Source organism: Alosa pseudoharengus, unplaced genomic scaffold (assembly GCF_046254945.1).
Source record: "Alosa pseudoharengus isolate Yale_2024_CS ecotype anadromous, Long Island Sound unplaced genomic scaffold, YU_APseudo_1.1 YU_APseudo_1.1_scf_9, whole genome shotgun sequence".
NCBI lineage: Eukaryota > Metazoa > Chordata > Actinopteri > Clupeiformes > Clupeidae > Alosa > Alosa pseudoharengus.
In genome coordinates, this window is record NW_027468881.1 from 28760246 (window position 1) to 28832119 (window position 71874).

Sequence of the window (71874 nt, forward strand, 5' to 3'; positions counted from 1 at the left end):
AAAAGATTTTTTTTTCTCCTCAGTGTGGCTGGCATGCTGCCACAGAGTTTGTCTGTGATCAGGTGCAAGTATCCCACAAGTGGCACAGTCTGATTCCCACTGTGGCACACGCACAAACATGATGTCCACACAGACAAGTCTGAATTATTCCACCTTTTTATACATGAAATCACAAACTTGATAGCATAATTTAAAAAATATATATATTTTGTTTATGTTTTTTGTATTTTGTTGTTGTGATGCCCGTATTTTTAAATATCAAAATTGAAACGGATGTCCTGTGAAGTTGGTGCATTCAGAATGACAAACAAGGTTGTATATGCCATTTGGGCAATGATGGTTGAGGTTACCACTTATTTGACCACTTTATACCCAGTGTTCCAACATAACAGGATTTCAAAATCCATTCTCAGAGACTAGCTCATGAGGTGTGGACATACGCCTGCACTTCATTACAAGTGCCGCACACCCTCAGCACATCAGACAGCAGGCTTAATCGATTCAAAGTATCAGTGTTCAAAAGTCCTCTTTTTTCTCTCTTCCAGTCTGCGTTTTGGCACACTTTTCACAGCAGTTACCCGAAGGCAGCTGTATCAATGCTCGGCCATGCTTACGTGGTCCAAAGAATGGCTGTTTGTTGAGTGTGTGAAAGACAGCCTTGCCAGAGAAAGGGAATCAAGTTGCATCACGTTTCATGCTTTCTCGTCAGTTCCCCCCTTTTTTGAAGGCGCGTGAGAGGCCTGGGTGTAGAAGCAGAGGGTTCCCTCTGGCCCAGGCTGCACTAGGGGTACCATTGAGTGAGTCGCTCCTCCAGGGCAAAAGCAACTTCAGCACCACAGTTTTCCACCCCTCCAGCTTCCTGTGGTGCTTGCCCATTGGCTGGTTGCTGCTAAGCTGCCTGTCCCCCAGGCTTATTGTTTTGTGAGCCTTGCACAGTCAATATTAAGCTTGGCTAATGTGATATAGAGGCAGCTGCAGGAGCCTACGTTATTACCATGACACAGCGGAGTGAGGAGTATAATATCATTAAAAATAAATCAGGTGGTTTGAAGATTTGGCATGGTAGGGGGGATTTTGTGAGGCATTAGGTGGGGGAGTTGCCATAATTTTATTACGAATTCTGGGGAAAGCTCAGAGGGACAATTGAAACCTTTCCTCCAGTTCAGGGTAATTCAATTTATGTTCACCAAAGGCCTCAAAATAGGAAGGGAAAATAGAATGGAGTTTACTTTTCCAATTGGAAACCAGCACCCATACAGGCTAATTGTAAGTGACTATACATGCACACGCCGCAGATGTTTTAGATTAGCATTGTATTGCGAAGTTGAAATTCAACTTGAAGAAAATATTTTGGAAGTTTACCCCATAAAAGAAAAGGTGACCCCGAGAACACTAAGAAAAACAAACTAACCTAAACAAAGTTGGGCGGGTTGTTTGAGAGACACCATATTGTCAGTCAGTTTGCACAAAATTCGTCTATTGTAGTTCGGTTATTGGGGAAACGTGAGGCATAGGCGTTAATCCCTTTAAACGGTCCTGAGATGAGTGACTCCCCTGTCTGCTCGGCAGACTCCTCTTTATCCATACACGCTCACCTCAGCTTGCACGTGCCCCCCCCCCCCCCCCCCCCCCCCCAATCGCATATTGTCACCGTGTTTCAAAATGTTTACCACGAAATCAGTAGGTTTTGTGAATAGCATGTGAACTATTCAGTTTACATTTGGGATATTATGAAAAAGTAATGCATATACATTTTCTGTTGTTGTTGTTTTGCATTGGATTTTTACCAGTTTTACCATAAATTCGCCCACATTTAATCCACTAAAAACGCCAGAAGTGCCGTTGGTCTCACAGTCGGGGGTCTTGTGTCACTATTGTTCTGACGCTCGAGACACATAGACGGTGATTTCAAGGCCCATTGAGCGCGCGATGGATTGTGCCTAAAATCCATTGAGGGGCGGGGTGCATCGATTATTCGAAGAAAGGCAGCATCACCACCAGCACTAAATCTTCAAATGAATCCTTTTAGTGTTAGCTCTGGTGTTTGGGCAATAAAACTGAACAGGAATCATTAGAAATTCTGGACCATTCCTGTTTTTGTTCTTTGTGATTATGCAGTCATCCTGCATTGCCTACAGTGAGTAGGCCTATATATGCCTATGCCTATTTTTCAGTTTCATTTGTTCAGTTTGTGAGATATAGCCCATTTGCCCATCACAACATTTCTATGGAGGTCTAATGATGTGTAAAATATTCTAATATCCTGTGCACATAGGCTACTATACTGCCCATTTGTAAAATATCCTGTAGACTATCTGGAACAAATGGACAAAAGCAACAGTCACAACAACAAATCATCACTGTAAAGTTTAGCTTGGTCGGTATGGTTTCAAAATAATTCTGGGGGTAAAATAAAGCATATAGGCCTATGCACATGGGGCATATTAGGCTATATCACATGAAAAGAAGTAGCTTGTGAAGTTGTGGCCCAGGCATAGTTCAAGCCCAAATATATAATGATCATTCTACAACCCCAAATCAGAAAAAATCATTGTGTAAAATGCAAATAAAAACAGAATGTGATAATATACAAGTCTTGTAAACCCATATTCATAGCAGCAGAAAGGACATAGACAACATATAAATTTGACTATTTAATGGAAAATACATGATCATTTGGAATTTCATTCCAGCAACATGTTAAAAAAAAAGTTGGGACAGGGAACGTTTACCACTGTGCTGCTTCACGTCTTAATTTAACAAAATTCTGTAAATGTTTAGGAACTGAGAAGACTGAGAGCGTTTTGAGAATTACCCTACCCGATATAGCAGTGGTCCCCAAACTTTTTCTTCCGAGGGCCAGCTCACTATGCCTGGCTCTAAGAGAGGGCCAGAGACTCGGAGTATATCAGTAACCATAAATAGCTTAGCGCTGTGAACAAAGGCAGTCTACCTTAGTTGAATATTCCATTACATTTAATATAGGCTATTGCAATTTAATACCGTTGTTATCTGTGTTTATATTGCCATCTTGCCATATCAGTGTAAAATGTAGCTCAAATGAAATAATACTAATAATAGCATTCTCAAAACTATAAGCAGGGAGTCCCAAAAGTATATTTTGAACTCTGAACTTTGCATACACAGCTCAAGTTGTGAACAAGCAATATCCTACAAATTTAAAGTTCTCAAACTATGAGTTTTATGAAGTGGTGGCAGAAACATCTGAAATGACCACCATTCTAACTTTCACTCACCTGATGAGAACTTTGTGAACTCTGTATGAATATTTGAACGAGTGAATAAAAAATATAAATAATTATACTAGAAAGTTCCAGAATTATGACTTGAATAGAAGTTAGTTAGTTATTAACAATTAATTGATAAACTTTTAGAATACTTTGAGCACTGATGCAGTCAGCAGAGGCCTCTTACATTGTTTGCAGGTACAGTAGGCCTACTATACATTTCATTCCGTTTTCGATGGCAAACGCGAAACAGCACCAAAACAACCACCAGTGGACAAAAAGAGTATTACATGTGTACTGTTAAGACCCGCCATAGAGAATGAATGGGGGAAATTACGGAGGTTATAGTTTGACGATGTCGTACTCCCGTGCGGGCCGGATCCTATATACCACGGACATGTTTTGGGGGGCCACCTAAAATGAGGTGGCGGGCCGTAGTTTGGGGACCACTGCGATATAGGATTTCAGTTGCTCAACATGAGGTATTCTTAATCATGTTCCTCATTCCATGATGCATCTAATTTGACAGACTGCAGACAAAAACTGTGCCTTGAATTCGGAATAATTCAGAATTGATTGTACCTTGCCTTGCCATGCTGTCACTAATGCACCTCCACATCATCATAGATGGGTTTCAAATTGAGGACTAAAACAAGTTGGAAAGGTTGGATGCTTGGATAAGCCCTCTCCTCTTTAGCCCAGATGAGTCCATGATTTTCAAAAGAATTGCAATTTTTTTTTGGTCTAACCAGAGGACCTTTTCCACATTAGTTTAGTCCATTTTAATCAAACTCAGGCCCAGATAAGATAGTGGTATTTCTGTATTAGGTCTAAATACAATTTTGGCGGTTCCATGGTAAAGTTTACTCAAGCATTTTGGAATTGAGTATCAAACTTTGCTCATAGACAATGGTTATCAGAGGTTTTCCTGAGCCCATACAATGATTTTCTTTACAGAAACAGGTCTGGTTTTAATGCATTGCCATCTGAGGTCCAAAAGACCGTCACTACGGCCAGCCAATATTGTTTTTCAGCTCTATCCCTACTTCGCATAGATTTCTCTGGATTCTCTGAATTTTTTAATGATATTATTAATTAGTTGTGAAACATTCCTCCTTTTGTTGTCTTTATCATTGTCATTACACAACTTTTCCAGCATTTTGTTAGCCCAGTCCCAACTTGTTTTGAAATGTGTTGCTGGTATCAAATTCAAGATGAAATAGTAAAATTTGTCATTTTCAACATTTGATATGTTGTCTGTGTCCTTTTGTTAACTAAATATCAGTTTACGAGATTTGCAGATTATTACATTCTGTTCTTATTCACATTTTACATAACGTCCTAACTGTACATAGGCACACACGTGTGTGTGTGTGTTTGTGTGCGCGGTGCGCGTGTAACCAACATCATTGATAGATAGATAGATACTTTATTGATCCCCAAGGGGAAATTCAAGCACAGACATCCACAGAGCCCCATATACTAATGTATCACAGAGCCAAACCAAATGCTGAAATGTAATATATTCCACACACTCAAAAGTGAATTCTGTAAATAAAATTTAAGTTTATTTAATAGGGACAGATAAAGTATACATAGACAAACTGAAAACAGTTATCTGATGCAAGTATCATGTGTATAGCTAATGCTAATTTACAACACTTGCGCCTAGAAGGGCTTTTATGATTGAAAATATTGCATATATTAATCCTGCACTGTTCAATATGTTCAACATTATTACAGTTTATTGGACATAGTGTATGACTTAGTCTGCCCAGAGTATTGTCCTTAAACTGTATTCTAGCAGGTGTGTAGCCTAAGCAGGGGAGGGGGATCCTGAATGTTTCAGCACTGGAGATGGGCTCTGAAACAAGGCCGTTGGGCAACAGAGGCTGAATGTGTTTCTTTCTTTGCCTCTGTATTCAACTGTTTTTTTCTAGTGACTTAATCACATGCACATGCATGTAGGATGCTTACTTCTCACATCAAGGTTGAATATATTTTGAACTATAATATCCAGTCAAATTAATTTTAAGTGAGCTAAATCTAGTCTTTGTGCCAGAGGGTCACACTAAAATCACATTGCCTCATCAACTACTGGTTCATAAAACAGCATTGCCTCTCCAGATGGGTAAACTGAATGTAGTAGCCTATCTCTTGAGATATATTGACATCTAGTGGTCAAACTAGAATAAGGCTATATGTGGCTTTGTAAGGGCCACTAACAAATTCAAGATATGGAAATTTAGCTCCCTCTAGTGGATTACTCAAAATATTTTTTAAATCATCATTCATCAACATTTTAATATGATAATTTACGAAAATACTGTTATATAATAGTTCCCAGATTCTATTTTTTGCCACTAGTACTTTCATCAGTTCCTGACTCCAAAGGTACTAAACTATGATAGCAGACTAGCCTAAGCGTTTAATAGTTGTGTTTGCATAGGTATAATGCATGAGTTTAAACCAGGGGTCTCAAACTCAAATGAGCTGGGGGCCAATAGGGTGTGGGCGTCATGACGTAATTACTCCTCCATGTTGATTGCCTCCTTTACCGCTACTCAGACTACTGCCTATGACTACTGCGTAATGTACTCCCTCTCAGCCGTTAATAATGCTGATTTTGTCAACATACCGGTACCTGGCTTCTCTATTGAATGCGTCCCGGTAAATTCCAGATCCTTTTCGGGATTATTCCAGATCCTTTTCGGGATTTTAACATATTTCTTCTATCTATTTTTCTATCTATTCTTTCTCAACTCTACTTCTAGCTACGTCTCTTCATTCAACAACGTTATGTCAGAGTTATTTTAACGTTCGCGTAGCCATCAACATGGCCGCCACGTCCCACAATGCAACGCGGATCCCACGCCCTATTCTGCCAACGTCATCTGATTGGAGGGCCGGCTATTTCTGAAAATGCAATGTTCTTTTTTTCAAATACCACACAAAACTGCAAGTGTTTTTATCTAGTTTTAGACACCTGTGCTAGCAACCTTAGCTTATAAATAAAATAATGATAAAATAAATATTAATACAAATTATAAAATAAATGAAAAACATAAAAACAGGTATGTGTGTGTGTTTCACACCAAATAAAAATATTTCCTCTCATAACTTTTTTAAACCTGGCAAACTAGGCATCAGGGTTAAGAAAGCAACACCATTGAAATTTTCTATCAAAATTTCAAAAGGCCATGGCTTGAAAGTGGTCACAGATAAAGTCCTACTGTAAATGTAAAAATCTTTGAGTAAAACAAAAGTTTATGAAGGGGGTAAATTTACCCATCTAATTTGTCACTGGATGGCAAGCACCTCAAATTATGCACCTTTCAGTAAATACTGGACAGGTTTACTTTCCTTTTTTCATATTACCCACATAACAAATTAACAGGAAAACACCTAAGATGTATACCAACACCTAAGGTGTTGTGGTTTAGTAATAGATTACTACAATATAGGCCTACAATAAAGTATTCTGGTCAAACAGTTCCTATCGCGGGTAATCTGCAGTACCCAGAAGTTCGCATCATATTGCGGGTGACTTTGTAGTTCTTTAGAGCCCTATTTCTACTAGCCCTGCTGTCTGTACCACGTCCATTACGGACACTCATCACGATTACCACTGCAACCTCCAAGCTATGTTGGGCAGAGGGTCGAAACAAGCATGGTATGCTTAGTGGACACCGTTGTATACACGCACCTCCATTCACAGACGCACCGTGACTATCACTGTCATAGACGATCGATCATAATCTCCAAAAGGATATTCTCCTTCAGAATTAGAATAGGTGAATAACATAGCTTACCTAAGACTTCATCACACGTGAACGTTTTTCAACATTTGGTGTAGGCCTATTTCTGCTTAATTTCTGCTTCAATTTCTGCAACACTATGCATCGCTTCCGCGTCATTACATATGCACGTCTTTGTGTTTCTCGCGTGTAGTAGGCCTATTTCCTGAAAACTTTGCGCAGCGATTTTGGGTTTGAATCAAGCTCTGGATGTCTTGCACATAGTGGAGCAGAGTAGGCCTGCAAATGAGATTTGTCACCGTACCTGGATCTATCGTCTATTTTAATCAGTATCGTTGTTTGTCGCAATTAATAGCCTCAAGGGCCGGATTACATAATTATTTTGTCATACGTCGCGGGCCGGAATTGGGCAGGACGCGGGCCGGATTTGGCCCGCGGGCCGGGTGTTTGAGACCCCTGGTTTAAACAGTCTCAGTTTTTGGAGAACCTCGAGCTGTAGTTGCAAGTACTGGTACATGGGATTGCTCCCTTGTCGTCTTCCGTTTATGTAGGTTACCATTAAAATGGAGCAACTAGCCTACTTTGCCCATATGCCAGAAATGGCCCTCCAGGCAGATTCCAAGAGGGAGAGCAGTACACGGATCACAAAGTAATGTAGCTGGTGCGAGAGATGCCAGAGACTGACACTGAGTGCCCTGAAGTCTCCACTCTTAATGTTTTCCATGTAGCCCTTTTCTCACAGGGAAAAACACGAAATGCAGTTTCTCTGTAACCCTTTTACAGACAAGAACAAGTATTTCCAGCTGCCTGCGGCAGACTCCCCACTGCTTCACTGGGGAAGGAATGACTGGCCTAATTAGTGCTCATCAGTTCATTATCTGGATCACTGGTGGACAAATATGAAATCGGACGGCACCGAGTGGTACTATTGTCAGAGGGCAAAAATGAATGTGTGATATCGTTATCAACAGTCTACGGAGAAACAGATAGAGGTTATAAAATATTGTATAGGCTATTTAGAAGACACATCATTCATACTCCACCCAATGTGTTATTAATGTCACAAACAGACCGACTGATAACATTTTCATGTGTTCTTCCCCTTAGTACAAATGCAAATAGTAAATAAGGAAGACAAGCAATTTTGGATGTAAAATAAAACAAATTAAATTATTATACATCTTCTTGCTACACTTGTAAATCTGTTAAAACCAACTCTAACCAACTGTTTTATTTAGATGGTCCATGTCAAAGGCATTCACAATGATTCAGAGCAATGACTCATAATGTATGTGTATGGGGAGGTGATCAAATGTAGATTAACTGATTTTGGTTTGGTTTGCTTGATTTCATGTGTTCTCTTATCACCATCAAAGAGAATCCTGTAGGTCTTGCAGGCGTGGTGTCCAAATCAGAACAGGAAAGAAGCCGAGGGTACCAAATGTCTAGGGAATAGCGATGAGAGAAAATCTATTATTCCAGACATGAAAATAGAAACAGCTAATAATAGCCCTTTGGAAAGCAGAATAAATTCAGGCATTCTAACACACACACACACACACATCTAGATATCGGGAGGTGTGCTTGCGTGCACACACATACACAAAAACACCCACACATACACACAATTCTGACCCACATACAAATACGACAGGGACCACATATAGCATGATGGTTCTCTAGAACTGTAGCCTACACCCACACACACATATGCAGTCTCTCGACATCTCACTCACACATATTCATCCTCTGCAACCTCTTCCACCTACCTGGTCTCTCTCTCCCTCCCTCTCTCTTTCTCTCTCTCTGTATCTTTGGTGCTCAGCAGAGTCACAGATCTGACACACTTTCTTTTCCCACAGTTCCCCACTCATATTCCTCACGGCAACCCAAGCAATCGGAGACAGGGAGGAGAAGAGAGATAGAGAGAGAGAGAGACAGCTGGACAAAAGGAATTACCGTTTTGACTGGAGGTAATGGCACCTAAAAGGGAACCGTCTATCAAGAAGTCTCCGTCCGGGGGGACTCTGCCGCGGCTGGGCCCTCCATTCCCCTCCCTTCCCCAGGCTCCTTCTCCGCCAAAGCCAGCGCCAGAGATGAAGCCCCGCATGCTGCGTCCTTCTGACGCACCGTTTGACCCTAGCACTTTGGAGGTGAGTGACGGTGCCATCGCGCCCAGAGAAGCACAAGACCTGGTGGGGTGGGTATGGATTGCTCCAGCGTGGAGAACTGATTTGTCTGTTTGGCCAGCGAGCTACGTCTGATACCCACACACTGTCTAAAATTAGAGCAGTGAAGGATGGCCCGGGAAGCAAGCCAATCTCTACAGGATTGTCAAAAATATGTTTTAAAAATTAAATTAAATTGTAATTGTGTCAGGTTAAGTCTCTTACATTTCTAACAGTGGCCCATATTGCATGTGACTCTGAGTAGTTGCCAAATTTAAGTAAAACACTGTTATATGTTATGTGATGCAATTTATGTGTATCCACTCTCACTGACAACTTAATTTGTTAAAAGGAGCCTGCATGCCTAGTTGATGCCACTACTGTGTGTCTGAATATATGGTGATGGATGATCTGCTGACTTTATTTTTGTATATCAATTCAATATATATATATATATATATATATATATATATATATATATATATATATATATACTGTATATATGATATGTTTTTGTTTAGATTTTTAGTTGTATGGGTTAATGGGTTATCCTTCATTCTGCCGATAACACTGATGAAAAGGAACATGGCTGCCAGTGCACTGTTGATTTTCTGTTAATTTCTACTACTATCTGGATCATAAGTTATTCCATTTGGTGTATACTTAATTGCAAAGTTGGGTTCAAATCTCAACAGCATGTACAATTTGTTGAGTGCCAAACTACCATCATACTTAATGGTGATGGTAACACCACAGATGAATGAGGACCTAAGGCGCTTTCCCTTTTCCCTTTTCCGCATAGGAACCCTTGTGACCTAAGTCTATATGTTGATTGGTCCAACTTATAAGTCACGCCCACTGTCAACCTAAGTTTAATGGCCAATTTGCAACCAGTTCCTATGGCCACTTAGCCAGTGCGAATGCAAATGGCAATGACTGTTCCTATAACTAAGGGGCCGTGCACACGACGTCGGTTTTTGTGAAACCGGTGAGGTTTTGTTAACGGTTACGCCTTGCGTGTACACGACGCCGGCAGTTTAGGAGACTGAAACCGATAGCTTTTGAAACCGGCTTCCGAAGTGGGAACTTTTGAGACCGCCGGCTAGACAGTGCCGTGTAGGTGCGAAGCCGGCAACTTTATGACGACATAGCCCCACCTCTCAACTCAGCCACGGCACTCGACCTGACATGCTGCTTGTCAAAACAAACCAAACCATTTATTTATCATATTAAAATGTCTTTCTTTCCCCCGTCATGATTTATGTGCACAATGTAGCCTATCAGCCTTTAGTGGTAAGTTAGAAGCACACGTTAGCTTAACTTAGTTAAACATTAGCTTACTGCTTGTTAGTGTTTTCTCCAGTGGTGCTCAGACCTAATGCAATGCGTAGGCTAAGCATTTGACATTTCACATAGCAGTCACATACCTTGAAAATTAACTTTATTAGTTTAACTTAATTAGTCTCCTTATTTCATGCAACTGCTTAACCAGAGCACTTATTAGACATTCTCTGGCTTAACAAACTGTTTCAACAATGTTTTCTTCTACGCGATTCACGCGAAACTATCGTGAAGCTTCTGCACAGCGGCGCCATCGACTGGTCTGGCATATGCACTACAGCACACTTAGCCGGTTACACCTCTGTGTGTACACGCAAGGTTTTTTCTTGCCGGAGTCGTTAAAGGTGTGAAAGGGGTAAGATAAAATCCACCCGGCGGTTTCGTGTAAACGGCCCCTAAGTTCCTGTAATTACTAGTCAGGCATTGGTAGAGAAATCAGTAACAGAGTTTTAATTTACAATAGTATAGGCTACATCTAGGGAGAGGCAGCATGACTTGACATAAAGATCCACCAGCTGATTTAACTGTACAAGCAAATAGTCAGGGGTCAATTCTTCCAGGTGGATGAGAGATGGTGTTAGTCATCCCATCTTGTGTGGACCACACTGAATCAGACCTGATTAATGCTAACCTAGCAATCCAGAGTAACCTCTAATCCTTATGCAGAACAGTGACACACTGCAAAAACATTAGTCCCCCTCCACAAAGATGGTTGAACAGAACAGAATGACATGTAGCCTAAACACAGTCATGCTGAGCAGATCATAGAGAAAATGCTGACTGACTTCATTGAATTCTTCTATCCAGCCACAATTCTGACTGTAAGATAAGGGTATAAAACTACTTATGAATATAAAAAAATATGAATTCTGATTTCAATAGGCTACTCTCAATGGTAGGCTAAAACATAAGGCGTATAGGCTACATCACTTATTGTGGGAACCAGTGCTATAACATAGCCTACAATTGCCTATGCTGCTGCAAAGGCAATGCTGCTGTTTTGAATTTCCCCTGGGGATCAATCTATCTAAAATAACCTACCAGAACTGTGAAATTAAAGACATTATATGCTGTGCTATAAGCCTACTCACCGCCATGTCACTCACTCTCATCAACACCTTTCATTGACCTGATTTTAGTATTTCTAACATTGTGCATTAGCCTATCTCATTAAAAACACAAAACAATACGCTTGTTTAAAATCACCACCAATTGGCAAAAAAACTTCAGATCCAGCTGTGGTTAGATAACATCAATCCAAATGAGGGAGTGTCTTGTCTTCCACATACTAAGGGGTCAAGTTACAGATCCCGGCCCATGCCTTTACTGGGCATGCTCTGACGGGTTTGTCTTCTCTTTTTGGCCCACTTACTTCCTACTTCTCACATTCCTGTCTCTGCTCTCGGTCTGTGAAACGACTCTCCCCTCCAACTGCAGACATGGTAGGCTAGTGGACTTTTCCCTTTTTGATTATTTGAACTAGCTCAACATATATTTTGTAGTTATACGCTCAAGTTGATATCTGATCAAACATCTCTCTCATTGTGTAGGTTCGTGGATGTTTAGCCAGTTGATGTTAACGTTAGCATGTGGGGGTTTAGCGGGCTAATATCGAAGAACTAACATTAGTAGTAAGCTAGCTGATGTTACTGACGTTTGGCTTGGGTAATGTTTGAATTGGCCACACCCAAATGAAAAATTCTCCCAAAATGTGTTAATTTGCGATGCAACATTTGTCCAAATGATCATCCAGTACAAGCTAATGATCTCAGAAAAGAACGTAGCTCCTTAGGCGCCTAAGAAATTAAACGTTTTCTTGTTAACGCTGCATCCGCTAAGCAACATCTTGTAGAAGCTAGCTAGCTAGTCTTCAGTGTTAGCTCAGCAGGCTAAGTTTCGCCAACATAGAGAACAAGGCAGATGACTTAGTTAGGAACAGTATTCAGGTGATAATTTGGCTTTTGTGTATGTTTCGTCCTCTGAAATGTGTTGGACTTTCACGAGACCGCTATCTGTGAGGTTATCTGGCTTTCGGTTGTCTGTACTGTTGTTAGCTAACCACATGCTAATGTAGCCATATAACCCCATGAATTTTCAGGTTAACGTTAAGGCCACATCTTTATAAGGAAACTGAGACTCGTTTGTTGATCTTAATTGACGTTACACATTTCATTGATCATACCTCGCACCATGCTCATCACGACCTTTTCTTTAAACAGTCGGACTTCTCAGAAGATCAGATTATTGGTGAGTGAAACGCTGTCAGAATTGCATGCCAGTGCCTCGTCCATCTACCTTTTCTTTACCTTTTCCCACCTTGCGACATCACCATCTTATTCTCATTCCTTTAGTTGTGGTCTGACTCTGACCCCCCTTTCCTTCTTGCTTTTGTTGTATTCCTTCTGCTGAAATTTGTCCTTTACAGATTGAATTTAACTTGGATCAAATCCACGGTGAGTCTGAACAAGGGCTCTAAATTAGGCATATTTCTTAAACAAACCCGTGCCACCCATTTGAAGTCATTTGCAGTGTTTCGTGTTGTCAGTGCCCTCCAACGCATGCTTCAACACAATCACATTAGTTTGTTAATATGATTTTCAGTTTGGGTTGTGTGACCTTAATCCAGACAGTAACGTTAACTTCAAACTAATTTCTGTGGCAGTGTGCATTATAGTCAGCTGTATTGTAGACCGGTTGCTGCATCATATTGTGCAACATGTAGATATGAGAACGTGGGCACATTTAAGTCATATCACATCTTGCCATGTGTTACCGATTCCACTGATCCCAATTTGTTTTCATATGAGCGCCTAGTTTTGTTTTGGAATGTAGTAGGCGACAGCTAATGTTAAGAGGTACAGGAATCTGTAGGCCTATATATGGCGTCTTACTTTGTGTTTCTTCTTGCTTCATATTCTTAACGTTAATATGTCTGCATTATGTTGCTGTAAGACAACAGCTGTATATTCTAGCCTTTCAAACTCTTATCCTTAACTTCACTGACTCATTATGCACTCGGTCACTGTTGCCTTTTTAGGGCTTCGGCGCTGGAGTTGACGAGTTCCATCCGCTGTTTAGTGTAGGCCTAGCACGCTTGACATAATACCTCTCACTCCTCCCGCTATTCGCCACTGCCTTATATGGTGAAAGAGCTCTAGTCTGAGGAAGGCATGGAACAGGCACATTCCAGCCAACAGGAAGAGGAAAACAACACAGTCTGGACTCTGGGGAATAGAATGGAGCCCCATGTGAATTAATTGCTAGAGTTTTATCGTAGTTTAAGTCTAAACTTTCTCAGTTTTCTTACTTCCTGTTTTTCAATTTGACAAGTGACATGACAAAATCATGTGTTTTTGCAAGGCTGGGCCTGTTGCCAAATGCCTATGTGGATTTTGTTGAGTGACAGATCTTGGTTGCAATGCTTTCAGTAGCATAATGTGCACTGCACTTTCATGGTTATTGTTTGTCATTTGTATTCTATATACAGTAAGTTTGTCAGATGCAATGTCCTTAGAAATTGATGCAAGTCTGGAATGTGAGACTAACTGAATGTGCTTACTTTGCCTGTGGTATGTAGCTATGACATCAGAGTGGTGTGTCTGCTTTCACTCCAGTCGGTGCTTGTTTGCAGTGTTTGTTGTGCCTTGTGTCTCCTGGTCCTGGCCTTAACAGGCCTGGTGTAGAGCGGCTGAAGGCTTTCGCTCTGGCCCTTTAGCTCATCGCATTGTTATTACCTGTCGTCTGATTAGATTTAATCAACCTGTCTTGGCTGGGAGCAGGTAGGGCAGATAAGATTTCACCACTGACTCCTCCCCTCCTTGTGTAGAGCAGGTCAATAGAAGCGGTCAGTGGCATTAATATTGATGTCTACTCTTTTGTAGTGTTCCAGCTCATTTTCCTCCCAAGCTGTGGTTCAGCAGGCTTATTTTCAGTTCCTTGAGTTGAGTGTTGATGACCGGGTCAGTTTGGCCTTATCGTGGCTGTGGCTGTGCTGCTTTGGTTCATCCCGTGCATGTGAATCGTGTTCATTATCCATTTAATTTAGTTTATTAACCCCCAATCCACACAGCTCATTGGTTTCTGGTCTACCTTTCTCATCTGCTTTTTCTACCTGTTCCTCTCATCTCTCATCCCTATGTCCTGTCTTCCTCGCTCTCACAGTCATTCACTGTAGACCTCTAATGAGTATTTCACTTCAGACTTGTTGTTTAAGAGGCATTCTCATTGGCTGTGTCTCTCTCTCTCTCTCTCTCTCTCTGTCATCAGAGTTCAAAGAGGCTTTCCTCCTCTTCGACCGCACGGGCGATGGCAAGATCAGCTTTAGCCAGTGCGGGGACGTCATGCGCGCTCTCGGCCAGAACCCCGTCAACGCCGAGGTGCTCAAGGTCTTGGGCAACCCCAAAGCCGAGGGTGAGCAGCCTTTCACCACAGCAGTACTCTCACCCTTTGAGTAAACATTAGTTATAGGCTATCTCCTCTGATGACTTTGAATTGTGAAAATTTTTTTCCCCATGGAAGCCAGGCTTTCTGATGTTGCATAAAGAGTTGATGTATTTCCTGAACTCCTCCTCTCTCCAGAGATGAACCACAAGATGCTGGACTTTGAGCAGTTCCTGCCCATGCTGCAGGCCATCGCCAAGAACAAGGACCAGGGCTCGTTTGAGGACTTCGTGGAGGGCCTGCGCGTCTTCGACAAGGAGGGCAACGGCACGGTCATGGGCGCCGAGCTCCGCCATGTCCTCACCACGTTGGGTAAGCCCGCCGTGCTCCGGGGAGGAGGGGTATTTTTAACTTCCTGTGTAATCAGGTCAGCCGGCCTGGCTCAGCAGAGTCCCATCAGGTAGAGGGGCGAGTGCCCTTCTTACAGCCCTTCAAACTTCGTCATTTGCGTCTGTATTATACTTGTGATGTTTATAGTAAGCTAGAGAAGCATGAATGTGACCGTCCGCTTCTCTCCTCTCTCTTTCTCTTTCTTTCTCTCTCTCTCTCTCTCTCTCTCTCTCTCTCTCTCTCTCTCTCTGTCTGTCTCTTTTTCTCTCTCTTTCTCTTTCTTTCTTTCTTTCTTTCTTTCTTTCTTTCTTTCTCTCTCTCTCTCTCTCTCTCTCTCTGTCTCTGTAGGGGAGAAGATGTCCGAGGAAGAGGTAGAGACGCTCTTAGCAGGACATGAGGATGCCAACGGCTGCATCAACTACGAAGGTGAGAGAAGGGACGGTAGTGTGTATGGATCCGGAATAAAAATGCGCCACCTTTTGTTGAAGTGAAACTGTGACTGCCTAACCAATTGTTTGCCTGCCACTAGTGTTTGTTTGTTTTGTTTGTTTGTTTACCCGCCATGTGAGCAGCATGTGCTCGGAATAACAATGGCAGTGCAGAATGTCAAGATTCTGGAACTGAATTACTTTCATAAACTGACTTAACACCCCCTGTGGAGAGATGTCTGAAGAAAGTCCTTGCAACTAGAAAGAAATCACACTTAAAGGCATACTGCAAGATCATTTTCTGGTGTTGGGAAAGCATGCCTAATTTGTCCATTCAGTGACTCAATAGAATTAGAGGCACACACACTAACTTACAAATGGGGCCCTTTTATGGCAACATCATGGTTACATCATCTTGCAAAGTTTACCTTTAAGTGGTGATACAGGTTATCTGACATACATGTAAATTGTGGATTCTAAAAAGGACATGGCAACCAACCAAACGGCAGCAAGTCATTGTCCCATTGAGATCACCAGGCTGCCTTACGTTCTCAGTTACAGGGGCTCTGTGATGGCGGTTAAGTGCTGATAAGAGGTGACAAGTAACAGTACTTGTAGTGTAAGCGAGAACCCCGTGCCTGGGGTGAAGAAGGGCTAATGACCGCTGTTTGATGTCTTCTGTGACCTGTTCTCCCTCCACAGCGTTCGTTCGCCACATCATGTCTGGCTGAGTGCCGGGTACGGGCTCAACCCCCCCCCCCCCTCCGCCCGCCCACACCTCCAGCACCGTCCCTACCGGCAGCGCCTCCAGCGGAGGAGAGCGGGCCTCCACATCCATACACCACTGCACCATACGGCCACGCGCCAGCCAGCCAGCAGCCCTCACCCCTGTGCAGCAACTGCTGCCAAATGGGCACCACTAAACCATTAGGGAACTAAATGAAGGTCACCTTTACAGTTGGCCTTCTGTTTTTTTTTAAACGGTAGTTGAATCTGGCGACGGGAGGTTCCACCTCTTACAGGGGGGTGACTGGGCCGGCGGCTGCGGTAGGAGAGCGTGTCGGCTGGGTTGCTTTTTTTAGTTTTGTGGAGCGTGGAGGTTTCGACTCGTTTTTGATCTATTACTCCTTTCCCATTCCTCTCTCTCTCTCCCTCTCTCTCTCTCCCTCCTCTTCATCCTCCTCTTCGGCAGCCCTGTCTCTGGCCCTGGCTGCAGCATGCCCTCTGCATGTGTCGGGCAGCCCCTCTGCTCCCACTGGCCGGGCTCAGGGGCATCACAGGTCTAGTGCTGAAGGGCAGGGCAGGGCAGGGGAGCGACAACCAGCACGGCTAGAGAGCAGGAAGACAATGATGGCTGCTGTCAATGGGGCAGAAGGATCATCTACAGGTTTATCCAGTCATTCCGTTCCCTCAGACAAGAATATGCGCAATTGGCCGCACCCAAACAAGTGGCGTCACTTAGCGTTAGCATAGTGAGTGCATCGACTGACTTTGTAGACAAACAAGTCTTCTGTTCATTTAATGGTTTCCCAAACCACACGCGATGGACTCAAGTCATTTCTGTGACTATGGGCTTGACCTTTCCATCAGACCTCTGCTCTCTGGACATGCCGTTGTCGCCCCCCCGTCCTCACTAACCGACCCGTTGCAGTGAGCTGCTCTTCTGCTGGCGTTGGCCTTTCCTCCTGATGGACACTGGTTGATAGCTGGGCCCCTAAAGACCTGTCTGTACTTCATGCTCTTTTTCTAGCCCCCATCCCATTGTGCTCCTTGATCCTTCCGGTTCCTTCCTTTCTCTCCGGGGCCTAGCCTCATCTCTGCTTCTCATAGACGAGATACCTGGAGGAGCTTTTCTAACCGATTCTTGAATCCTAGAACTGGTCAACCCTCCTCCCCCTTGAGCTCTCTGGCTGAGTAGGAGATAGAGACGATCTCTCACTCCATTTCTCCTGTGGCTTTTTTTCCTCTCCTGTGTGACTGAACATGTTCTCTCTCTCTCTCTGTGTGTGTGTGTGTGTGTGTGTGTGTGTGTGTGTGTGTGTGGTAAAATGGTGGTGTGATTTAAAAAAAAAAAAAAAAAAGGAATGGGGACCAGCCCCCTGCTACAGCATCTCACAAAGGCCAAAAAAGTCTTAGGCACAGAGAAGATTATACACAAATCAAAGAAGTTTTGGGTGTCATTAAATGCATTGTATTCACTGTTTTGTACTTTTGGCTGTCAGAATGAATTGAATATGATAATTGCACTGTTTCATAATAGTTATCAGTTATCAGTGCAATTATGGTAAGGAATTCCTTTCTCAAGGCTCTATACCCCTGTGCTTAAAAATAGTTTACAGACTCCGTAAACAGTCAGTCCCAAAGATATAATGGGAAGGGGAAGTCTTGTAGTTCTGTTCCATAAAGGGAGCTGCAACAAGCACTGTGTGTTGACAGGAGTTTATGCTGTAGATGGGGCCTGGATCCCCTCCACTGTCGGCTGATTGGTCTGACTTTGCTCTCTCTCTCTCCTCTCTACACAGAGCTCGTCAGGATGGTCATGAACGGTTGAAGATGCAGGACCATGGCATTTTGTGCTTCTATTATTATTATTATTTCATTCCCCTTTTTGCATAATTTTTTTGTTTTTGTTTTGTGTGTTTTTTTATTTTTTTTCCTGACACATTTCTGTTGCATGTGCACACCTTTTTCTTTTGTCCATTCCCTGAAGCCAATGCACCTCTCTTGAAGCCCCCGGCTCTCTTGCATTGGTCCTCATTTGGGTTTTCTTTTCAGAAGTGCCTTTATCCCGCCCCGCCCCTCTCACTTTGACTCCTGCCCCTGCTGTCTTTGTCTTTTCTCCCCTGGCGCTCTGGAATCAGACCTGCATGAGAGAGAACCATACTGTGTGCTGACACCAACCTGCAATAATAATACCCTCCTTAGATGCAGCACAGCCGCCCCACTCCTGCTAAACGCCACAGTTCACTTGCAATGCTTGCCCACTGGCATGAGAAGGGTGTGTGTGCGTGAGTGAGTGTGTGTGTGTGTGTGTGTGTGTGTGTGTGAGAGAGAGAGTGATCGAGAGACAATGCCCCAGTGGCCTGGCCAAATATGGTCAGAACAGGCTCCGTCTGGTTCTCTCTTCAACACTCCCTCATTGCCAGTGCTATGCAGAAGATCGATGTCCGAGGCAACCAATCATGAATTTGAAGTGAAGACCAATTAATCTCACAAAGGTTTTATGTTCTTAAACCCCATGTAAGATTCCATGTTTGAATAAAAACGAACCTTTAACTGATTTAAAATGTCTGTGCATCTTCTTTTAACATATTTCTATAATTCACACTTAAATCTCTGTCGTTACCGGCAGGTTATGAAGTGCTGTTAATAAATATAATTTTAAAGCTGTTTTAAGCATTTACAGAAATGATGAATTGATTGGAAAAAGTATATGAGAATTCAGAGATAAAACCTTTTGGTTTTTCCAAGGCTGGGGTAAAAAGCCTGTGAAGTTTCATTTTGATGAACGCATATTCATAGACCATAGTACTGATACATGTTCCATCTCTAAAATGGTAAACCTAATTACCTTTTAATAGAGAAAAGGTTAATATATCAATCAGCATTCCTTGTATGTGTGAGATGGTACTGATTTTCCATGTAAATGGTATTTAGAACCAATTTAGACTAACCTAATATATTTCTAATCTCTTTCAGACTTAATTTCCCTACCATCGAGCTGTGTCATTAAGAACACTTTCTAGTCTGCTACCTAATAGGGAAACCATTAATGTAACAGGCAGCATTAAGCAGGATTCAATATTCCAACCATCAGTTTGAACCAAATTAGGCTCCATGGCACCACGTCTTTTTAAAAGACGCTGGGCGGCGCTGTTGAGTCAGTAATCACCTTTACAATTTTTCTCAGTCGCTTTGGTGCTTTTCTCACATCGCTATTAACATTTGCACAGCAGTTAGTGCATTTCTCAAAACAATTAGTGCAAACTGCAAAACCTAGTGGATAACCTGCAAAAGCACGTCACTTGCTCAAAATGGATAGTCCATTCCTCAAAAGCAAGTATTTATGTCAATAAAACTGCCAGTGTCATCAAAATGAGAAGTCTTGACACCATTGTTTATGAACAAGAGTCAAATGGCTTTGTCATGTTTTCATTACGACAGTTTATGCTCTCAGTGTTTTCCAATGCAAACTGAGGGGAGTAGCCTAGGTGAGTAGGCTACAAGACACTGAATATGTAGCCTACGTTTCACAGTTTTACTGTAGGCTATATGCACTTTGCAATTCTACAGCATTGTGACAGAATTTGATAACTAGTTCACCAATTTTGTATGTAATGACTCAAGCAATGAAATGAAGACTAGCCTATTCGTTTTATTGGGAACGACTATTCAGCAGCCATATAGTTCATTTTGACTGACATGACAAAGCAACTGATACATGTTCAAAAGCATTTGCAATTTGTTCAGAGAAAGTAGAAATTGCTACTATGATGTGCACAAATGACTAAATGTTGTGGAGGTTGAACTAATAGTTATGAGAATTTTTATTCTGATTGAGAAAAGCACCAAAGCGACTAAGAAAAACTGTAAGTCTAAACTTCGTGCTATTCTTCATAACTTTGTAACGTTCGACAAAAGATTATTCTGAGAGCATAGGCCTACACAGAAAGTAGCCTAGATTTTGACGTTAACTCGGTTACAATCGTTTGGATTAATGTTCGAAAATATCAGTTCTGTTGTAAATCGTCAACCTGACAACCTGTCTGACAGCAGGGGACTGGCATTTACAGTTTTTCTCGATTGCTTTTACCTGCTTAAGTAAACTGGAATCCACTTGGTCTTCATGACTACTTTCTTTGCACAGCAGAAGTCATCTCTTGCGAATGTGTTCACACATTTTCATTGGGTTCACACATTTCTCACACCCTTTTGCAAAACAGTAACATAGGTGTCATTCAAAAGCCCCAAACTCTATTGGTTTTCCCATGCTAAACAAAAGGAAAACATATTTTCACAGGTGGTATAGATTTTTTGCATAAGTCTGAATCTCTGATACACCTGTGTGAAACTCCTTTGCACAATTCTTCAATCAGCAATCATTCATTATATACAACCCCAAAACAGAAAAAGTGTAGAAAAGTGCATTGTGTAAAATGCAAATAAAAACAGAATGTGATAATATACAAGTCTCGTAAACCAATATTTATCAGCAAAAAGGACATAGACAATATATCAAATGTTGAAAATGAAAATGTGGACTATTTCATGGAAAATATATGTTAATTTTAAATTTGATGCCAGCAACATGTTTCAAAAAAAGTTGGTACAGGAGCATGTTTACCACTGTGCTGCTTCAACTCTTCAATTAACAAAATATTGTAAATGTTTAGGAACTGATAGATAGATAGATAGATAGATAGATAGATAGATAGATACTTTATTGATCCCCAAGGGGAAATTCAGAGGAGGAGACCAGTTACTAGAGTTTTGAGAGTGAAATGTTGTCCCATTACTCCCCGTCGTCCCGTCCCGATAGGATTTCAGTTGCTCAACAGCATGGGGTATTCTTAGTCATTCCATTATGCACCTAATTAGACAAATCTGGACTGCAGACAGGCCATTTTAGCACCTGGACTCTTCCTCTGTGGAGAAATACTATTTAAATATGTGCAGAATTAATTTTGGCATTGTTTTCCTGAAATATTCAAGGTCTTCCCTGGAAAATACATTGCCTGGATGGGAGTATATGTTGCTCAAAACCTGTATACATCATTCAGAATTGAGTGTGCTTTGCCAAATGTGCAAGATGACCATGCTGTAGGCACTAATGCTCCTCCACACCATTATAGATGTTGGGTTTTGAACTGAACACTAAAACAAGTTGGATAGGTTGGATACTTGAATAGGCCTCTCCTCTTTAGCCCAGATGAGTCCATGATTTTCAAAAAAATGGCAAATTGTGATTGGTATAAACACAGGGCCTTTTTCCATGTTACCTCAGTCCATTTTAGGCCCAGATAAGATGGTGGTATTTTCTGTATCATGTCTCAATACAATGTTGGCTGTTTTGACTGTTACAATCTTGGCTGCAGTTTTTGAATTGAGTATCAAATTGTGTACATAGACAAATCAGAGGTTTTCCTGAGCCCCAACAATGACAGGTCTGGAAACAGGTCTGGTGTTGATGCAGTGCCATCTGAGGTCCAAAAGACCATCCAATTTGTTTTTCAGCTCTTTCCCTTGTTTGCTAAGATTTCTCTGGATTCTCTGAATGTTTTAATAATATTATGTCCTGTAGATGATGAACTCCCCAAATACTTCACAATTGCATCTTAAGAAACATTAAAAATTGTTTCATCATTTGTGCACACAGGTTTACACAGAGTGAAGAATACCCCTACAACTTTACTTCTAAGGGACCCTGCCTCTCTGGGATGCTCTTTTTCATATCCAATCGTGTTGCCAGTTACCTTAATTAGTTGTGAAATATTCCTCCTTTTGTTTTCTGTATCATTACACAACTTTTCTAGCATTTTGTTAGCCCCGTCCCAACTTTTTTTGAAACATGTTGCTGGTATCAAATTCGAAATTAACATAAATTTCCATGAAATGGTCAAATTTGTCATTTTCAACATTTGATATGTTGTCTGTGTCCTTTTTGCAACGAAATATGAGTTTAAGAAAGTGGCAGATTATTACATTCTGTTTTTATTCACATTTTACACAACGTCCCAACTTTTTCTGTTTTGGGGTTGTATAAGAGATGTCTGTTCTGTGTTGCTATTTGCAAGGCCTATGGATCTACAGTAATGCACATTTAGACAAAGTACTGTATTGCCTATTTGGTGGAGAAAACAGTACAAAAGGTGTTTACTGTAGGTCTATTTTGATGAAAAATTACAAGTAGTTCAATGAAATGTACTGTATCTTGCTAGGTATTTACTGTATGTCTTACATGTCAATGGCAGTTACATCTTGGGAGGAATTAATAAATAATTTTTTTATTCAGTACATTTTGTCTTTTCACAGTTTTTGTTCATTTTGAGAACTAGATTTTGAATTTTGTTGTCTAGTGTGTAATGATTGATTAAAGAGTGTTTTTGAATTGCCAACAAGTTGTAGTGTTTGAAGGCAAGATTTGCTTTTGCTGCATGTTTTAAGTGTTTTGAGAGAGCAACAGCCTTTTGCAAGCAAAATGTGTCATTTTGTCCAGAGTGCTTTTGTTCAGACACGGGTGTTATCTGTTTTGAGAACGTGATTTCAGAGTTGACACAGGTATCAAAACGATCGAGAAAAACTGTAATCTCTGCTCAGCGTAGGCTAGGCTACCTACCGTAAGCAGGCTGTATTTTTCATGCATCACATCTACTCTCTCTCTTTTTGTGTGTGTGTGTGTGTGTGTGTACTATATTATAAACCTTATTTGGTTTACAATTACTTTAGTTGCTTGCATTTGCTTTGTGTGAGGATTATTTCTTGTTGTCTAATTATTGTACCTGAGAATAATTGTAAACATGCATAGGCTACTCACAATTTATCAATCCCTAAATAAGGCCATTGTCCTGAACTTGAAATTAGAGGGTTGTTTGTGTCAGACCCTGCAGCTAAAACCTCTGGTAAAAAAATGTGTGCTTGTGGGGCCAGATCAGCCCTTCAGCAGCTCACTGACCTTTTCCTTCCTTTGCCTTCCTTCTCTCAAGCAGTCAACTATTCCCCCTCATTAGCTATCTCTGCTACTTGTGTGTTTGTGTGTGTGTGTGTGTGTGTAAGAGAGGGCAAGTGAGGAATGAGAGGCAGGTATCATACCCCAGTGCTGAATTGGGTTTCTACTAATTACTGAATATTTTTTTTCCGCCTATGCTTGTTTGTGTACCTGTGTGTGTGTTTGTGTGTGTGTGTGAGAGAGAGAGAGAGAGAGGGAGAGAGAGAGAGTATTTGTGTCCATGCTCAGACCGGGCAGCCATGCACTTGTGTGAATGTGTTGGAGGTAAGTGAAGTCTATTGATTATTTTAATCCGCCTATTTGTGAGTCTGTGATCCTCGTGGCTCTGCATTCGACAGGGGAATCACTAATGGGCCTCAACGCAGCCTGCCTCAGACCTCTCCCCATCCAATTAACTTTCAACTGGAATCTGCCAGGAGAAAGCGAGAGGGAGAGAGAGGGAGGGCCTGACGACAGACATGCCGAGATCGCCCACTAACCCCCACCGGCAACAGATTCGCTAAAGCCTTTAAGTCCAGAATGCCATTAACTCTCGCTTTTAATTAAAGATTTTTTACTCTCCTTCTTAGTACTGACATAGGTACTATCCAAGTGCCATTTCAGCCAGCCCCTGCAACAGGAAATTCTCACCTGTTCCCTCCCTCCCTGTATTTAGATGAGAACTCTCTCTCTCTCTGCATAGGACCGGTGCCAAGCTGTGTTAAAGCGCCTGATGGGGGAATTGCCAGTTCATTCGTACTTCACAGCTCATTCCCCCACAAAGGAGAGGTGGAAGGGGCAGCCACTCTCTTAAAGCATCAAGCAGGCCTCGCGTGTTAAAAGACTCTCTCTGCTCAACTCTCCTGCTTTATTTTTTTCCCCCTTTCGAAGAGACAACCCGTTGGCAGGCATTCTTGAACTCCACTCGTGCCTGCTGTGGCAGTGGTGGTGCCGGCTTCAGTTCAGCAGCTGTTTGCATTCTGCTCCTATTGTGCACATTGAATAATGCACAATTCCAGGTCACTGTGCCCATTCACCAGTCAACAAGAGCCAGGAGCCAGGGACATTTGTACGGCATTTATTACTGAGTAATATGAAGGCAAAGGGGATGTGTAGGAATGTGTAGATAGGTCATTTCATACAGATATGCTCTGCTTTTGGCTGTATTTGCACTTGGCTCTGCTGGAACGGTGAGAAACATTCTTGACCGATGATGCATCACAAGTGTCCAAGTGTCCAACTCAGATTTTCTTAATACTGGGCCAACTCTCCCACTTTGCCTTAAGTACACAATTAAAGTATCTTCAGGCACACACACTCACGTACACACACAGAGGAAGATGACAACATTACGCTGATAATACTTTTTTCTGATTTAAAAACAAAAACACCTCTCACTGTCTGTCACACACAGACATTTATGAAGACTCATTCAGGTATTGGAGCAATGAACATCCTAGACAAGTCATGCTTGATTTCCCGGAAAGAGGATTATCAAAATGGAATGTCATTACTGAGAGCACTGGATTTTTTGTGTTCCCTCTTCGGGAAATCTATGAAATAATTGAAGTACATCATGTGTGACTGCACACACATTTACAGTTGTTGTACTTATAATCTGATGTATCATACTCTGAATACAAGTCATCATATGAGGCTGGAGAATGTGTAATTGGATCATAACTGCTATAATGATCATAGCAATTATTCATGGCACAAGTACGTGAAATATCTACTGTAACATTTAGAACTGGGCCCAATCGTTAAGCCAGTCATCTTAATTAAAATGACATTTAAAAAACTTAATGATTAAAAAAAATTGACACACTAATTGCATTATGTCTCAGTGTTATTATCGCAAACTAACAGGACAATGACCCCACAGAAAACCCCTTAAAGTCAATGCACTCAAATTGCCCTTTAAATCATGTCATTCCAGGATCCTGATACTTTTGAGATTTTAAGAACTTTCAGAGAACACATTTATGTAGCAATTAGTGCTTGTTGCTAACATGGCAATGAAAGGACTTGCATGACTATGTTTGATAGTATAAATCTATCCAGAGCCCTGACACATTAGAATGAGCGAACATCAATATAGCATTATCAGGGTTATACTTCACTGATGGCCAAGGAACAGTGTACCATAGACAAATATATACAAAACAAGACTTCAGTTTCACCAGGTAATGCTAAGCAATCTACAGCTAAACAATTCATTTCTCCTGGGCAGCATGTCAGCAAAATACCAATTTTTCGTAATTTTCTAAAACATAAACACCAGAGTCAACTAATTCAATTCTGAATTACATGTTTAGAGAAAAATAAAAGTATATTTTTGGCTGGGATTGTAGACAGGGTGTATTATCGCAACTGATCAATATATTAATGTTTTCTTCTGGGCCAGTGTCTTTAGATGTATTGGAAATCCATGCTGAAGCTCTCAGAGGCTGTGGTGAGCTATTGTGCGCTCGATTACAGTCCCTGTAAAGTCCACGCATCGGGGCCATCTCTCCAGTCCACATGGTCACTTTAAGTGAAATGAATTGAGAGGACTTACATTAATCACAAACCCTCAGTGGTGTGTGCATGTCCACGAATATCTCTATGTATGTATTTTTTATATTTCACATTTTTATATATATATATCTATGTCTCCACACTGCTAAGCGTCTCTATATGTGGTTGTCTCCGCATTGCAACATGATCACCCCTGCCTCTTGTTAGTGGGCAGCCAGACACCACAGCCCACAATTACTTCCCCCTCCGACAGCCCCCCCCCCCCCCCACCCCCCAAACCAGAAGCCAGTCATGTGTAAACGCAGTGGAGGCAAGTAAACCACTAGCCGCAATAGATATTTTTTCTAATAACTATTTTGTCTCCAGCCGCCCCGGAGGATTTGGTGGCACTCAGAGCGCTCTGCCCGCCGGTGCGGAGTGTGGCACTGCGCTGGACACACGGACTGGGCTCCTGGACAGGGGCACACACCGTTCTTTAGATGGCGACACATGAGAAAAAGAGTGGGGGCGTGCAGATCACATCAGAACATGTACACCTAATGAGGTAATTAGACTACAAGATATGCGTCTCTCTGTCCTTTATAGATATTTTTGTACATTTATTTTGTATTTTTTATTTTCTTCAAAGTATAAATTTTAGCAAATGCTTTAGGAGGATATGTTGGAGAGCAAGGTTGTTGTTGCACACTTGTCATATTTACACACACTCACACACTCATATACAGCTGTGGATTGGGCGGTTGGTTGAAGGTGGGATTTTGTGCAAAAACACACAGCTGACAGGATGTCCATGAAGCCCTTCAGCCTCTCAGTCACACACGTGTCGTGTCCTTCATGTCGACTGTCTCGGATGTAAATGTGCTTTGTGTGTTGCTGCGAGTGTCAGAATGTGTCAGTCAGTGTCCACATATGTGTGAATGTGTGCCTGTGTCGCGTGTATGCAAGTACACTTTAACGAGACTGTGCATGTATGTCTGCGTGTGTGTGTGTGTGTGTGTGTGTGTGTGTGTGTGTGTGTAACTTTATTTCTATGCCTTCACGCAGTGTGCCCACAGTGGCGTCTTAGGGAGGGGTAGTGTAATGAGGGTGTAGAGATTTTGATTGGGTGGGGGGGTGGGGTTGGTTGGTGGGTCGGAGGAGCTGTTGGCTGTCATGATCAGTCGGGGTAGATAAGGAAGCCGGAGAAGGTGCTGTACTTGTTGGTGTTGCCCCCGTGCACCTTGCCCCCGTCCAGCTGCACGTACACCTCGTCCCCCACGTCCAGGTGCAGGATGACGCTGTTGGAGGCGTAGTCGTAGTTCTGGTCGGCGTCCTGGGCAATGGCACTGGCCCTCACCTGCAGCGGTGCACAAGAGCAGCCAGACAGGAAGGTGACCAATCAGACCACAATATTTGGTTTATACTAAACAATAGGATACTGAGCCCAGTTTGTGGGTGGCGGGAGATATTTATTATGCAGAAAGTCCATCAGATCATGCGCTTCAATCCATTTCAGAATCATTATCATCACATTTGAATGAAGCAATTATTTGAATGGAAAATAATAGTTCATACATTTAAGAAACCAAGGTCGAAGACAGACAAGAAGTCAGACAATGATGTTAAGGCTATAATTCTCACATTTCCCTATGTACTATTCACAACTCTGATAGTGTTTAATTTCTGTATCATTGTACCCCTCGATATAGAGACCCTCCATAACTCACTCTGTGTGTGTATGTTGCTACCACAACCTTACTCCATACTAGAATCCATACTACGAGTTCGAAACAAATCTCATTTGCTTGGCTGCGAGATTGTTTAATTGTTTCTCCCCTGCCTTGTGGCATATTGAAGGGTGCCTCTCTGACAGGACTGGTGTCGGCTGAACGGATGGGCTCTGGGCCGACCTCGTGACCTCTGCCTCAATTGAGAACACAACCATATTCTCTCCCATCGATCGCCACTGGAGCGCACCGGCTACTCCAACCTGTGGAATAAGGTGAGGGAATGTTGCCGTTGCATCAGCCTCGGCATTGTGCGACTCCGGACATGTGTTTGTGTGTGTGTATGTGTGTGTGTGTGTGTGTGTGTGTGTGTGCGTGTGTGTGTGTGTGTGGTCTAGGGAGTGTGAGATGCAGTCACACACACACACACACACACACACACACACACACACACACACCCACTGTACCACAGCCCTGGCTATTGACCTGTTGCATTTAATCCGGGTTGCACACACATCATGCATAATATTGACTGGGCTCTACATGCAAGACAGACAGGCGGACGGGTCATTTGCATTCAGTTGGGGAGCTCCGCCGTATTGACCTGCTGCAGTGGATCCGCTACTTGTTTGCTAACAAACTATATTGGGTTTACTCATGTGGACACACACAGACACACACCAAGCGCTCATTGAGGAGACGCCAACCAGTGCACGGCAAAAGGGATTTTAGTGAACACGCCTGGCAAACACCCCACAGCCAAATGATGATTGACAAAAACTGAAATGATCCACGTCCACTGCCATTCTTTAAGCGTGTACTCAAAACGTGGACGCCGGTACGAATGCTGGAGCCGCGCTTATGACAGTAATGAATATGGGAGGGAGGAATTCAGGTGAGATGGCGGATCCAGTGACACGCGTCAGGCAGGCGCCGATGGCCTTGCCCGCCAGTCAGTGACCACCTGAGAGGTGGGCACTCAATCTCTGTCACTTATCCAGACACGCAGTGGGCACTGCCGTGATAAGATGCGCTCCAACGCAACATGTGCTGCAAGTCAATGAGCACCATATTCCCCGCTGTCCCACAGCCCCATTTCTCCCCTTTGTTAATAGCCACAATCTCCGCAATAGGAAAAGAGTACAGTGCCGGCTATTGGATTTAGACCGCTTCGATACAGTAGTGTAACTCTGTTTGCATTATGTATTTGACACAGCACATTTATGCATCATGTGCTTTATATGTATTTTCCACATCTGACTGGCAAAATGTATTTTCAAATATACACCATGTGCTTCCATAAATATTTAAAGTCCTATTTCTCTCAAAACACTGGGAGCCATTGCAGGGAATAGCTCAAATACTGCTCCACTGCGAAGAGTCCCCCTGCAAGAATGTGTGGCAATTATGTCCACAATCTACTGGTGTAGAACCGACACTTCATTGTAACCACATCCATTCCACCTTACGCTTGTAACCGAGGATGGGGTTCCGTGTTTTTCTTTTTTTGTTTCTGCACCCCCCCCCCCCCACACACACACACACACACACACACACACACTTCTTCTTCTTCTCCTTGGGAAATGAAATGCAGGTCACGCAGTTTCTATCTGTTCGGACGCGTGTCAGTGAGCAGCGCCTGGCCGTGTCCCTGTCCAGTCTAAAGCGGATTGATTAACATGGCGTGGGGCAGCTGCTCTCTGGAGACGCCTCAGCCCTGCCGGCAAGCCCTGCGAGGAAAAACTGCACCACCACCCCACTCCACCCCCCGCCCCCGCCCCTTCCAGCTCACCTCCCAGTCACCAGCCATAATCTAATAGGCGCACTCTATTACGGCCATGATACAGTCTGCACCTCCGCAATTTGCTGGTCAATATTCTCCAGTGTAGGGTGGTAAATGTTAGCCCTCATAATCCCATTGTAATCGTGGCCAAGGTGAAGGTGGACCATGGCGGCCTGCGCTCTGCAAGAACGACTTTCTCATAATCACTTTTAATTTATTTATTTGTTCAGGGCTGTTAAGGATTTATACATGTATAACTCCGACGGAGAGCCGGCCTGATTGATTGTGTGCGGGGCATCGACAGAGGCGGTCAATATGACGTGTGCATCATCGCTGTGTGTGACAGTGATGGTCCAGCCTGCCGTCCCCATTGACTCGAGGCGTGTGTCACTGTGCTCATTATTCCCGCTAACCGGGTGAGGGGCCACTCTCCCCCAGGCATCCTCCCCAGGCTCAATACTACAACACTGGAGCTCACTCTAATTAGCACAGCACATTTAAGGCCCATTTCCAGACGCACATCGATTTGGGTCGGATTTTTGGGTACGTTTGGTGGCTGATATACATTAGATGGCTCATGGTTTGGCCCACTCCCTCTCTTTCTCTCTCCCTCTCTCTCTTTCTTTCTCTCTCTCTCTCTCTGAAATGGCTATGGGAATGGATTCATTTTTTTCCTGCCGGATGATTCTTTTTCTAGAGCATTTATCAAATCTAAGTGAAACGAAAGCCGGGCCCTGACGGGGTAGAGCAGCGGGGAGACTTCGTGGGATTACTGTCGAGCGCGATGGAGATGGATATTGACATGGGGAGGCGTTGCTTGTGAAACCGCACGCTGACTTGATCTCCACGCTGGCTGTGAGCAAGGACCCTCGGGCCTGCCGCGGGCTTCCTCTGCCAGGGCTTTTCATTACAGGGGCACCATTAAACGAGCAAGAAAGACAAAGACGGAGAGAGAAAGAGAGGGGGGAGAGAAGAAGAAAGAGAGAGGAAGGAGAGGAGGAGAGAGAGAGAGAGAGAGAGAGAGAGAGAGGAAGGGAGGGATGCTGGGATGCTTGCTAGTGGTGGCAGTGGTGAGGAGTGGGGGGCTTGGGGGGAGCAGCTGGCGTTTTATACACAGGCAGAGATGTGTGGCGGAGAAGAAGGGGGAGTCTGGTGGAGGGGGGTTAGGATAACAGACTGATCAAGCGAGGCTATTTTGTGCGAGCAGGGAGATGTGAGGGTATATGAAGTCTTGTTTTTTATCAGAGGGGCCGTGCTCGGCTGGCAATAAAAGTGACAGGATTCATTCGGGGTGATATACAGACCTCTTAGAGCGGAGACAATGGAAAAGTAGCTCTTAAACTTACCTAAGGGACCCACTACATGATAGGGGTGGGACCAAGGGGAGAAGTCAAAAGTGCTGGAAACTGAACATTTATTAAACATAACGCAAACCTTGAACAGGAGCAAATATAACAGCAAGGCAAGCTAATCATGTTTAATTGTTCTCCCGATTGTGATTGTTAGTAGTTACGTGATAGCATCTCTGTTGCACTTCATTTGCCACCGCATTAGAAATGACACGACAGTTTCTTGGCTCTTGACTGCTGCTGTCCATGAGCTCATTTTTTTCTAGAACATTATATCGAATATTCCAGCATGGCTTAATCCTTTAAAGAACAGACACAGTCCTGAGCCAGTATATTAAGGTAGAATTCAGAAGCCAATGACTCAGTAATCATTTCATTATACAGTGGTTACTTCTTTGTTCGTTAATCTACAGTTAACCCTCAGAGTCAGCACAGCACCTTATTATTTTTCAGCTGAGCTCTTTTAAAGGCATCTTTCTTGGAGACATTCATTATTACAGGAGCTGGTCATTAACAGACAGGCAATGGCATTTTCAACACTACCATGTGAAAGAGCTTGACCTTTCTGTGATCTATTAAAAGAGCTTATGACAGCTGGAAGGGAAAAAAAATCAGGAAAGCGATTAAATGAAAGAGAGAATGAAAATGTATATTATTCAACTTTGCTAAATGTATTCAGGAGGGAGCTCAGGAAAATTCGAGCTTTGGGACCATAAATTCATAGATTAACAGCAGCAAACACATTAATGGTGAGCAGGGGGAAATACTGCCGTTTAAAAAGGAGAAACACAGTGACAGGAGGTGGCATCCTATTCTTCACATCGCCCTATAAATCACCACTCAGCCATTAGCATTAAAGAACTGACCCTGACAACTTCTCATCATTACAACTTGCTACACAATGATGAAACCATAATCCCTGGTGCTCCTGCTATCTGCTCCCCCCTCTTAACAAATCTGCACACATGTTTATAGATCACTCATAAGGGCTCCCACTTCCAGACAGCTGACTACAAATGGAGTCAGTAAGCTATGTAACCTCCATGTGATTCTAACTATGGATGATGGAAACGTAAATACAAGACACTGGCCTGGCACATAAATCATTGGCGAGTCAGTACAGACAGTATTGACTTCTCCTTATTCAATCCACGTTGGCCCAGACCCAAGAAAGTGAACGCTGAGCCGTTATGAAGTAATGTGTGAATAGCAGTGGCAACCTCGCCGTAATGTCAGGTAATTAATTCATTTTAGCTACGGCAGCCAGTGTGATGCAGCGCCGCAATGAACGCTGCCCATTTTTCAGCATGTGTCACTGGTTCTGTCACACTGAAATTGAGTGGGCAATACATTGAATTAATTAATGGTAATATGGAGAGTCTGGCTCCATTAAATATTGAGGAAGGAGGATAAGGCGCAATTATAAATACATCACTAATCTTTTCCCTGTCTTTGTGGTTTTTCTTAATGAGTTATAACATGAGCATCGCATATTATGTTGTGGTGGACAATTTATTTTTCCACATTTACAGCAACGGTCACGTTTTAGAGTAAAGGGCCAAATTCTCAGCAGACATTGTTTTACACCCCCACCACAAACAGAAACACACCTTCACACACACACACACACACACACACATCACCACCTATCAGATAAGCTCCTACAACAGTCTGTCAGCTACTCATAATACAAGTGAATATACACCAGATTGCAGAACAATGCTGATTTCTCTTTGATGGAGGCTTGGACACCAACAGCAGTCCCTGATGATCCCATCTTCTGACAGAAACCATAGCTTTCACCACTGTCGCATCGCTCATGCCGTAAAGGGCAACCATGAGCAGCTCTTTCCTCAGGCATTAAGGAACAGCAGGATTTCACTCAAAGGCAAAAGGATTAAGAGCCTATGACAGGAACACGGATCTCTGACAATTCTCGAGGCGCGCCTGCGAGACAGTGTGATTTTTTTCCCCCCTTCTACAGTAACTAATGCCTTAAACCAGGCCTTAAGGAGCTCTCTCCTCCCCCCTCTCCAGAGACCAGCCTTCACCAAACATCACCGGCCCACCGCAGATGAGGAAACCTGCCTCTTCCAGATGGAGACGCAGCGCTTCCCCTAGCCAGGTGGGGTTGCATGCATAATAAACCCACGAGGCATCACTAGCACAGTCCCTCAATTAATTAGCGCGCAAATGTTCTCCGACGTTCAGAGAAGCGGGTAAACAAATGTGGTGTTTTGTCGAGACGCTCTATTGTTGGGGGCTGCGGCAGCGGTGGCAGTGCGGGGCTATGTGGCCGGCGTCTTGTTAACCTGTCTGGCCGTGACACACTTGGAGCCTCTCCATCTGTCTTGCGGTGCGGCGCGCTCATTCCGGCCCTCGCGCGGCCGGCCTCCCTGTAGCCTCGTCTCTCAGCCCTCTGTCTGCGCGGCTGTATTAAGCCATCTATCTTCCTCTCCTTCCCTGATCTCTCTGTCAAGCAGCCTGTCTGCCTCCCTGCCATCCCCTCACTGTCATCCCTCCCTCCCTCCCTCCGTACGGCCCAGGCCCCCCCACCACACCACACCCCACCCCACCCATACCCACCCCAACTCTCTCCGAATCATGGGCCAGGAGCACCACCCCTCTCTCTCCACCAAGCCCTCATATGCCTGTGCACTCCCTGACTAACGTTAGTCATGCTGCGTGGAGTCATCCCCCTTACAATGTGGCTAATTGGGCAAGGTGCCAGCAGCGCGAGTGGAACCGATTTACTCAGTGGTGTCACCTGACCTGGTTCAAAGCATATGGCTGTGCATACTGATGATTATTTTTTTCTCCAACAAAAGGAGTTCTGTTTTTAAAAAGAATTCTTAAAAAATGTCATCTCTTCATAAAAAAGAGAATTGACTTTCAACAACTACAACTGGAGATATTTACCTGTAGATTGTTTTCTGAATAATCTTATACTGAGAGTGCATCGTACCTGGAATCTAAAAAATAATATTAACAGGAGTTAACCTTGAATTGGTTTAAAGAAAGTGTCAGAAAGCTGTCAAAAACCTATATCAAACATACACATACATATCAATTGACAGGTAAATAGTGTCATGGGAGAGATTAACTGTCATCACCCTGTAATCTCCCAGTGTAATACAGTTGACTATTAGTTCCGCACAGGCTCAACTTGTGTGTAGTACTATATGTACTATAACAGCCCTATCTATTTGCATTCATAGAATACCTGCAGTCCTCCTACCTGCCTTCATTGCGAATTCTCTGGAAGGCACACAACAAACAAAGGGTGCGCTTTTAAATACCACCAAGCCACTGCCTGACACTGACATGGCCCGAGGCTCTTGAGCCGTGCTCTGGGCGTTTGGGCTGGAGAGTGGACGGAAGCCTTTACGTCGCAGCCACACATTTTTTCCCCTCTCCATTTTTTTTTTTTTTGGCGCATTACACCACTGCTGGCTCCCCTCCCAGGGATCATGAGAGGTTTCATATCTCAAGCCTATCAAGGTTGTAAAGTGAGACCACCTGATGGGCTGAAGATGGACCTGGATGGGGTTAAATAATTAAGTTGAATGAAAAGATAATTAATGGGCAATCAATGAACATGCAGGAGACGGGGGTATGGGTGGCGGGCAGGGGGATCCAATCTAGGCGATATGAATGATTTAACAGGAAGAGAGGACTTGAATGACAATACACAAGTCTGCCATGGGAAGCAACCACAGGACGTGTTAAGTGTGGTTTTACTTTGATCCCCGGTATCTAGCAGCTGTGCACACACACACACATGACTGCACACCAACACTTGAGTGTACACACACACACACACACACACATGCACATACACACACACATACACACACACTCTCTCACACACACACACACACACACACACACACACACAAACTCAGAGACAGACATCTGTCATACAAACAAGGGGAGATTGCTGTTGTGTGAAAGGAAGTGAATCATAGCGTAGCTTTTGCTATTAAAAAAGATTTGTATGAGGGAGGGGAAAAACACAACAGGCCAGAAGGGAGTGTGCTGCAAAAAAAAAAAAAACTTCCATCTTGCATTTTTTTCTTCTTCTTTCACTTCCTCTCCCTCTATCAGTCTTCAAATCCTCTGCCCCATTGGAGATTTATCTCTATTCCTTCCCTCCTTTTTTATGCCTTTTCTGTCCACCCTTCAGACTTTAATTAGTGCCAGGGGACTGACGAACTGGATGAGTAACCTGTCAATTTCACATGTAGGCTATTATTTATTTAACTGATGTGTAAACTGACTGGGCCACACTGGACAGACGGTCCGGCTGTGTGTGGCTGCGCTTGCTTTAAGGTGATAATCACGCTCCCAAATATGTTATTAATTAGATCCTTCCTTCAGCTGGCACACTGTGGTGCCATTTCATGTGCTTGGTTGGAGTCACTGAAGGGATCATGTGCTAATTCTGTGTCCCTGATTAGTGTCCATGTGGGTCATCGGTCGTCTTTTTATTTTACTTAAACGTTTCAGAAATGCCAAGACATTCAAGAGATCCAGAGGGAAAGACGAGACAGTTAGGCCCTGTATATTTCTTATCATATGCTCTTGACAGTAAGGCTGGTAGAAAATCATCACCTTGTCAAGTCCACTTTTTAAAGGTGGTTATTTTTCATTTATCATTGCCTTCCCTCTTCTCCACCTTCTCCTGGTAAGCCGATCTGCATGTTCCATGTCCTCTGTTTGACAGAGCACTCCCCGCTGTCGAGCGCAACGCTACCTCAGTTCGACTGCCAGCCCTGCCCTCTGGTGCAGTTATCTGAATGCTATGCCAAAACAACTTCTGCAGTTCATCCAATTAATGTCTTTCAAGATTAAAATATCTCAGATTGCTCCCAAGCAGTCACCAGAAAGCACAGGGATGACTGATTGGGGTAAACTGAACCGCAACTGAACTAGCTATGAACCGCCTCCACTACATGCAACACCACGAGAGAGTAATAAATTCAGACGACATTTTAAAATCAGTCTAATCAACACCTTCCTAAAGATAAATTATAGGAAGGAAGGATTTCAGAAATTGTAATCTGTGACGTGGTTAACCCTTATTCAACTGCAGTAAGTTTCAAACCCCTAGCCACATCACTGCCTGTGGTGCCTGACATACTCCGACAACAGATGCTTTTTATGTTTAATCACGGCAAGATCTGTCACTGTGTGAGGTGTGCATGTCTATATGTAGGATACACGGAAGTGGAATATTAATGTATCACTCATGGCAAGCTCTGTGTATTTGCAGTGGAGGTCCATGTAATGTTTTTTAAGGCATTGCTTACAATGGGAGCCAATCGTCTAAACAATGGTTGACTTGAAGTCTCTGATGTGAAATGTGGTCTGCCACTATTTCCAAGTTAAACAGGTAATCAATGTTTCTATGAACAAAAATGGTAAACTACTGTACCGCTGCCCCATGCCCATGTCATAGTGATAATGATAAGAATCCTACTACCTGTTGCCACAACCTGGTTTTCTGGAGATGAGGACCACCTGAACTTCAGCAACACCCATCACTTTGACCTGTCTGTGTCTTACTTTTTATTCACAAATCAAGTGACCTGTTTCTCAGGTCAGACTGTCCACGTGTGACAGCACTAGTGGTTGGTGTACTTCATTGGACCTTCGCCAAAGCACCAATCACTGGCTTTATTTGATCAAGACATACATGAGAATCCCAATTAGTTGGAGTGGAAAAGAGCTCAAAGCCAATTAGAGAGCAGGGTAAAGGTTAAACTGCAACACACACACACACACACACACACACACACACTTACAACAGGTGATTGAGTGCAGACGGAGAGAGTGGAGTAGATGACAGGACATTTACACAGACACATATGGCGGTGCGCTGACCTGCCCGTTCTTCTTCAGGTCGGCCCACATGCTGGTGCCGTCTCCTCCCCTCATGAGCACGTGGTACGTGAAGTAGTAGATGCCAGGCAGCGGGCACGTGAACTTGCCGGTGCTGGGCTCGTAGTAGTTGCCCACATTGGTGACCACGTCGTCAAACTTGAGCACATCCATGCCCTCGTGCTGCTTGCGCAGGCCTGCATAGAAGGCGATCTTGGGGCTGTAGAAGGAGGGCACGTAGCCGCCCGGCCCCGGGCCCTGGGGTCCCTGTGGGCCAGGCTTACCCGGCTCTCCAGGGGGGCCCGGGGGTCCTTGCGGGCCGGGGATCCCGGGAGGCCCGCGCAATCCCGACTTCCCCCGGCGGCTCATGAAGTCGGGCGGCGGCGGGGAGACGGCGGTCAGCTCGTTCTGGGACGGGGTGTACGGGTCACAAACCATCCGGCAGCTGCCCAGCATCTCGTAATGGCTGCCTTGGCCACCAGCCCCTCCCGCTTTGGTGCTGTGGACCAATAGGGGAATGGCGACCAGCAGCACCAGGACCATGGCCACGCCCACGCCCGCACCTATGACACGCTTGCGACGGCTGAGCCGGGAGGCGGCAAGCGTCAGGAAGTCCTCCTCGCCCTTCGACGGAATAGTGCCCGCCACGGTGCCCGCTGGGGTGATGCCCTACAAACTGAAAAGTCTGCAAATGGGATGTGAACAGTGTGAATGCGTGTGTGTGTGTGTGTGTGTGTGTGTGTGTGTGTGTGTGTGTGTATGTGTATGTGAGTGTAGGTGTGCGTGGGAGGTGGATGGGTTGGGTGTGTTAAGGATTCGGACACAGAGATACGTGTTTAGCACAAGACAATGGGGAGGGGGAAATGGGATGAATTTATGGATGAGATAAGAGGACTTAAGGGAGCGGGTGGCATATAGAGAAAGAGACACAGAGAGAGAGAGATTATGGAGAGGGAAGGAATGGCGTATACATGGTAAGGAAGGAGAAGAGATGGTTCAGTGAAGGGAAGCAAAGGGGGTTGGGGTGTTAGAGGTGGAGAGGGGTGATGTAGAGTGGAGGACAAGGGAGTGGCATGAATGACAAAGAAAGAGAGAGGGAGAGAGAGAAAGAGGTGGCCAGGTTAAGGTAGACGTACACATCTGTAAGCAGTATATGGACCACTAAAAATGGATTTTCTCCATGTCCAATTTGACACCATATATTACCCCTCTTCCTCCTTGTTTCTCAGTCTTGAGGGTATTTTTTATTTCTTTTTAAAATAGCATTTGTCCCTGCGGTTCACCATAGTCCTTAATCAGAGCAAAGGTTATCCACTCCTCACTAGTCAGACAAATCATTTCCGCCTCCTGCATTTGCACCTACAGTTATCTCAAGCCCCACAAAGGCAGTTTAGAAGTGCCCGCTTATTGCCTCTTCGCTAAGGGAACAACTCAACAAACCGAAGTTCATTAACTATGAGCAATTAACAGATGACTGGTTTTGTTTAATAAAAGATAATTGGCAAACAGTCAGATATTTATAATTCTCAGACATTCCTCAGGAGGATCTTACACCTCCGAACAGAATTGCCATCAAATGTATTTCCCTCTGACAAAATAAAAGAATTCAATATATACAGATCTCAAGTCAGATTTTAATGGGTTTCAAACCTTTAGTGTGGCCAATTCCACGAGATGACACAGCAGACACTAATAAAATCTGCAGTCCCTTGCTATCTTTTATGACTCCTACTTGTGTAAATGTGGTTTTCGATCCAATCTTGTGGTTTCACTTGTGGCCACTTCCACAGTTGTCTGTAAATTAGTCTGGACCACAATAAAAAAATAAAATAATAATAAAACCAAAACCACTGAATCAATCTCCCATCACTCTTGATATAATTTAAATATAAAACACACTTTTCCACAACCATATCAGTATTTATATTCCTTACTTCAATCAAAAATACTTGATCAATTCGATATATTGTGGAAATCTATTATATAAATGGGATATTTGTTAATTGACTATGCCAAAATACAATTAGACATGTGGAATATTTAAAAAATAAAAAGTAACTTACATAGTGTTTAGAATGAGCCTACAATCGGTAACGTAGGACACCTTTTCACTTAAGAAAAGATTTTACGTTAACTTATTTTTTACTGGCCATCCTATTTATGCAGTTGATTAGATTGGGCTATTACAATATTATTATGAGACTGGCCAGACATCTTTTAACCAAAACACTTGCTGCTTCTTAAAACATGAAATTTCCACGTTTTTCACGAAAACAGTGCTTACCTTCCGTCCCTTTGTCGTCGTTGAAGAGGGATGTTTTTCTGAAGTCGAGGTTGTAGATCAAATTGTAATCCTCTGTGAAATAACGATCGCATTTGGTAGAGATCTAAAACTTGAGTATGTCGAAGTCGCGTAAGACATCATCTTCAAATGACTCCACTCCGCCCAGGACTGAGAGGAAGCTTGGAGAATGCGCGCACAACTTGAAACGGCAACGGAAGCGAATAGATAACGAGCGCGGCACCTGCTCCCAAGAAACTCCCCAAACTCTCCAAATCTGATTTTTGACACCAGAAACAGTATTGGCTATTCTACAAATTCTGTAGAAGACTAGTTTACATGTTATGATTAATAAATCGCGGACGTTAATGAAACGCACGTAATATGCTAAAATTGTCATACATTAGGCAGAAAATCAAAGTTACCATTGATCCTAATTTATGTGCTAAATTTGATCAAATTTGAAAGAGGGGTCGTTCTTCTCAACGAACCTGCCACGGTTTACAAAACGCGAAGGAGTTTTCGCCACAGCACCTGTGAGATCTCAGAGCCCATTATGTCTTCCTTCCTGTCGCCCCCTCCCTCCCTCTCACTCTCTCTCTTTACCTCTCCGTCCCTCTTTCTTGTCTATATTTTTCACACGTTACGTGTTACCCATAGCATGTTCAGGGAACTAAGTGATTAGCATCCTTCATGAGATACTGTATTACTCTCTTGTGGTGGTGAAAAAATAATTAGCCAGGGAAAATCAATAGGGATGTGTTAATGATGTGAGTGTAAGGCATAGGGTAGCACATCCCGCGTGCTGCTGGAGCCAAGAGTGTTCTCAGGACCATTGTCAGTGTGGCTCCGTCTCCCCAGTTTCCGACCTCATTAGTGAAAGACAGTGCCACGGAGAACATTGTGTTTTCGCTTTTACCTAGTTCCTCTCTATCCCTTTTGACAAACAAACTCACACACACACCACTCACACATACACACCGCTCACACACAAACGCACAAACACACTAATGGCTCTCAGGAGCAACTATTAGTACATGTTTCCACAACAGTGTTGGTGCCATGACTTCCTTTATTTTGCACCATTCCATTTCATCATGGCATCTTATTGGCTTACCTGGCGAGATTGACATTTGATTCTGAGATCTCTGCAGGAAAATCAAAGCCCTAAATGTGTTGCAGTAACAAGCCTATGCACACACAAATGTATGATGGAAAAGGACAGTGACCAAACTGCCTCTATCCTGAGCACCGAGTGGAAAGGCTCGGGAGCACATTACAGGTTCTGATAGGGGCAGGGCTTCTGATAGCGCTGGAGCTAATGGCGTTTAAATGTGGAACCTGGGCTGTAGGTCCATTGAGGATTCTGTGTAACTCATCCTATCTCTCTCCCTGTCAGGCTTAATCACACATCTGCATTTTTAAAGTTTAATGGGCGCGGGTGGGAGAGAGGGGAATACATATTGATGGCTCTTTTTCATCAATTCCACCCCAGCCCAACCCAAGTCGCCCCACACACGCGCCACACCACTCCCTCCTGCCCCCGCAGATATGACCACCACCACTGGGGGAGGGGTGTGCTGATGAGGGAGTGGGGGGGGGGGGTAGTGAAGCCGTTACCACCCACCAGCTCCAGCATCACCTCTCCACCCCCACACACAAGCCACCCGTCTCGGGGGAGAACTTGCCTGACGAGGGTAGCAGGAGTCTGGGGAGGCATTGGTAGGGAAGAGAGGGGGGGTTGGGGGACTGCACAGGGCTGGACGTGTGGCTGGGGTATGTAGAAGAAGCTAGGGAAAGCTGTCCTGACACTAGGCTCTGTTAAACTGAGTGTCAGTCCCAGTTTGTTGGTCAGTCAGTCTGTTCCATTAGAGGTGCACTTGCGGGTCCCCTCCTCCGCCCAGGTCCTCAGCGGGACGTATAATCATCGCCAGGAGTCAGAGGCAATATATAGAGAATTGGATTTTTAGTGGCTGTTAAAATATTACTGAGCTGATTAATATTGAAATATGCACATGTCTCTGAGCTGTCTATCTCTCTCTCTCTTTCTCTCTCTCTCTCTGTCTCTCCAGTTCACTCCCCTGTGCTTATGTCATCTCCCTCTCCCTCTCCATCTCTTCCCCTCTCTGTCCCCCTCTCCCTTGTTCTTTACCTCCCCCTCCTTCCATCTCTCCTCAACTCTAGATTCATACCTGCTTTTGTCTTTGTGAGCTTATGTTTGTTTATGGTGGCGAGAGGGCAGAGCGTGAGTTATTGAGGGGTGAGCTACCACCGGCGTGCGTGTCTCCGTTGTTGTGCCTCATGAAGGTGTTAAGGGATATTCAATTTACTAGCGTGGGGGCCATGGGGCCTGCTTTGAATTGTTGGTTTAATCTGTCTCGTATATCGTGCCACAGCAAGCATAAACATTTGCTCATTTTAAGTGAGGGCAACTGGCTCTCTTTTTTTCTCCCTTCTCCACCAAGACAGAAACAAAAGAAGTTACGCCAGTGCCTCTTGCTATCGCCATTTGCCTCATTCATACTGGGCAAAAGCACACACGACCCACTGACAACGTCCATCCTGTCAATAAATGCAGTGATGTCGGATGGACGGCAGAGGCAACAGCAGGGGGGTGGTGGTGATACGGTCTGGACAGGTGGTAGGGCACCAGCAGCAACAGCAGCAGCCCTGTGCTCAGTGGCCCGGGGCAAGTCTCTCTCCCCCGGGTCAGCTCTGCCCACTCTCTGCCCAATAACCAGACAGCAATCCATTCTGCTCCTTCAGGTCAGTCACAGACAGTGATTCCAAAAGCAGCATCCACCCACACCCTCAAAAAGGGCCAAATCCCATAGTGTGCATCAGTAAATGTAAAAACCAGTTGTGCTTGTATTCCTGTTACATCGTGCCTATTCCACGACGGTCTTTTGCGATGTGGTGGTCAAAATATTCCCGTGAGAACCGTCCAGAGCGCTACTCGTGTGTGAAGTAGAAGTATGGATCTGCTCAAGTCAAATTGGTCAAGGGGTGTGTTCAATCAATGAGGACTGGATGCTTCTTAAACAAGACGTGATGATGGGTGAAAGTGAAATTAGGGTTAAGATTAACACTCAATTAAACAGGTCAGGCCACAGCCAGCATGGCCAGAGAGAGAGAGAGAGAGAGAGAGAGATGTGGATTAAAACGAGAGATTTGCAGCCTGACCCCTCACCCTCCAGTGAAGGTGGAGGAAACTTATTAAGGGGAATCCAACTGTGTTCAGGGTAGGCTGAGTTTTAAATACCAGCTTCGGTCAGATTCTTGACAGCAATTGTTGAAGTGCTGGCAAAAAGAATTAATGGTGTGTATGGCTTTGAGCTCGACCTTATTCTGGTTAAGTGTGAAGAGATGTAAGTCAGTGTGTTGTACATCTTTGGCCAGAGGGAATGATCTTGTGGATTTCCAGAGAACCTGATGTATTGAGACGAGAATAAGAGGTTAAAGGAATTATTTGGGGTAAAAACAACTTAGGATCTATTTCTGGATGATAACAAGTCCAAAATTTTGTTTGGGAGCAAATAATATTTTACATTAATCACAGGAGTTTTGAGCTAGAAATTTTTTTGCATTAACAAAGAAATGGCTTATAGTGATAGCACAACAGGCATGGCACCATGTCAAAGCAAATCGCTATGTTTACACCACTGACAAATATAGCTCAAAATAACATTACACTTCGGTGGTACTGTGGAGAGGGTCCCTTCAGACAAATGTATGTATTGTAAACCTTGTAAGTGTAACAGAGGTTATAATGAGCATTGTTTATTATTGAAGTCAGTGGTTACATGTCATTGATGAGGATTAATTCATTAGTTCAAACATTAATGTAAAACCCCATAGACCACCAAGCCAGAGTGGAAAATGTGCTCTGTCATGTTTACCATTTGGATTTACAGACTCCCACCTCCTAAAACCTTCCACACGGGTCTCATTTATCAGGGTCAAAGGGAGTTTGTAAAAGGCAGAATGCCAAATCACATTTGGGTCCATGTAAACCGTATCCATAGGAACTGTGCAGGGAAGTACCGGTATACAGAATTGTTTGGACATGCGTCTACCACTCTGCCCTTAGATTTATTACTGCTGATGGCTATAGTACTCGTCATTGTGTCCTTTATGATAAAGTGGGCTGGTCATCTTAAACATTGGTGTTTATTTATCTAGGCTACTAAGCTATTGTTAGGAAGTTACCATGTTAAATTTCAAATATTGTTTGGAATTGTAGTTCCTATCAGACCAGATCAAATGACTGTTTGATGCTCAAGGTTCCTCATATTCATTCTCAGTTGGGAAAGTCAGCCTTTTGCTATAATGCCCTTATTCCTGGACAGGGTTGGGTAGTAACGGATTACATGTAATCTGGATTACGTAATCAGATTACAAATATCAAGTAACTATAATCATCCCAGATTACAATAAAAAAATTGTGTAATCAGATTACAGTTACATTGTTGGGGATTACCTGATTACATTTTATCATGCAAACAATGCAACTTTTTAATGATAGCCTAGCTATCTTTTAATTTGACAAGCTTCGGGCTTGCCTGTTCGATCCCCGACAGGTAGAAAAAATGTGGGGGAAGTGGTTGAGCACTGCTATCCCATGCCCACATCCAAGGCACCTAACCCCTCACTGATCCCCGAGCACCACTGTAGCAGACAGCTCACTGCTCCGGGTGTTGTGGTGTGTGCTTCACCTCACTGTGTGCTCATTGTGTGCTTCATCTCACTGTGTGTTCACTGTGTGCACTGTGTGCTTCACTAATTCACAGATCGGGAGACCAAATTTCCCTCACGGGATCAAAAGAGTATCTATACTTACTTACTAACTTATTTACTATTGGGGCAGGTGAACAAATGCTTTACTGATGATAAATTATGTATGAACAGGAAATTACTAATGATGAACAAGCCATTAACTAATAAGTAACAAAGGCTTAATAAATGACGAATTGTGTGTAGTGTGTTGTGTTTGACCTTCAAAACTGTAAAAATGAGCTCTCTACTTTCCTATTGTCAATTCAGATCTGTAATCACAAACCTTCTTACGTCAATTTGTACCTGTTTTTGTATTATTTATTTATTTTTTAATTTCCCCTCTACAATTTTATGTCTTTTATTGCTTGTTTTGTTTTGGTTTATTTGTAGGCCTATATTTCATTACAACCATTGTCTACTATTTCTTTTGTTGTTTCATTGTTATTGTAATCTCGAATGAATGAATGAATGAATGAATGAATGAATGAATGAATGAATGTTTGGTGGACTTACTGTAAAAGAATGCTGATTTCTGTTCTACCTATTTTACTTGCTACATTGTCCAAGGGCAAAGTTATTGTTGCTAATGTCTTTCATTTATTTACTGTGTCTTAAAACTACTTACATTCTATATGATGGGATATCTCTTTGAAGTGAAATTGTTGTTACGGTGAGACAGGAAATAAGAAACACTATTATATAATACTGACATTCCATCAACGTGATTGTCATTGGTTCCAGTCAATGACAAAAGAACTTTAAATTATGGTGGTGGATTGACATAGTTATTTACTTTTGAGACATAAAGTAATATTGTTGAGTGTGCCATATTATTATATTAATTGTTCTGAGAAATGCAGTTCACTGAACTGAATGATTTAAAAAGTTAAAAAACTTAAAAAAAAAAAAAAAAAGACCTTGTGTGAATGATGATGAGTGAGTGGAAAAGATAGAAAACGTCACAAAAACATTCCACCATTCCTTTCTGCAAGTTAGCATTTTAGCATAATTTGACTTTATCCAATCTTTCTGATTTATCAAATCCACATTTCTGATTTGGAGATATATGTTAATGAGTGCATATTTCAGTAATGCCTCATTTATTTAGTCAAATATACAATTTCAGAAAACTTCTACAGTTTTTTACAATTGTTTACACACGTTTTCAAAACTCTGTGTCTATTTTTCAAAACTCCACACACAAAACCCACAATTGCTCACACAAAATGCAAAATGCCTCAAATCTGCAGCAAAATGACACACAACATTCAAAATGTCAAAAACACATCTTTAAAGCAAACATTCGCCTCACATTACAAACACTTTTGTCATAATATGACATTTTGGATACATCATGTACACACTGTTGCTCAAAACCTAAAGCTCTTCTGTCTTAGGCTTTCTATATGTATTTCCATACAAGAGTGAAAGTTATGGTATCAACAAAGAGAAGTTGAAATACACAGTAAAAATGCAAGCAATATTGAAACCAAAAATAGTGATTTTTTCCCAAATAATTTGCTGTTGCGAATACAGTATTTTACAGCAAGAAAAAAAGCAAAGAAGAATACAGAGACCACTAGATGTACATGGAGTTTTGAAAACACTGATTTTGTTTTTTCCAAAGACAAGTGTGTGTGTGTGTGTTTGTGTGTGTGGGGGGGGGGGGCGTGTACAGTATGTATTCATAGGCCTATAGACCCTTTCAACTGCAGAAACAAACAATTCTACAGTAAGCGTTCCTAAGGCATTTCTGGAGGCACAGAACAATGTATTGAGCTAATGGTACTGTAACATAGGGACAAACAAAAATAAAGTAAAAAGACAAATTTTACATAAAGTCAACTTTTTGTAGAACATTACTGTAAGCTAAAGTCCGATTACTGTAATTTTCAAAATATCTGCATTGGTTCTGAATATTTCAACCGGAAATCCTCTAGGAGCAGATTGAAAGGGTCCATACCTATATAGAGACTACATCTATTCATAGACCTATACTAAGGCAATGATTGGATGGTGTTCAGTAAAGTAAAGAGTTTACACATGTGAGGAGAAAGAGTGAAGCACTGGTGATTTAGTGTGGCATTTTGATGAAGAACGAAATCAAGTTACTTCCTTTTAGATTTTTGTGTGTTAGGTAGAAAATTGTGTGTGGTGTTTTGCAAAATGTGTTTTAGTCAATTGAAAACTGAGTCAAACACTGAGAATTAGTGTATGGTTTTGCAGATTTGGTGTCGGGTTAAGATGTTTGGAGGACATGTTTAGAAAATTGTGTGACAAGCAAAGATTTAGTGTGTAAGCAGTTGAAAAAAACTGTAATACCAAGTCTTTCTCCTAATGTGAGTAAACAAATGGGTACATTTTATGGCAATATCTTTTAGTTAGAAATTTTACCCTATTCACCTGTAGTGTCTTGCCTTAAAAACAGGTTTTCTGCAATAGAATGAAAAAGCTGCTCATTTGGAAAGGCTATCATCTATGATTTTACTTCTGTTGGTCTAACAAAAATGAAATTGGACCATTGAAGTTTTCCCACCTTCAGTGTTGCTGATATCTGGTCTGTGATACTGTAACAGTTGATGACGGGACTGTTAACATATGCAATGCAACACGGCCAGCTCACATGTGGAACACCTGGAATAGTAGCCTGGTATAAGGTGCCATTCAGACCTAGTTAGGAATAATTGTTTGTCTCTGCATGGCTGTTGAGACTTGTCAAAAAGAAGATCATGGTGAATGGTGGTACTGTTTTCATATGATAATTATGACCGCAGTGTTATAGGTTTAATCAGAGATTTTTTTCTTCCGGATTTTCTTCTTCAGTAATTTTGTGTCAACGATTCCCGGGACACTGAAAGACCGCAGGAGCAGGAAACTTGGTGGACATGTAGCCCCACAAGGATGACACAGAACCATTGTTTTTCGTTTTGATCCGCCGGCCCACCGCCGGACTGGAGGGTATAGGGCGAACACAGTTTTCTGTGAATATCTGGACATGTCAACCCATCCCATATCCAGTCATTTGAAGTATAGCGCCACCTAGTTAAAAATGAAAAAGCAAAATCGCATCTCTGGCGGACAGGTTCAAAACTGCATGGAATTTGAAGTGTAGGATCATTATGACACCCTCTGAATGCATGGCAAGTTTCCATTTTCACACACACACACACACACACACACACACACACACACACACACACACATAAAGACACACACATACACACACAGTAGACATGCAGGCATATGCACGCACACACACACACAAACACGTACACGCACGCATACGCAAACACACACGCACGCACACACACACACAGACGCACACACACACACACATAAACACACCCACTTATACACACACACACAAACATGTACACACACATAAAAACACACACATGCAGGCACACACACACACACACACACACACACTCTCCATTACCCCCACACACATACTCACAAGCGAACATATACTGTACACACACATAAAAACACACGCACAGACACATAAAACACACACACACACATGCAGACAAGCAGACACACGCATACACACACACACACACACACACACACACCCCATTACCCCACACACACACTCACAAGCGAAAACACACACACAGAGAAGCACACATATACACAAAAGCAAACGCACACATGTACTCACTCATTTACATACACAAAAGTTGCAAGAGTAGGGGATGGAGTAGGAGATGAGACAAATTGACAAGTGTGATTTATTTTTGCGGAGAGAATGTGCTGGACTGAGCTGCGGTCATATTTTGTACCACTTTGCGGTACATCTAGTTTCTATCATTATCATTGGAAATACACTTTAACATGAGATCGTTAAATCAATATCACCCAACTATGTACAACTATATAGAGATATATTCTAAAAACAAATTGGCATTGCTGAGTGCCCTGGATATTCAGTACACTAGTCTTGCATGTCATGTTAGTTAGGAGTGTATGCATGTGATAGGCCCTATTTCCTGAAATAAATGTGAGTGTCAATATGTACAGATATGGGACTGTGTGTTTGTTTTTAAGAAAGCACAGTGTGTGTGTGTGTGTGTGTGTGTGTGTGTGTGTGTGTGTGTGTGTGTGTATGTGCTGTTTCATTTAGCTCTGATTATGAGGCCTGATACAGAGTGACAGTGTGCAGATTGAGTTGCACAGCCACTCTAATTCTCTCTATTAATAACAAGCTTTCCACACTGCCGTCCCGGACCACATTTATTAATCACAATTTGTCATCTGTCTTGTGCTCCACCCCCACCCCCCCCCTCTCTCTCTTCCTCCCTCTTTCTCTCCCTCCCTCTCTCATTCCTCTCTCCTCCTCCCCTGCTTTCTGTCCACTTATCCCTTGCCTCTCCCTCTCTCAGGCAGGGAGACATGGTCAGGCATACTGAACCTTCAGTCTGCCCTCCTCAAGCACGCACACACACACACACACACACACACACACACACACACACACACACACACACACACACACACACACGCACACACACACACACACACACACACATACACACATACACACACACCCACAAACACACACACACACACACACCACTCCTCCCCACCTCCCTTTTCCCAGCTTTCTCTCTTCTTTAAGTCTACATTCATTTTCTGTGAGGACATAAAGATTAAACAAAAGCATTCTCCCCTATGCCACCTCCCATTTACTTTGGCCGCAGTAGTACTCACATTCATGTCTAAACTGTCATTTGCGGAAGGCAAAGAAACAGTTAAAATCATTTGTCATTGTTGCCGTGATTTTGACTGCGTATTTAAATGCGGGGGCTGTGGCCTGGTTGATTTGAGCCTAATCAGAGAGGGTGTCTGAGCAAAATGCTCTTGTTTTGTTTCCAAATTGAATTGAGCAGCTAAAACGGTTGTACTGGAGGTCAAAGTGAACAATTTGTTGATGGCTGTAGAGTCTAAATGTGATATTTAAATTAGATGAGAGAGTGAAAGAGAGACGGAGAGTGAAAGAGTGAGAAGGAAAGAGTGAGAAGGAAAGAGTGAGAAGGAAACCCTAGGAAAAAGACATGGAAACGAAAGAAGATGTCCTACATAGCCTTATACTGCTGTGACTGTAAATGTGAACCATCATGTGTAACATATTTTCACTGCGATATTCCTCAGAAAGCAACAGTATTGAATTATTGGAGGAGGAAGCTGAATGGTGCACAAATGAGACATCTATCATGTATGGTGGTGGGTCATGAATGCATTATCCCAGATCAAACCGTTTGATTGCTCTCTTATCGGGGGGCCCCGGGTACCCTTTTCAGAATCACATGATTGATGTGCGTCTGTCATGTATGTACTATTTCCCCTCCTATGCCCGGCATCTCCCCCCACCAGAGTATCGACAGTATCAGCCCAAAGGATTATCTAATTGGACATGGCCTTATTATCTTGCCAGTCTTAATACAGAAAAAAGGCAGAGTGATCAATCCTTATATTCATAGAGCCATGGGACTAGCATAGCAGAGATAATGAGAGCAATTCTTCAGAGGCTACAGATGTATATCACATATGGAGTGCGTGGAACATAAGCAGGCAGGAAATGGATTGATACTCTTACAGTGCGCAGCATCAGTCGGCATAAAAGTGTTCAGTGCTGGGTGGCTCCAGCTGTGAATGAATACGGGTGGCGTGTTCAGTTCACTGTGTGAAACAGGCTGCGGGCTGTGAGAGGCGTGGTGGAGCCGAGGACTCTGTGTTTATTTATTAACGACGGCACGTCAGCTTGGACGTGGGGTACGGCTCAATCCGGCGCCACGACTGCCGCTGTCACGACAGAGAGAGAAGGGGGGGGGGGGGGTTGGCCTTGTGTCCGCTGACCCGCGGTGACGCCACTCCTCTGGTGCGCGGGTGGCTTCGGCGAGGTCACCGGCGGTGACGTGCTGTACCCTCTGGTTTGGAGCGGCCGGCTCTGGAGTGAGCGAGAGGAGCAGTGACAGCAGCAGGATTCCACTGACCGCAGCAGCAGCAGCAGCAGCAGCAGCAGGGGCGCTAGGGGTGGCGTGGGGACGCAGATCACCCCACAGCCCTCCACACGCCTGCCTGCCTGCCTGCCTGCCTGCCTGCCTCTGGAGCAGGGACAGTCCCTGGCCTGGTATTTTCTTAAGTGGGCGCGAGCGTTTTGGGGGGGGCGAGGGGGCTGAGAGATGAGGGTGGAGGAGGGAGGATGCAGAGGAAGAGGAAGTGGAAGTGGAGGAGGAGGGACGGGTTTCTGAGGAGGGGGGGTGGGGGCGGGGGGGGGGCGGCACATTGCAGCCTATTTTCATGTGCAAATGTCAGTCAGTCGGCTCCCAGCAATCACAGCGCCGTCTTCTCCTGAGAGGGGCAACGCCAGGCGAGGAGAGGCGACTCGGCCTGAATAATTAAGCAGCCGGGGGCCGCTGTGCCGCGGGGGTCGCCACCTTCTAAAGTGATGACAGAGAGCGGTCCCCGACTCCCTCCCATTCACTCCCATTACTACTTATTTACTGTTCCCCATTCCAGGCAGGCGGCGCGGGGGCCTCGCCGGGTCCTCCCAGGGCCCCAGATCAGCCGCTCAGTCCAAACAGTGTCATAAAACAAAAACAGAACGCTCAGGGGGAGGAAACAACATCAACAACCAGCCATGTTTTCTTTCTCTCCCTCTTTCTCTCGCTCTACCCCCACAGTCACAGAGTTGACAGTAAGCTATGTCTGTACACACACACACACACACACGCACACACACACACACACATGCATACACAAACGCTCACACATGCACACTCACATACACAGAAATGTCCACTTACACACTGACATAGACACAGATATAACACACAAGCGCCCAGACAGGGACTGTGCACACACACATAACTCTGGAAACATTATAAAGTATATTATTTACATTATAAACAAGTATAAAGAAAAAGGAATGGATGTTTAGTGAGTGAGGGAGAAAAGTCGAATGTTGATAGATGTCTAAAAAAAAAAAAAAAAAAAAAGGGAATCAGGTAAAATAGAGAGGTACAGAAGTGTCCAAACAAATTACAGAGGACATATTGACGTGAGGATCGTCCTGACAAGAGGGACATGGCAGGAGAGAGAGGGAGGGAGGGAGCCTGATGGAGAGGAGGGGCGGGAGAGTGGAAGATAGAGAGCGGAGGGGAGGGAGAGAAAGAGAGAGAAGGGGAAGGATTGATTTCTCCTGTGTAACGGACACTCTCTACCTTTCTATCAGTCACACAGGGCAACACACTGTGCCATCCTTAAAGAGGACTCATCTTTCTTCCAAACTTCAGATGTGACAGCAACATGACAAGGGCGCAGGACTGGCCTCAGCCCCATACACACACACACACACACACACACACACACACACACACACACACACACATATACACACACTGACACGTGAACACACTGCTTGTCCACACACACACACGCACGTGCAGACAGCGCCCATATAAACAGTCTGGTGCCGTTGTCATGTCTGCCCAGCAGACGCGTCTCTCAGGCTCCTAAATTGTTTGTGCTGAGTGGGATGACAATGCAGAGCCAGCGCTGGGGGTGGCGGGGGGCTGGCAAAAGGGTGCGGTGTCCCCTCAAATACAATCAGTGCCCCCCTAGTGTGACCACTGCATAGGCTATTACGTTTGTATGTTATTGCTATTCCATGTAGATATGGTCTTGTTTCGTTAGTTAGGCTACATGCAGGGGCAGAAAACTCACATAACCTCTCTTTGACCCACTCTCACACACACACAATGGAGACATTCAATACTTGAATCAGAACAATCCAGTTGCAGCACAGAATGACAGTTCAGCTCAGTATTCACTAAAGGTAAATTTAAGAAAAAGGTAAATTTAAGATGAAATTCGTTAGATAGGCAAAGTTATCAGCAGTTTGCAACATGCAAAAAAAAGAAAGAAAAAAAAAGTGCCACCTCGGAAATCGCAAATGCCCCCTCTGTCACTGTACTCTGCAGCTGGGTCTGTGACAACGTTTCTCCATAATGCCACATCTGCTCAGATGCCCCTCTCTCATCTACCAGAGGGAGGGCCCTCTGTCCAAATGCGCATGGAGGCTGAGAACAAAGTTCGGTTTGGTGGAGAGGCTGATGTGTGTGCATTGCCATCTTCTCCTTCATCTCTGAGCTTCTCTGGTTGCTGCTGACAAACGAGAAGTCTGAATGCAATTACATGTGTACTGTCTTCCCTCCTTCCCTCACTCTCTCTCTCTCTCCTCTGCCTCCTCCTCCTCCCTTCTCCCTCTCCCTGTCTGTCTCTCTGACCCCCCCTCCTCTCTGCTCCCATTTCTCCCATCTCTCTCTCTCTCTCTCTCTCTCTCTCTCTCTCGCTCTCTCCGAGTTTATCTTTTATTTGCATGCAGAGGAATGTTCTTGTGTCTCCCATTCATTAGCCACATCCTCCCATGGCCTTGGCTGTTGGCTATGCACACTGATGATGTGGTTTCCAAGCACAGACTGTGTCCCAAGCAGACTGTTAAGCTTCACCATGCACAACATTACTAATAGGCTACAGGATTGTGCAACAGGTATAAATTCACCTCATGCCCACAATCTCCTTTTAGCTCTCGGCTTTTCAGCTTGAGAGACTATTTGGTTGTTCAAATGTATGTCTTAGTTCTACATCTGTTGCATATGCCACAGTTTTAACCATGCAGTTGTGATGTTGTTATTTCAAAAGGTATTAAAGTAATATTATTCCAGCTGTGTACAGGATCAAGGTTGCAAATCAATCAGACTCATTACATCTTGATTAAAAGTTTATTTGAGACTGTTTGGTGGGGAGCAGAAATCAACCTCAAATCTGGGCTTGTTGTATTGATCGTGTAAATAAATCCCATTTGCAATTACAAACCTGTAGCATGTCCGACTGCTCAAGAATTTAGATACACCTAGACCCAGTCCATTAGGACGGCTGAGATCTGTAGGATATTTGGTTCTGTCGGTTTCATGTTGGTGAGTGGTGTTTTCATGTTACATTCTGAGGGAAACAACCAAACACAAGGGTATTGTTTATTAGCAAAGCGGCTGGGTGGTTCCCATGGAGATATTGACATTGTGTGTGTTTGTGTGTGTGTGTGTTTGTGTGTGTGTGTTTGTGTGTTTGTCTGTGTGTGTGAACGCCTGTGTGCTCATTATGGCTCTTCGCATATAATGGCGGACGGGTGTGAAACGGAGAGAGAGAAATCACTCACTGCGCCTCGACATTTTCTGTCCTCCTCCACACTCCTCTCTCTCCTATCCATTCATCACCTGTGGTCTCCCATGAAACAGTGAACACACACACACACACACACACACACACACACACAGTCACTTCCTGAATGCTGGTGAACACCGTGGAGAAGAGCAGAGAAGAGAATGGAAAGGGCTTAGAATGAGCCAAGTGAACTGTGAGTGAAGGTCTGGATGCACTGTGTGCCTGACCCCTGGCTGCTGCTAAGGTGGACTGTAAGAGAGAGAGAGAGAGAGAGAGAGAGGGAGAGAGAGAGGGGGAGAGGGAGAGAGAGAGAGAGGAGTAGAGAGCAAGTGGCGACATGAGCGATCTTTTTAAATTATTGAAGGCGATTATTTGGTGACTTATGGTTGGTTGCTGTCAGGGATTTCAGGATAAATTGTGGCGGCTAAGAATTACACTTTCCCCCTCCATCCTCTATTCATCTTTCTCAACATAACCCCACACCTCCCTTCTTCCCCCACCTAGCTGTCCCTGTTGGTCTCTGGTTGTCTTTCAAACACACACACACACACACACACACACACACACAGACACACACAGATATATATTCTCCTAGGAGTAATGTGTTGCAGTTTGTCACAACTTAAATTCATGACCACTCCCAACTAGCTTAGTTGCAGTGCCGGATTTCTTTGTGTATTTCCTTGAGGACATTACATTGTAGCAGTTGATCTTTCGAGTCCTGGCTTTTGTCATGCCAGTGGCTCCTGTTGATTCCTGGCATTCCTTTAGAGTTCCCGTTTCCTTTCAAGATTCTGATCCTGTGGAGATCTCATTTAGTTTACTTCTCTTATTCATTCCAGCTCTGCTTGTGAGTGTGTGTTTGGAGGGGGGCTTACTGTATCATGACAGTTTTCTCACCACCACACCAAACTCGGATGGATTAAGAATAGAAAATATACGCCTTCTGAGGTGGTCTCCCACTCCACTACAGCGCTTCATTAATTCATTTATTTTTAGTTATTTTTCAGACACTTTAATGCCACAGAGTTAATAAGATTTGCTGTAGTCTAATGAACATCCCCTGTTGCATAACATTTCTAATTCAGTGATCTGGTATCAAAACCGGCATTGGCTTTGTGTAAATGATGTTTGAATAATTCATCGGGAGCCGTCAGCATGAGAGCATTTTAGAGATGTGCCGACCAGGCCTCAGGCCATGAATAATTGATCACATCTAAGTTTGCCGTTGATTAGTCCTCACCTCATGGCGGATAAAAGACACCTGTGTTTGCTGTCCTCCTGGCTTGTGGGACAGAAGGACGTCCTTCTCTTCCCTCCCCATCCCTCGCTCTGTCCTCTGAGCCAGTGGACCGCTGGAGAGCCCCCCCCCCCCTCCCTCCCCATTGTTTTCTGGACTATTTCGAATTCACAACATTGGGGCCCCTCCAGACTCTTTGTGAAGTTTGCTGCTTCGTTTTGTCCGGCAGGTCTGAAGTTTTGGTGAAAGTGCTGCTGCCGCTCAGCCCGAGCCGTACATGCCCAGGAGGGGAAGGCACCCGCACCCGGCATCTCCACTCTGCCACTCCCTTACCGCTGCGGAGTGGCCACCACGACATGCTAATGCTAACTGTATCTGACACCTGGGACTGACGCACAGTCTAATACGCTCTTGTCACACTGAGAGAAAGGCACTGCTCACCCAAACCACACCATTCACATTCTGTGAGTTCTGTGAGAGAGAGAGAGAGAGAGAGAGAGAGAGTGAGTGAAATAGAGGGACATCCGTTTGGGTTGGCAGAGAGAGAGAGAGGGAAAGAGAAGGATCACTCTCCTCCTCACACTCTTCACCTTCAAAGCCCAGCTAAGGATAGCACTTTGATCTGTCTTCCAGAGCTGAGGAATGAAAAGCATGACAGAGAGCGAGTTGTGGAGAGCCAGAGCACGGGGGAGGGAGTTGGAGTGACAGGTAATGACAGTGGCTACAAGCTGTGACCTTTAGAACGATCACAGAAGCATGACGGCAAAGCTCAAGGTGACGGGACAGAGTGAGACAGTGAGAGAAAACGAGAGAGAGAGAAAGAGAGAGAGAGAGAGAGAGAGAGAGAGAGAGAGAGAGAGAGGGAGTTTGTTAAGGAGTTGGGGACAAAAAGTGTTTGTTTCTGTGGTAGGGAGAGACAGAGGAACGGATGTCAGTGCGGTGTCACCAACAGAGAAGAGGGAGAACGTGTTGAGATGACTGTGTTTGGGGACAGTGATCCGTGCAGAGAGAAAGGCTAGAGAGGTCTTGTGTCTTACTGTGACGCTGTGCATAGTTTTGTAATCTTTTTTATTCATAGAGCACGTTATACAAGGCAAGGACACCACACAGGAATGAAATAGTCAATAATGAAATAGTGTAATGAAAGTGTGCAACTTACACTGAAACAGAGTGGCCCTCCAAACCATGTTAAATCTCGCTGTGTGTGTGTGTGTGTGTGTGGAGTGAGAGAGAGAGAGAGAGTTTGGCTGTGGAAAAGACAGAAGGGAGGAGGAGGAGGGAGAGGAAGAGGAGTATGCAGGGGCAGGTGAAAGTGAAAAAGCGAGGGATGAGAGGGAGAGAGGCAGAGACGTGTCCAGCTGAAGTCCCCGGTGGCGGGGGAGGGTTTTAGAGTCGCACGCCGTCCTGTCACTCCTGACAGCCACGAGCAAACACAACTCCACACACACACACACACACACACACACACACACACACACACACACACACACACACACACACACACACACACAGACACACACACACACACACACAGACACACATACACACACACAGACACACACACACACAAAGCCCTCGTCTCCTCTTCCTCCTCTTTGGTCCACAACCTCCCATCCAGCTCCACAGCCGGCAAGCCCAGGCCTCAGCAGCAGTCCACTTGTCTGCGCTTGTTGCCTCTGTAGAGTCTTGGGAAGAGGATGGGAGGAATACTAACAGAGTGCGCATAGATTTTTCAGCTGGAGGGAGGGGGGAGGGGGGGCGCTGGGGATGAGGGGTGCAGAGGGGTGGGGATTGGGGTGTGTGTCAGTGTGTGTGTATGTGTAAGTGTGTGTATGTGTGTGTGTGTGTGTGTTGGGGGGGGGGCGAGGGGGGGGGGGGGTCGACTGCCCACATCAAACTCCCCTCTTTTTCTGCGGCGCTCCTCTCCTCTTCTTCTCTCCTCTCTTCTCACTCTCCTCCCCTGCTCTGCTCTGGAGGGACCCTCTGTTTGTCAGCCAAGCAGTGGAGCGTCTCCCCTTACCCATCCTCCCCCCGTCCGCCTCTCTCGTTCCCTCTCTCTCTCTCCTTTCCTTCTTTCTGCCTCCTTCACCCCCCTTTCCTTCTTTTCTTCTCTCTCTCTTTCACTCTTCCTTTCCCCCTCCTTCCTCATGGATTCTGCTTTATTCTGCCTTTAGTCTTGTTACAGTTACTGGAGGAAACAGCCTGTTGATAAAGTCGATAAAGGAAGGAGGGAGAGGGATGGAGAGAGGAAGGAAGGAAGGAATGGAGGAAGGAAGGGGAACGTGAGGCGTGGTGAAAAGCTAAAGGGTGTTTAACAAGGTGGGCCTGTTGCCTGTTGTTGTGAGCAAAAGAAATGAGGGCGATAGGAGAGATTAATTGCACCAAAGAGATGTTCCTAATAAGACAGACAAAAGCCTGCACAGAATTCCAATGAGACCTCGGGAGAAAGACAGAAGGGGGGTGGAAAGAGAAATAGAAAGAAATAAAAAAGAGAGGTGAGGAGAGTGTCTGTGTTTTGATTTGTGCAATTCAATTTTGCATTTGGCTCAGACATGTCTTGGACTTGCTGGACAACTGAAGCATGAGCTACAGTACTTCCCCTTCTTCAAAAACAAATCTCTGTTTGTGGTTATGAATGGAGTGGTGTCATCTATACATGCAAGGAGACAAATAAGCAACTGTAATGGTAATGGAGGAAGGAGACAGGCTAACAAAATGAGGCCCTCGGGCAATTACTGTGACAAATTTCAGGCAATTCATTTATTTAGGAAGCCTCGCCAACAGGGCAGAGAGAGAGAGAGAGAGAGAGAGAGAGAGAGAGAGAGAGAAAGAGAGAGAGAGACAGCTCTGCTGGGAAGATGACAGGCCACGGGCGGAATGAGATATGTGAGCCTCCCCTCTTATGAGCGACTGGCGTCCTTCAACAGCATCATACATGTGCATACCTTCTTACCAGCACCCCCTGAGACTTGCCCCCTCCAAACCAAATCACCACACATACACACACACACACACACACTCACACACACGCACACACACACACACACACACACACACACACACACACACACACACACACACACACACACTCACTCACACACACACATACAAACAACTTCTTACCCTTTTTCAACACCTTTCCCTTCCTCGTCCTGCCCTTTGCTTGCTGTGGACAGAACACACAGAAGTCCACATGAATACCAATGTTCCACTGCACAGACACATGCATCATAAATTATGTATTAATTCGGCTATAGGGATGTCCTTCCCTGGAGCTCCCCAATTTGTCTGTAATCAATATAATATATGCTCGCAATCCAGCTGCTATCAGCCCAGGCTGGTGCATTAAGTGTGGGGGAGAGGGGCAGGAGGTTTAGGATGGCAGGGTGGTTGGGTGGAGGTTGGGTGGGTGGTGGGGATAGACTCTTCAACATTAACAAATTTACTGGCTTTCCATGAATATGTAAATGAATGGGATTTTTAACATACAGCGAAGATAGGATCAGTAATCTAGCGCAGGATCTTTTTTTTTCAGTGGAGAAATCAGGCCAGGCAGGCAGGCAGGCTCGGGCTGCGGTGGAATGGGAGGGAGATAGCATGTTAGCGGTGCATCATGGAGCCGTGCGGCCTGGAGCTGTTATGGGGGTCGCTCCCGAGAGGAGATAGTGACAGGGAATCAGCACGCGTCAGCTGTTACAGGTAGGATTGGTCAGCAGTGTTCCCCGCGGGGTTGGAAAACCTCCGAGGCAACAGGTCCAGTCAATTATCATTTAGGTAAATCTCGTCCGGTTTCTCTCTGCTTAGCATGCGGCTTATTGATAGTCGAGGACATGTGACACAACTGGCAGGGGAAAGCAGACAGGGAATCTGACAGGTTCTCCTCCCCCAACCCCCCCCCCCCCCACAGCCGCGCTGCACTGCTCTCTAGTCCGCGCTTTGATTTCACTCACTGCTGCTGAATTTTAAGGGCTTGCATTCAGATCCTCTGCTTTATTCTCATTCCCCCCCCCCCTCTTTCGTGGCATCTCTCTCTCTCTCTTTCTCTCTCTCTCTCTCTCCCTCTCTTTCTGTGCCATCAGCCTCACCTTTTCTCTGACAGTCTTCACTGAAACCCCTGGCACATGCTGCCAACTTTGGCCTCTCCCTCTCCACCCCCCTCCCTTCCTCCACCCATCTCTCTTGCCCTCTCTCCTCCCCCCCCCCACCCCCACCCCGCCCCTGCTGCACTGCTGTGTCCAGCCACCCACAGCTAGCGCCACACATGCGGTGAGATTAGAACGGGAACACAGAGCTCTATTGATTTCTATAGCTGTGAGATGACAACTTTGGTCTCAGCTCACCCTATTTACAGCTGATTCACAGCAAGCCTCTTCACAATGAGACAGAGATGATAGGGCACACACAGTGTGTGTGTGTGTGTGTGTGTGTGTGTGTGTGTGTGTGTGTGCGGATGTGCATGTGTTTATTTTTGTTTTTGTCTGTTTAGGGGGAAGTGTTTTGATTCATTATTGTGATTCTTAATCATCCCCTTCCTCTACTTTAAAGGTAAACTATGCAGTATTGGCAATTTCCTTACTGTTTTCTCGGTTTTTGCTTCTTTTTCGCTGGCTCTGTCATGACGAATGTCTGAGAAACTCCATCACTAGCTGGTGCCTGGCGTGTATGTGTATTTGAATGCAGTAAAGCAATTCATTAGACTCGTTATACTTCCTGACACTGAGGCCGTCGGCCCGCCGGCCCACAGTTGCAAGGGTGGTTTTTCGCTCACAGGTGCTAGGGGGAAGCGAGACGGCCACCATTCAACCCGAAAAAGTCATATAACCATTCCCGTGACTGAAGCTGTTAAATGAAGGTAAATTTATCTAAAAACAACTTGCATATTAAGCTAAAAAACCTGCATAGTGTACCTTTAATGATGCATGATAAACTTTTGCCTTATATGTATGTATGTTGAGTTAGGTCAGTCTAGTTTCTCACTGTGTTTCTTATACCCAAGAGAACCACAACCCCTGAGTCATGTTGAACCATTAGTCATTCCCGACTTAGTTTGTCTGTGTTTGTGCTTGTGTGTATATGTGTTTGTGTGACTGTGTATATGTGTGTATATGTGTGTGTGTGTGTGTGTGTGTGTGTAAGAGAGAGCGCATTTGTTTATGTGTACATTTGTTTGTGTGTGTGTGTGTGTGTGTGTGTGTGTGTGTGTGTGTGTGTGTGTGTGTGTGTGTGTGTGTGTGTGATTGTGTATATGAGTGTGTGTGTGTGCCGTGTGTCCCTCCATATCTGAGTGTGTGGGAGAGGTGCACAACAGATGGCACACAGCTGCCATGGCCTATTGTCTCCTGTGTGGCCGTGGGCATGTGTGTGGAAGTGTGTCAGTGGAGGTGTCCGTGACAACAGTCGGCCGGTGGTGTGCAGACGTGCCACCGGAGCGAGGCCCCAGCTGGAGCAGGTGTCTCGGGGGGGGGGGGTTGGGGGTGGGGGGGGGCTGCGGTGGGCAGGCCTGCCCGGGAGGGTGGTGAGCATCCGGGGCCGAGAAACCCCCATCGGTGGGGCCCACAACTCTGGAAGCTACAGCAGCCCAGCACCTCCACAGCAGATTGGAAGTGACAACTGCGCTCGCTTTTCCTCTTTAATCCATCACCCGTTTACCCAACAGAATTCCCCACTCAGAATCGACATGGACGGCTTTTGATGCTGGGGCCGGCGAAAGTGATGACTTCATATATCTGAACATCAGCCTTTGTAAGCAATCTATTTATGTGTGGATGTGCACACAAATGTCATGTTAATTAGAGGCCGGCATCTGAAGATGCTATATTGTTATTGAATGCTTTTAGTCCATAGTGGGTATTAGCATAACATCCTATAGGTTAACAGTTTTCACATTATTAGTAGCCATGATATTTACTATGCTAATTGGGGACACTCTAAAACAAACACCAATTTGAATTCCATTTCTTAACCTCTGTAGCACCACTAACAGGCCAAAACTGTGGGCTTACATTCCATCTTCTCACTACACAATATACTCTGGTATTGCATTGGATTTTTTTCTCCAAATTCATTGTCATGTAGTGGCTTTCAATTTTGCTATTGTCCCTGGTCTGCCAGTTTGACTTCTCTGAATGTAATGGCCCTCCTGGTCCCAGACCAAACCCAAACAAAATGTGATGATCATCACTGAGTTAAAAAGAAACCTCTATATATATAGCTATCTGTCTTATGCTGATCTGGGGAAAATGTTGGTCCACACTGCTTAGCTCCATTAATGGCTGACCACAAACTAATGAACAAACTGCACTTTCCTGAAAATTTAAATCATCATGTATATGTGATGTTATCCTTAAGTAATCTTGACATGCATTTACTCTCTATATGAAACACGGGTCTGCGTGAACCAACTACACCCCTTTGTAAAACCAGTTGTAGGTCTAAGATCAAAGATCCCTTTTTTCTCTCCTTTTTATTGCAACAACAAAGTTCCATCCTTCCCTCGTTTATCCTCCCTATTTGTCTCTACATCCATGGCTAGATTGTTCTAGAATGTTATTTTTTCCTCTACAATTCCCCCAGGCTGTGTGCAGTGCGTTTGATTGTGGCACCCCTTGTTTATCCTTATCAAACATGTCATTATTTCATGACCGCTCTCCTCAGCTTTCTCTCCGCCCGCCGTGCTCTTTTATCCTTCTGTCTTGCCCATCTCACTGCCCATCACGGGGCAGGCGTAAGCAGCCGCCCACATTATTTCAGACCTCCGTCATTGAGCTGGGCTGCAGCTGAGGGATCAGCCTCAGCTTCTTGAATGGCTCCTAACCTTCTCACTGTGCGATGCCACTGCTGGATCAGAATAGATAACATGTTTGGAGAGGGAAAGCGAGAGAGAGTGTGAGATGGAGAGCGCGAGGGAAGGGAGGAGAGGGAGGGAGGGAAAAAAACAACCTCTCACCGCCGCTTAATGTCCATCATGTGTCATGGCTGCTCCTGGGTTTCTTGTTCTGTCTGGCTGAATCTCCTGCTCCAGCAGTTGCTGCTTCCTCTGTCCCTTGGAGGCAGTGTGGGGTTTATATCCTCCCCTCTCACTGTCTCTGCCAGTCTCATTCTCTCTCTTTTCCTTTCCCCTATGTCTATCTATCTGTCTGTCTCTCTGTCTGTCTGTCTTTGTGCACAGTTGTATTCAGGATCTGCGTTTTGCTGCCTTGATAGCAGATGCACGGCAGACCGCCCCTCTCGCGGGGCTCAGCTGGGTAACTGACAGCTGTCGGCCTCTGTGATGTGCAGGAGGACACAGGAGAGAAGATGGGCGCACCAACACCACGCTTGTTTTCCTGTCCTGAATTCAATAACCCCTTGACCCCCTTTAGGTCAACATCTGACTTTATTGTCATGTGAATGGATACAAAGCAGAGCAGAAATCAAATAGAACCCAGAGGAATACTGCAGGAATAAAAGAATATGACAAGTTAAGCAAAACAAGAAGCACAACACAAATCATGTTACCCTCAGGCCTTCCAGGCTTCCCTGCGTTGATTTAATGTGGATAAACCACTTTACCCACTAGACATCTCAGCGGCTAGCTGTAGTTTACAAGCCCCTTTGATCAGATCTCCCACCCATTTAATGAGCTGCTCTTTGCTATGTATGTCAGAGAGTTCTGCCCGTGTCTATAGCAAACCATGCCCTTTGTGATGCTGTATCACAGCATGTTCTAGGTGTCCATTTAGTATAATCTGTTTTTGCCAGGTCTCCCAAATGTTATGCTATAGCCCTGACATTAAAATGGACATATTTGATATCTCTGGCTCCCTTGATTACCATGGGAACCAGGCGAATTCAGTCTGGCCCCAAAACAAGCAGCCGTTGATGAAGACAAATGTGCAAACGCAGGTTGGCAGAATTGCTTTTTCGGTGAGTGTGATCGGCCACGCTCGAGAAGGCGGAACCAGGGGTTGTGATTTATAGTTTTGTGTTGTCCCTGGACCACCACCGTCTGCTGCCTCCTACCACCTTAATTACCCCAAGTGTGTTTATTAGAATAGTCGTACTACCCACAATACATCATCACAGCAGTCGGGCATAGGCCAGGAAAAAGCACTTTCCATGTAGCCTTTACATTCCAGCGCTACCTTCAGTCTGAGGCAAATGGGCCAACACGGGCTGGCAAAAAGACCCGGTAAAGGTCAATAAAAAAGATACTGGGAGGGAGTCACAGGGAGTGGGAGGGATGCTGGGGTAGAAGATGGAGAGATGAAGAAAGAAAATGGATGGCTGGAGATGAGCAGAGGCTAGCGGAAAGCAAAACGTGCCAAGATTGAGTTTTGGGAATGACAGCACAGAGTGGGAGGAAAAGGGGCAGATAAAAATGACCACAGCGTAGTGGCCCGAACTGTTTCATCTCATACACTCTTATGTTTGGCACTCTTATATTTTTACCTTCTTTTCAAAAGACAAGATTTGACTGTAGATAGACCAACAAGTCACACCTCTAAAAGTCATGTCAGAAACTGGCAAACTAAAGCAACAAGAAGTTATATGGGGCTGATTTATTCTTGTCATGAAGTATTTTGTCGTGGATGTAGCCACAAGGCTGATTAACATTTAGAAAGTATGGTTCAAATGAATTGATTTCTTCCTGTCAAAGAAATGCAAATAATATGGCTGACCAGTCAAGCATCTCTCACATGCTGCTGCCTCCTGCGGATCATGGTGGGGTAGTGCAAGGTGAAATTAAAGCCTTGGAATATTGAGCATATTGTAGCGTCTCAGTGATACTTGATGGATTATAATAACCAGCAATATCCCCAATATCCAATACTGACTTAAGTTTCACAATGGCATTGAAATGTATTATTTAATGGCTTAACAGCATAATTGGGCATTCATTATTTCTCTAAGGTGTTACCCTGTATGCAAACACGAAACCAATGTGGACTTTAACCTTGATCAAGCTTTTGAGTCACATCATGATATAGGTAAAAATGGCTGGTACTTATATATAACAGCAACAAAAAATTAATGGCATGGATTTAATTATTTTCAATAAAAGCACAAATAAAGCAGCACATGACTGCATGGCACTATAATTCTTTTCAACTAAAAGAAAAAAATGTGCCTTTCTAATTTTCTATTTTATTACAGCTTTCTTTACACAAATGAATCTATTGTGCATCCCATATATTCAATAGAGCAGCTCAATTTCTATGTGATAGGCCTTCAGAATTCACTTGATCAGTTCTAATGGTGATGATCTAAAGCTATGGGTGCCAGAAAAAGTGAGTAAGGGATTAAAATGTTTACATTTGTTTTTAAAATACATCTTCAGTAAACTGATCACAAGCGGGCAGTTCTAAATACAAGTGAATTACCAAGACACGTTGTGATCCAATCAATCAAACCATTTGCCAAGGTAGTCTGAGATGCATTTGACCATATTCTTTTGTAAATGCTAATATGATGCGTCCTGGACCATGGGAGTTCTAATGAATGGGATAGTGACAGTTGCGGAATCTAAACACAAGTGGTTAAGAGCGTCTCTGGCTGTACACCTTGAATGCATGTGTAAACACCAATGTGTCTTGGCTGATCACTTATGATCAGATCATCCAAGACGCCTCTTAACCAAGGCCCTTGGTTTCATTTTAATACTGTTTTAGCCCTGAAGGGTTAGTTCCTAAAATCAAAAATATCACCTGTGCCATTTCACTACAATGCTCCTCTAGGCACTGCTCTGCACATAGCCTATCTAGAAAAAATCATGTCTGCTCATGATGAGCTGTAGCCTACTTAGCAGACACCAATCACCGCTCACTTACTTTTTACTATCAGCTCCCTTTCCAGATCTATTGGTTCTTCATTATCACACATTCATTCAGCCCTCTGTGGAAGAAGAGCAACAAATTATTTTACCGAAAGAGGGTAGATTCTCATTTCTGTATCTTCCCATATCTACTGTGTGCCAAAACGCCTTTTCAGAGCTATAGAGCCTGATAGCTAGCGCTCAGTGTTCTGATTTGCTCTTTTTACTGCCAAGACACTAAGTTCCCTCCGTTTGACTTAATTATGTGGCAGAGGTCATTGACACTGTTCCTGTCTGTTTGACACTAATTGGCCTTAAAGAAACCTCTGTGTGTGTGTGTGTGTGTGTGTGTGAGAGAGAGAGAGAGAGAGAGAGACAGTGTGTGTGTGCGTGTGCGTATTCACAAGTGTGTGCGAGGGTGCAAAGATGGGGGTTGGGGGCATTGGGGACTGCACACACAGAGGATGGGTCTAATATAATAGGTGGCTAAAAGAGGAAGAAGAGAATCACAAGAGGAGTGAATTATAATGCAGATGTTGTGAAGATGAAAGAATATTCACCTGAACTATGCACCACCAACTGTGCATTTTTCTTAAGTGATTATTGATCCTTGCTGAGGTTAATTTAAGGTGGGCCTAGTGGAATTTGTTTGAAAGTTTGTAAAAATGTGGGAACAATTTCAAGAAAATTTAATTATTGATTTACTGAGAAGAATGGTCATTATGAGATGCAACCAAGAGGATATTGTATAAACTTAAAATACCAGGGATACACAATTATTGATGAATCTTAGTTAATTTAATTTCTTCAGGAGTCAGCCATTGTTAGACAAAAGAGCCTAGAGCCTGGAATTTCCCCTGGGGATCAATAAAGTATCTATCTATCTATCTATCTATCTATCTATCTATCTATATCTAGTAGGCTAGCCCAGGCTACTCCCACAAAATGTGTGATTTTGGGCATTGTTCAAGAATAGGTTATTTTTCCTACGCTGCGCGTCGGGGAGTTTTTGCCCCTCGCCCTCGTCCATTAATACCGTATAACAGGACACCTCGGCGGCCGTTATCCCTTACTTATCATATCATATTAAGCATGAACTGGAAGAATTGTCTTTATTGATATTAATAATCAATGTAAAAAAAGAGGATGGATGAGAATGTTCTTTCGTCTCTTATTATTGTTAAGCATTGGACCGTAAGGAGTCACGTGGTTAAAATACCCGCGTCGTTTCCATGGTTTTGTTTATATGACCGTATGAGTCACTGGCCAATAACTTTCGTCGAGTTGTGATGGGGCGCAGCAATTGGTGTGCGTCATTTGTGTTTTAACCAATGGAAATATGTGCTTTTTACAAATCGTTATGAATCCCGGAAGCTTTACTAGTGAGTTGGGCACTAGTGGAATAGGTTAAAAACCAGCTATCTCTCGTAATTTTATCATAAAAGGTAAGAATTACAAGCCATTTAATGTTTAAACTGTACTGTTGTCGTTACAGTGTGAGAGGTGAACGAAGTGGCACTAAGAATTAAATTGGTCGATAATGTATTCAGGAATATTCTCCTGGGCATGTGTGATTCATTTGGATTTCTTAAAACCTGGATAGTGCTAGATTAGTAAGCTTTTATGGCTAGTTAGTTAACTTTGCCAGCAATTAGCAGGCTAACAAGTTAGCTGTCTGAAGGACATTTGATAGTCATGTTTTCTTTTGAAACTTCTAACATGTTAGCCAGCGCAGAAACATGCAGTTGAACGAACTTTAAGCTGTGATGGGGATAACAAGTTATTGTCCAATGTTAAGCATTCTCATCAGTTTTGCAAACATCAAGGCAAAACAGTGTTGAAGATTACGTTAATTTGAAGCTTGGAAACCGCTTTGAATGTAGCTTAAACTTGAGAATTTCAACACTCTTTTACCATTGAAATGGCTAAGACTGGATTCTCTGAATAACAACATTTTCCTGTCATTTTCTCTCGAATTTTCTCTTTTTTTCTTGCAGACAGCATTCTCCCCTTTTCAGCAGAATTGCCGTCATATGAACTCAAATGGCGTCACCCTTTACCCTTTGTCAACAGAACCAAAACAGACTCCAACAAGGTTTTCCTGGGTAAGTTTTAATTGTACGTTGTTGTTTATATGAGCTCAGTTTGTTTTATATCCACCCAGTGAAAGTTGCTTTATACCAAATAACAGTCTAAATCTTACACCCCTCTTCCCCTTGAAGAATCTTAAAAACACACAATGAACAGTCAAAGGCTCCAGGCACCGTAAAGCTCTCCAAACCCAACACTGTCCACCATGGCACCAAACGAGGGCTTGAAAATCAGGATCCCTCTGCACCAGAGAGGAGTGCAAACACAGTCAACAAATTGAAAGGGGTGAGCAGACTTCCTGTACTGGCGAAATCCCTTCAACAGCGAGCCACTACGGACCCCACTCAAATCAAATGGGAAGAGAGACCTCTATTGGTGAGTAACAAAACCACAAAGAAGTTCAGTTTCTGTTACCGTTTTGCTTTTGTATATACTGTGTTCTGTACCATTTTTGTAAACATTTGCTCAATGCACTGTAAAACATTGGTGTGAAATGACCAATGCAGGGGAAAGAGAAGAGGAAGAAGGCATGCACCAAGCCCCAGCCATTCAACCTGTCACAGCCCAGAGCCAGTAGGTTTGGGACACAGAGGCAAGAGCAGGCCTCTGTAGGAACCACTGGCAAGGTCAGGACGATTCTAGCCTCTCATTCAACTCAGACCCGTCCTGCAAAGACACAGAGCAGTCTCCATCCCAAACCAAAGATCGGTGCCTCTGTACCCAGCAGAACTAAGCCGACAGGTCCAGGCACTTTCGGCGGTACTTCCACGCACACTGGGAGTCTCCCAGCAAAGACTGCCACGCTGAATGGAAAAACCTTTGACCAGTGCCAGAATGTTCTCTCAAGGCTAGAACATGGGGCTTCAGAGAACCAGGCTTCGGACTCGCTTTCCACTTTAGGTTGTCCTGTTCCAGAAAGTAAAACGGCAACCCGGTTAGACGTGTTAAAAGACATTAGTAAACATCTCGGCGGAATTTCACTCACATCTTCGAAGCATGCCACCAATGCTAAGGATGAGGGTCTGTCTGAAGCCAGAGACCATAAAACCCCATTCAGAACTCCCCACAGCCATGCTGCTCCTCAAAGGGTGAAAATAACAAGCCAGACCGCCCGGTCTACCCCGAGTGTCTGCAAACCTGAAAACACAACAGGTGAGTGGGATTTGATGGTTAGTAGTCTATCTGATTCTTGCCTTCCTTTATTCCTGATTGATGTGGTATCTTTAAATGACTGGTGGAAAGCTCCAGTCCCAGTCCACCCATAGTCTCTCAGTGATCAGACAGGAATTTGTCCCTTTGTAACTAGACTGTATGTGTGGGGACATGTCTGCAGGGCGGTATATTTATGTGCTCAAAAGGCTAGTTTTCAGCACCTGCCAAAAGTTGACCAGAGAACAAGTCTTAGAAGCTCTGAAGAATCATCCCCCCCACCCCCCTCCAGTTTGAATCCTGGCTGCTAATAGCAAGACTTCTGATTTGTTAGAAATTAGAAATTTAAAAGAAATCTTTTTTTGTCTGATTACACACATGTTACACATGGATATATGTATACTGTATAGCCATATTGTATGTCATGTCAGTTGTGGTTGATGAATTGTCAGTCTCAGAAAAGTAGCCTACAATCCAGTTTCCCCCTGTCCTGTTTTCTCTTGCACTTGTAGAGGGGTTCTGCCCTGACCCCTCTGCCCTCAGGAGTATCCTGCAGTCTGAGGGTGTGAAGGCCGCTGGGCTACAGGGGACTCTGCCCCGCCCCTCTGGACGGGGCACCTCTGTCTATCTGGTCAGTGAGTCTCTATGTAGAGATTTCATTTCAGTAGCTGAAACTGAGCATCTTATCTTAGAGTGGTATCACAATAGACTATGGAAGATGTACCAAATTATATACTAGACAAGACATACAGTGTCTAAACTGTGTGATTTTTTTTTCGCTGATTTTTTTTAAATGGATGTTACACTATACAACTCCTACACCTGTGACTGAAAAGTGGATATAATGATTGTTGCTTTTTTCTTGGATAGTCACTCACTCCTGCTTTTGACTAAACATATGTTCATGCATAAATACCATTAAGGCCAATGTGAAAGGTACATGATAGGCCAGTTAGTTAAGTTAATTCATTTCTACATTGTATAATGTTTTTGTTTGTTTGTTAATTGTGATTCTTGCTGTTGGTGACTTGTGTTGCTACTGCCTGACTGACACTCCTAATATGATGTTAACATTAATAATTGTTACAAACTGCATGAACATCCTTTTCAGCCCCAGAGGGTGTCAGTGTTGAAGAGTGCGCAACGACAAAAAGCTGAAGCCAACACAGGTCAGAACTGACCTGTACAAACAAAAAAAAGTATTCTCTGCCTATTTATTCCTCATTCCACAGCCCCCAGCTGTCAGCACTTGTGTAATCGAGCTCTGACTGTATTTCAGGAAAGCCACAGGCCTTCTCCCCTGACCCAACGGCCCTGGGCAGCATTCTGCGGAATGAAGGCATCCAGCCCGGGGATCCTTCAGGGGGAGCCACAGCCCGCCCCTCAGCCTGTCCGTCAGGCAGGGGCACTTCTGTCTACACAGTCAGTCGCTCTGAACTACACTCACACACACACATACCATTGTGCAAGTGCAAAATCAGTCATGGAGAGAGGAGGCCTAAATGATCTAATTTTTTCTGCTCTGTTTTTCTGCTGTAGGCTCAGAGGGTGCCCATCTCAAAGTCACGAACCAAAGACGTTTCTGCAGCCCAGGGTCCGTGGCTTGTGCCCTTCATGACTCTGTTGACATGACTTTCCTCTCATTTTGCTCATTTCTCTCTCCTACTCTTATGACCTTGTGTTGCATTCATTCCACTGAAAAGGTCAGACAATGACCTCACAATGGCCGGCCCTGTACTAAACGCTGCTCTGCGTGTGTATTTCAGGGAACGCGGTGACCTTCTCCCCTGACCCCACCGCCCTTGGCAGCATTCTGCAGAACGAAGGCATCCAGACAGGGGGCGCCACACCCCGCGCCTCTGGCAGGGGCACCTCCGTCTACACAGTCAGTTTCATTTTATTCTGCGCCCCTCAGTCCCATTCACTACAACACAGACTTCATGGGTCAGGTTGTGCAGCTGATGTAATAGTGCACTTCTGTTTATCTGTTTGTTCCCCCCCCCCCCCCCATCCCTCTTATAGGCGCAGAGGGTTCCTGTGACAAAATCCCGAACTGAACTGATCGCAGCATCACTGGGTCAGATTTAGTCTGTTGTCTTTCCTTTAAGTCATATTTTCTGCAGTTGTCCTTTATGTACTTATGTCTGACGTGTGTGTGTGTGTGTGTGTGTGTGCCCCTGAGCAGGCCCAGCAAGGTCCAGCCCCCTAACCCCCGCAGTCAAATGGACTCCACTCAGAGTCCCCAACACCAAGCCACAGTCTATGGTTGGTAAAGCCCCCCCATCACCTCCTGTATTAGCCTATGTTATTTTAACTTTTAAGTGCCGGTTCTATGACTCACTGTGTGTGTGTGTGTGAACTCTAGAAAAGGCTCCTGTCTGCTTACCGCAACCCTAAGTTCAGTGGTTCCCCAGCCATCAGAGATGTCCAACCCTCCAGCTCTGAGCATCCATCCAACAAGGAGGTAAGTAGAGCTCAGAGATGATCCTCAAGACCAGGGACTATCAACACAGTTGACAAAGACGTTTGCTCAACATCTAATGGAGCTAAAATTCCAATACAGACTAGTCTAGTTAACACAAGACCACTTCTCATATCTCAATTCCAGGGTGTCTGGAAAGGTTTATTACTTCCAGGGATGTAACCAGCAGTGAAATTAAACTTAAACTGGTGCATTAAACTCCTAATCAAATCATTTTAGAAGTACATCAATCAAATCTTTCTTTTAAATGCAGTTATTTACTCAATTCCAAAGAAATCACACATCCATATCTGTTTAAAGGAGAAGTTCGGTGTGATACTGACCTAAAGTGTGTTGAAACATGATGAGTTCATGAGTGTGAACTTTTGTCTCATAGCTCATCTCGGCTTGTCCCCTGCACTCTGAAATCTGGCGCTAGTTAGCCGATGCTACCAACAGGTTTTCGATGGGGGGTGCCTCGGGCATTGGCCTAGCCATGCAAATAAATCACTGTTTTACACCATTTACGAGGCTCAAAGTAGCTCCACACTTCATTGGTAGACTTCCGAGGGCCCTGACCTTTTTACCTTGTTGGTAGCATCGGCTAACTAGCGCCAGATTTCAGAGTGCAGGGGACAAGCCGAGATGAGCTATGAGACAAAAGTTCACATTCAAATTCACACTCGGTATCATGTTTCAAAACACTATCACACCGAACTTCTCCTTTAATTCAGTCGCCATCAGTGCAGCCATTGGTTGTGTTGAATGCACTGCTCTATCTATATAAAGCCCTCCCCATGCTGGATAAGCGATTGTGATTTGTTTTTTTGGGAAATGGGAGGTCAAGGGCCTCCTTGCCAGACTGCCCTGCAGAGCAGATTCAAACAGGTTCGTCTGGGTTCTCCCAGGCTAACTAGAGACATGGCTAGATCAATGAACTGAAAAGAATGTGTTTGCTGTCTACTCTGCTGAGGTTGTTATGATGAATGGAAATGGTTGATGCATCTTTTCCAGGATGGTGTTGTTCAAAGGCTATTTGAGGAGCAGGAAGAGGAGGAGAAGATGGAGGATGATGAGGAGCAGCACGCTCTCCTGCAAACGGGTGAAAACGCTGAACTGGAAGAAGAGGTGAGTCAGATCTAGAACCACTTTAAAATCTCTACCTCAGTGTTTATTTCTCTCTTTATTTCGGTCTCTTTCTTTGTCTCTTTCTTTCTCTCTCTCTCTTTTCTTTCTCTCTCTTTTCTTTCTTTCTCTCTCTCCTTTCTCGGTCACTCATCCCCTCCACCTTCCTGTCATGCCTCCTCCTGCAGGCCGAGCCCCCCGTGACTCATGAGGCAGAGGTACCTTTCCCCCTGCAGGGTCCTGCCCCCACTGAGACGAAGGCTAGCCACGTGCCTTTCCTCCAGGCTCCGAACAGGGACTCTGTCATCGTGCTGTGCTCAGGGCAGAGGCTCTTTGGGCAGACGCCCGCACGAGGGACCGCCCCGCTCACAGAGACGCAGGCCCTGTCCAGCGCCACCCAGGAGGCCCACGGCCCCAGACTGCCCGTTGGCACACTACCCTCAGGTTCAAAGGTCACGGCTAGCTCGGAGAACACCATTTCCGCTAAGGCCACTCAACTCTGTCAGAAGAGAGGTAGGGTCACAGCTGCTGCCTGGCCAGTGGTTCTTACAGAGGGCTTGAAATCCACCCCTAAATCTTCTTTAAAGGAACCGTATGTAGGATTTTGGCCAAAACTGGTACTACAATCACTTTCAAAATACTGTAGAGCGGTGTACACCGCAGATGTTGTAACTAGAGCAGAGCTGGCAACCCAGATGCCGAAACACTACTGACTTTGTGATTACTAGATAGGTGGAGGGTGGCGGATCAGGCTAAAACACAAATATGTAAACATCAACATCAGTTGAGGGCTGCAACTTCACTTTTTTAAATGACGATATCCTGGCCGGACTACTTTTGTCAGTGATATAAGTATTTGAAATTAGCATGATTTCCTAATGTCTAGTGACAAATCAGGGCCATTTTATGATTAATTGAATTACATTTCTTACATACGGTTCCTTTAAGTGTTGCTACTTCCTATTATATCAGACTGCCGCCACTTTCCCAATGCGGCATATATTTTTCATGAGATTTAGAATCTTAATGTTAAAACATAGGAGGCCTCTGCAGTTTATCCATCAGGCTCACCAA

The 71874-nt window shown here is 44.2% G+C and overlaps 3 protein-coding genes across 7 annotated transcripts in view; 2 read left to right on the forward strand and 1 right to left on the reverse strand.

Annotated features, from left to right (window-relative positions):
• The first annotated feature begins 8982 nt into the window (after positions 1-8982).
• Positions 8983-18993, forward strand: LOC143115189 (myosin light polypeptide 6). 4 transcript variants are annotated; one of them, XM_076277129.1, is made up of 7 exons: positions 11885-11957; positions 12735-12762; positions 14782-14925; positions 15094-15267; positions 15634-15711; positions 16416-16451; positions 18236-18993. In XM_076277129.1, the coding sequence occupies exons 1-6, from the start codon at positions 11955-11957 to the stop codon at positions 16442-16444; spliced, it is 456 nt and encodes a 151-aa protein (XP_076133244.1). In that variant the 5' UTR covers positions 11885-11954; the 3' UTR covers positions 16445-16451; positions 18236-18993. The 4 variants fall into 4 exon arrangements, with proteins under 4 accessions (XP_076133241.1, XP_076133242.1, XP_076133244.1 ...); XM_076277126.1 differs by lacking the exons at positions 11885-11957; positions 16416-16451 and adding an exon at positions 8983-9159; XM_076277127.1 differs by lacking the exons at positions 11885-11957; positions 12735-12762; positions 16416-16451 and adding exons at positions 8983-9159; positions 12941-12968.
• An 8101-nt stretch (positions 18994-27094) lies between these two features.
• c1ql4a (complement component 1, q subcomponent-like 4) lies at positions 27095-37223 on the reverse strand. The gene is made up of 2 exons (XM_076276237.1): positions 36663-37223; positions 27095-27274 (listed from the first exon to the last, which is right to left on the reverse strand). Exons 1-2 carry the CDS (start codon positions 37200-37202, stop codon positions 27095-27097), a joined length of 720 nt encoding a protein of 239 aa, XP_076132352.1. The 5' UTR covers positions 37203-37223.
• Positions 37224-65333: 28110 nt separating this feature from the next.
• The window catches only part of troap (trophinin associated protein), a 17552-nt gene continuing 11011 nt past the window's right edge, over positions 65334-71874 (forward strand). The window contains exons 1-14 of one of the 2 annotated variants that reach the window (XM_076277418.1): positions 65334-65419; positions 65972-66079; positions 66197-66440; positions 66572-67217; positions 67727-67845; positions 68326-68383; positions 68494-68636; positions 68754-68808; positions 68981-69099; positions 69237-69291; positions 69400-69479; positions 69580-69678; positions 70690-70803; positions 70989-71313. In XM_076277418.1, coding sequence (XP_076133533.1) covers positions 66018-66079; positions 66197-66440; positions 66572-67217; positions 67727-67845; positions 68326-68383; positions 68494-68636; positions 68754-68808; positions 68981-69099; positions 69237-69291; positions 69400-69479; positions 69580-69678; positions 70690-70803; positions 70989-71313 — 2119 coding nt within the window. In that variant the 5' untranslated portion in view covers positions 65334-65419; positions 65972-66017. The remainder of the gene's footprint in view (positions 65420-65971; positions 66080-66196; positions 66441-66571; positions 67218-67726; positions 67846-68325; positions 68384-68493; positions 68637-68753; positions 68809-68980; positions 69100-69236; positions 69292-69399; positions 69480-69579; positions 69679-70689; positions 70804-70988; positions 71314-71874) is intronic. The other variant, XM_076277419.1, reaches the window with a different exon arrangement.

What these genes read in the sequence shown, in the direction of transcription:
- c1ql4a (XM_076276237.1), bottom strand. Translation starts at nt 37,202, where the DNA reads ATGGTCCTGGTGCTGCTGGTCGCCATTCCCCTATTGGTCCACAGCACC. An exon ending in ACCTGAAGAAGAACGGGCAG is followed by an intron (nt 27,275 to 36,662) that starts GTCAGCGCACCG and finishes GCACCGCTGCAG; the next exon opens with GTGAGGGCCAGTGCCATTGC.
- LOC143115189 (XM_076277126.1), top strand. Translation starts at nt 8,983, where the DNA reads ATGGCACCTAAAAGGGAACCGTCTATCAAGAAGTCTCCGTCCGGGGGG. An exon ending in GGGCAACCCCAAAGCCGAGG is followed by an intron (nt 14,926 to 15,093) that starts GTGAGCAGCCTT and finishes TCCTCTCTCCAG; the next exon opens with AGATGAACCACAAGATGCTG. An exon ending in CGGCTGCATCAACTACGAAG is followed by an intron (nt 15,712 to 18,235) that starts GTGAGAGAAGGG and finishes CTCTCTACACAG; the next exon opens with AGCTCGTCAGGATGGTCATG.